At 46.3% G+C, this 72089-nt stretch overlaps 1 protein-coding gene across 2 annotated transcripts; it reads right to left on the reverse strand.

The window, feature by feature from the left end:
• Nucleotides 1–229: 229 nt before the first annotated feature.
• Nucleotides 230–60623, reverse strand: LOC147642454 (uncharacterized). 2 transcript variants are annotated; one of them, XM_086806751.1, is made up of 6 exons: nucleotides 59863–60623; nucleotides 57603–59681; nucleotides 43054–43181; nucleotides 42704–42929; nucleotides 42470–42597; nucleotides 230–1808 (listed from the first exon to the last, which is right to left on the reverse strand). In XM_086806751.1, the coding sequence occupies exons 1-6, from the start codon at nucleotides 60434–60436 to the stop codon at nucleotides 663–665; spliced, it is 4281 nt and encodes a 1426-aa protein (XP_086662877.1). In that variant the 5' UTR covers nucleotides 60437–60623; the 3' UTR covers nucleotides 230–662. The 2 variants fall into 2 exon arrangements, with proteins under 2 accessions (XP_086662877.1, XP_086662886.1); XM_086806760.1 differs by having other exon boundaries at nucleotides 43072–43181; nucleotides 59863–60620.
• Between the last annotated feature and the right edge of the window lie 11466 nt (nucleotides 60624–72089).

A 72089-nucleotide genomic window follows, 5' to 3' on the forward strand; every position in this document is an offset into this window, starting at 1 on the left:
AATCCTGCCTAGGGAGCCACTCTGTCCATAGTTAAGGATCACCATATAATACATAGAAGTACACATTCGAAATCATTTTAGTGCCAAAAGCAATCTTTAGAGGCATCCACTATTTCACTGGGTGGGTGTGCGTGTATGAGAGAGAGAGAGAGAGAGAGAGAGAGAGATGAGGTATTAAGTGTGAAACCACCTATTTGATCCTTGTTGCGGTCTACTTTGGAAGTGGAATTAAATTGAAATATAGGTTTAGTTTCTTTTATTTTTATGCTAAACAGCTTTAACTATTGATAATATTCAAAAGCCCATGCAACATTGCATAAGAATCTCCACTATATATGTGATAAGAATGCCCCTATAATAAAACTTTCCTTGGAGTGAGATTTTTCATGCTACAATCGGGATCAGAATCCTGCCTATGGATGCAATGTCCTCTTTGTACAAGACAGAAGAAGAAACCTTTATCAAAAGAGGTTGGGTGATGTTCTACAGCACAAGCTAAAAGCCTCCAAACATGTGGACACAAAATCCCGCCCAAGGATGGAATCTCCATTTAGTATCGGGAGAAACCTTCATTGAAGGAGGTTGGGTTAGCATTCTACAACACAAGCTGAGAATCTCCTTCATCTTGTTTCCATATGATACATACAAGTATACATTCAAATTTATTTTAGTGCCAGAATTTTAGTTAAATCATCTGCTTGTAGGCCTATCTTTGGAGGAATCTCCAGTGGAGGCAAACGAGGCGCCCTCTTTGCTGGTTTATTCCGCTTCGTCTGATTCTCATGGCTGCAGCCAAATTGGATCTCCAAACGTTTCTCTCCCTTTTCATACTCTCTCTTGAGGCGTAGTCTATTCACCAGCTTCTCTGTATATTCTGGTCCAGCAGGAGCTATTTCAGAAAATACAGTTGCTTTTTTCAGTACCAAGTCAGCTCCAAGATCTACATCGTCAAGTTCAACTGCCATTCCATACTTCAGTGCCACCTCCCACAAAGCATCCATATTACTAAAGAGGGATTTAGGCCAGTGCCTGCCATTCCACTGGGCCCATTGGAAGCTTGGCGGAGGTATGGACGGGTACTCTTGCTCATTGGAGCCCTCGCCTGCCATCCCATACACTGGAAAGGGTGTGTAACCGACCTTGGTATCAGATAAGTCACTATCTTGGTCTCCCTCCTCACCTGCAGATCTAATACACAATTCTCTGTGTTCATCCCAGCTTAGTGGAAGATACTCTGATAACACAGGCAGGTCTGAAAGAGCAACTTCATCCAAGCACTCATTCAAACACTGCTGCTCTAGCCAAGCTATTTTGGAAGGTCCACCCAAGGTGATACTGGCTTCTACACTATCTTGTCCAGGTTCTTGTCCTACTACCACCTCCCACTTTTGCGGCAGATGTTCTGATTCCACAGGCTGTTCCGAAACAGCATGTGAAATCAAATCATCCGAGTCTGATGAATCGATCATACTGTTGTAATCATATAATGAGTTGAGATCACCTGAATGATGCAGCTGTTTACTTTCCTCCTCAAAAGGAGATGAGATATTGTGATTAGTGGCATGAGGATAGTCAATTCCAAGATCAGAAAGAGGCATTTCATTACATAGAACCTTTGAGGTGCTTTCAGAGGTGCCAACATCAGTGCACTGTTTATCGGCAGCTTCCAAACTACAGACAGCTGTCAACGTTGCAACACCACCTGTAGGCTGTTTCGTATCAATTCCTGAAGAAGATTCCAAGTCTCTCCCTTTCCACAGCACTATTCGATGGTTTCTAAATGAAAGAAGAACACAAGGTACTAGATCCTGCAAAACAAATAACAATGGCATTGTTAAGAAGTACAGAGAAGGCAATACCAAATTATATCATGTGCATGGCTTGAGAAGGACGAGATAAGACTCTTAATGGTTTAGCCAAGCCAGTCGACCACATATAATCCATATTACCGCACCAAAGTGCAATGAAAGGGCAACCTCTTAATCAAACACCCAATACGTAAACCACTACACTAGCATGCATACACACAATTATTAATATCCATGAGAGGCTAAAAACAGCTGTGAAATCATGTAGGTATAATGTATACAATCTATAATATGAGATGCATAGTCTATGCATCCCTATAAGCTATTTTAAACTAATAATAGAAGATGAACTGCGCAGGTCATTAAACAAATAATGTGTTACATGCACCTTATGCAAAAGCATTCAATGATAAGAAAACAATGCATAACACTACTGAAAACTAAAATTACAGAGATGAGGGTTGGGAAGATATGCAAAGGACAATATTGGGTCCCAACTAACCCTCTCAAAGGCCCCCACCGCTGTCCAGTGTATTTGTTTGATGTATTGCAAGAGAATGCTTAAGTACAATGATGAGATTGTTGTCCACCGGACTGCAATTGACTTGGGACTGTTCGGGAATTGATTTGAGCCGCCCTGTATATGCTGTGTTTTGTTGCGCACAGGTCACCTACGATGGTGCATTAATACGTTGAACACACCTTGCCGATGGATGACCTCTGGTCGCCTCTTGCTATGATGTTTTATCTTCCCCACTTGCCCTTGGTTGAGAGTGAAACTCTTGGCTTACTTGGCTGAGGTACACTTGCTTCAATAAGATGACTTGGCAACAGCAAAGATGCTCCAATCAGCCCCAAATAGCCCTATATATAGGGGTCTCTGGTTGGCTAGAGTTGGCACACTTTTCCATTATACTTTTTCCCCTTTCAGATGGGCGCCCTCTTTAAGCCCCTTGTCCATGTCTCCTTTTTGGTCCTTGCACACTAGGGTCCTGTGGGTTGTCCACAACACCATGGCTGCAAAATACCCATTGCTAGTAACCATAGGAGGACAATTAAGGCTTTCACACATGGCTTTACACAATTGTCCGAGATGCAAATGATGACTTGAATTTTGACTTTGCAGTCCCAGACACCCAACCATTGGTCTAATAAGTGTCACGAACATTACATCTTGCAAACAGGGTTACAAAGACTTATGCCACATGCACGATGTGACTCCACCCTAATGACCTAGATGGCACCTAGCGACTTGTCCCTTGACTAGGACTCACAACATGCTCTTGGCCCGTCAAAAAGGTACCCTAAGTGTATTGACTACGTAGAATGTCCCGGACACGTGGTACCCTAGTACAGCATGTGTGCAAGTGACATCTCTAAGAGGATACAACGTGCAGTGTATACAAAAGAACACTCACAAGAAGTAGGATCTTTCACAGCACAAAACCTTAAAACTCAAATTGCACAACAACAGAGATGGAGAATAATATTATTGAAGTGATAAAATAGATGGCAAAGACCCACACCCGTGTGCTCCTACGAAGAGAGCTTCGATGGTTGATCTGGAACTGCTAAGATGGAGGTTGTATGCTAGTAGAACCTAGGGAGTAAACTCATAGTGATGACTGATGAATTGTGTGGAGGAGGCGACTAGCCGTGTATCTATGTAGGCCTATAAAGGCAGAGCGCCCTTGACAATGACCGCGTGAGTCCATCATAGTCAGTGCCACCATCCACGATGTAGAAGCAGTCCGATGGCCATCCAAGCTCACCTTGGGCCCCATTAAGGCCCTACATGTCAGGACAAGGTGTCCAAGAGTAAAGTCCACCTACTCCATAATGGTACAATGTAGCATGTAGCCTATTTGGCAATGTGCAAAATCTAATCCAAGCTGTCTCTAAACCATCTAGCCTCCTAGGCCACCTTCTCTTGTGAATACAAGGATGTTGGATGCTTGGACTGCTAACAACCATGGCTACTCCTCATAATGGGAGCCGTACAAACATGAGCTAGCCAGTGCCTGGGCAATACAATATGATGGTGGAGCATTGATATCCAACACCCCCCCTCAATGTCCACCCGAAGGTGAACTACCTCTATGATCCGATGCCGAGTCAATGAAGATGCCACTCCATCGGGTCCCTACTAAGAGTATTTGTGAAGATATCTTCACAACTCTGTCATTGGGCAGTAGACCATCTCGACCTCCCTAAACATGATGAGCTGTGCACAAAGTAATAATGAATCTCAATGAAACACAAGATTCCGAGCAGTGGCCATGCAACCCTCGTTGTCACATTATAGTGTTTATCTTGTAGAATCATCCTCAGCCACAATGCCTCACATGATGCAAAGCATGCAGCTTTATACACAGCCTCTGTCAATGAGAGTGCGACAATGGATTGTCTCATAATGATCCAAGAAATGCATCCCGAACCAAGAGAAAAATGTTACCCTATTACCGAGTGTCCAGTGTCCCAATCACCCACCCAATTTGAGTCACAAAAGCCATTGAGGGTCTTGCCCGCAGCATAGATGATGCCGTACTCCTAAGTACCTTGGATGTATCGCGAACCTGCTCAAAACACCAACAACAAAATTGATGTTTGGTCTAGTATTACACAAGTAGATAATACTACCAACCAGTTTCCTGTTTAAGGTATCATCCACAAGGTCTAAAAAGTGTTCGACAAATAGCTTCACATCTTTCTCCATTGGGGTACCAAATACCTTGCATTCAGTCATGCCAAATGCCTTGAGTATCTCTTTTATTTTACTTTATATTTTCCAAGAAAAGATCCTTCCATTAGTTACCAAAATGCAGCCGAAACGGCTATAAGTACATGACCAATCTCAATCATGGGAGACAAGAAAAACAGTTGGGGACAAAAAGGCTCTTCCTGGCTGGTTGGCCGCTCTCAAAGGAAGGCTATCTCATACAATTGGGGGGGTGGGGGGGGGGGGGGTGGAGAATAGTTGGCTTGTAATGCCAAGGGACCTCATTGTCTCTAACCCTAAGGGAAGGACTGCTGCTCCAGAACCATAGAAAAGCCTCTCAGTGTTTCTACATACGCTCAGAGCCGCCTCACAACTTCTCCCACTGGCCACAAAGAGTGAATGTTGTCCATCCATATGCTCTGAATGGACTCTACAGGCGGTGTGGTAGGTTCCTCGCATGTGTCTGCCAGCTCAGCTTTTGTGCTCCTCCAATGACCATTAGCTTTTTCACTTCGAGCAATCTTTTACCTTCTTCTATCCGCATGTAGACTTTTGAAGAAGGCTTTGGAAGAGCAACCTTTGTCTATTATTTGTTTATAGCATGCCCTTACCTGCCATTTTTGTATCTTCCTTTGCTCATCCAGAGTAATACAAGTTTTGGCCCCACACAATACCATCTGCTTGACATCTGATAATGCATGGCAATGGCTAAGTTCTATCACTGATTGTCCTATTTGTTTTGCATCATCCACCCTTTGCCTTTGTTTTCCCATGTACCAACGATGATGAGCAAAGCGATACCAAGCTACATCCAAATCTTCTATCAGTTGTCCCCAAAGTGGCGCAATGGCATCCTTCACCATTGCCTTAAATATGGTGTAACATAGCTGTTGTTAACAATCAAAAGGCATTGATGCTGGAATGGAGGTTCGTGGACACGCATTTGAAAATACAAGCCCATCCATAAAGGAAGATGATTGTCATGTGCATGCCACGTGGACATGCTTCCACCCTGATGTGGACAGGCAGTTTTAGGGCTGAGTGGGACCAAGAGGGCTGTAGCCAGTGACCAGCAACAGAGGATGAGAAGGCGTGGACCAGCCGGCAGCCTCACAAAGCTGTGAAGGGCAGCGTGGAGTTTTCATTAGTGCAGCCAGCAGTCGATAGGCAGCCAGCAGCAGCCCGACAGGAATGAAACGCCAGAATTGCGTTGGTCAGCAGCATTAAATGCTGGTCGGCCAGATTTGGTCCAGTCGGCCCAGTTTGGGTCCAATCGGCCAGTTTTGCAACGGCCTATATAAAGAGGGCCAGGTCTCTTAGTCATTCATTCAAGTTCCCACTTGGGACTTGGGTCATTAGTTAGAAGTGCAAGAACCTTTTCAAGGGAAGCTCAGCTTCCAACATGGCATTGTAACAGACAAGTATATGAATAAGATTTTGAGTAGGTTAGGTTACTGCTTCCTCTCTTGTGTTTTTACCCAGTTGTTTGTGCATCAAGCATCCAGTGGGAGTGCTGCGTTTTCTCATGAGTGATGATCTCGCCCCACAGAGGCTTCCGCATGTGACATTGGTATCAGAGCGCCAGCACTCAGCAGGATTTCTAGTGCTCCAAGAGCAGTCCCAAGAGAAGGTGCACAGTCCGAGGCAAGGAACACAGCTAAGGGTAGATCTCCAAGGAGGATGGTCGGTGTTCAGCAAAGCCATAGGGAAAAGGCAGTCGGTGGGTGGATGCCAAAGCGCATACCAGTGAGCCCATAGGAATACTCGTTCCAAGGGATGGTAGTCATCCAAGGGTGAAACGAAGATGCCTGTGATGAGCCTCAAGGAAGGACACCAAGATCCCGTGTTCAAGGGACAGGGCATGAAGGCAGGGTGACTCAGTGGATCAGGATGCAAGTTCTTCAAGCGGAGCCGTCGCGGAGGATAGCAATGTTTTCTAGGTAAAGTCAAGTTGCCAGACATCCAAGGATGACAGTGAGGAGACACGGCAGGGAATGAGGGATGATGACAGTCATCCAAAGAGGTAGGTTGGATCCCCGTCATCAAGTTTAGCAGGGGGGGGGGGGGGGGATGTCACGTGCATGCCACGTGGACATGCTTCCGCCCTGATCTGGACAGGCAGTAGGACAAAGTCAGGCACCTTTTTAGGGCTGAGTGGGACCAAGAGGGCTGTAGCCAGTGACCAACAACAGAGGATGAGAAGGCGTGGACCAAGCGGCAGCCTCACAAGGCTGTGAAGGGCAGCGTGGAGCTTTCATTAGTACAGCCAGCAGTCGATAGGCAGCCAGCAGCAGCCCGACAGGAGGGAAACGCCAGAATTGTGCTGGTCGAAAACATTAAATGCTGGTCGGCCAGATTTGGTCCAGTCGGCCAGTTTTGCAAGGGCCTATATAAAGAGGGCCAGGTCTCTTAGTCATTCATTCAAGTTCCCACTTGGGACTTGGGTCATTAGTTAGAAGTGCAAGAACCTTTTCAAGGGAAGCTCATCTTCCAACATGGCATTGTAACAGACAAGTATATGAATAAGATTTTGAGTAGGTTAGGTTATTGCTTCCTCTCTTGTGTTGTTATCCAGTTGTTTGTGCATCAAGCATCCAGTGGGAGTGCTGCATTTTCTTATGAGTGATGATCTGGCCACAGAGGCTTCCGCGTGTGACAATGATCAAACAGTTGAGCGACATAATCCACCCATAGCTTGCATGTGAATGCATCATACTGCCGAGCATTTAGCATGTATCACCTATCAAGACGTGCCCAATAGTGGTTGATAGCATTATGTTTCAAAGCAAATCCAGGTACATGTACCCTATGGTGACTAATGGGGACGCCATATGTTTTGATGCATTGTTTAGTGAAATTGAACTCGAAGATGTATTAAAAGACATGGGTCACTGGAAATCTCCTGGATGGGACACTCTAATGTTGGAATTCTTTCAGACATTCTAGGAGGATCTGAACAACCCAATTCTATATATGATTAATGCTCCATCGGTGAGCGGTGAAATGCCAAAATCGTGGAAAGAAGGGTTAGTTACATTGGCTCCTAAAAAGTATGTGCGTGAAACATTGAATGAATGGCGCCCAATCACTTTAATGCTTGTGATATATAAAGCTAGCCACCAAAATGATAGCCAACCGCCTGAAAGGCGTTTTGTATGATGGATTGCATCCTCAACAATATGGTTTTGTGCCAAGAAGGCAAATAACGGATAATATTGCTAATGCCTATATCTCTATGGAATATCCCAAATATACAAAATAAGATGTGCTAATCATGCAAGTGGATGTGGCGAAGGCATTTGATACAATGCAATGGAATTACAAAGCTGATGTAATGGCTGCTCTGGGATTCGGGACAAAAATGTAGCATGTAATCTATTGGTTGTATAGGGATAGCATTGCCCAATGTATTCTGGGTAAGGATCTCTCCAAACTTTGGACATTGGAAAGATTAATAAGACAAGGTTGCCCTTTGAGTGCATTACTATATGCAATTGCTACGCATCCTTTGCTCTTGTACATTGACAAATTGACATAGACGGGACAGCTTCATGGCCTACAGAAACAGGATGGAACTCACTTTAGGGCACAGGCCTATGTAGATAACTCTTTCTTCATGCCTAAAAATGATCCAACTCATGTCACAATGAGTGTCTTAGAGTTGTTTGGTAATGCTGCAAACTTTATATAAATTTTGAGAAGTCAAAGTTAATTCCGTTACGCTGTGTGGATTGGCATCGACTTCTATGGCCAGGTTAAATAGTTCAGCCAAATCAAATGGTGAGGCATCTTGGATAGCCACTGGGATGGGATATGATGGTCGAGAAGGCAGCACAATGGATACTGAAGAGGCTCAAAGCCAAACTTGCTTATTGGAAGCTATCTACGTGGCCCTTGCATGTGAGATTATGCATTGTACAATCAATGATCATGGCTTATGTTCAATTACACTTGCCACTGCTCATTTAGAGAAAGAAAGATTTGCACGCTTTCATGACTAAAGCATTGGAATTGTTCTGGAAGACCAAGATGAATAAAAAAGCCTTGAGACTGTTGCGACACAATTGTGTTTGTTCGCTGAAGATGCATGGTGGTTTGAATATTCTCAATATTCACTACCATGTTTTAGCTTGAAAAGCTACCATGATTCTAGTGTTTTTTCAGCAAGAGCAGCCTTGGGCAATCATGCTTGCAGCCATGTGTATAGACATGAAAACTATGGCCTATGGACTTTGGGTGAATTCACATTAGGGAGCAGTGCTAGGCTGTTTTGAGGGCCGCATTGTGGGCTGTCCATATGCTACAAGAATGATGCAAGATTGGAAGACATCATTGAAAAACCTCAAATGGGTGGGACGTGATTCTGCAATTGGTAACTCTATGCGACAGTCTGCACTTGTCCTCTTTGTTTGCAAAACCGCTAGCTATGCAAGAGCCACATAAAGCATGCTTTTTGGCATCCTTGGGTATACACATGCTGATTTGGAGGAAGATTAAAAGGTTACTGCAACCATATGAACCATTCCCTCCACTTTTCGAAAATGATGGGCTGCATGATTGGAAAGTGAAAGGGCAAACCAACAATGCCCGGGGATTACATTTGGATACCATAACTGCACCTAGCATGTATAACCATTTGCTTCCACCACCTTGGATTCACGCACATGGCAACACTCTATGGGGTATGCAAAAGAGTGAAAGATGGTATATGGAAAAGTAAGCTGCCTTTAGAGTAAAGATTATTTCTTTGGCGCTGTTTAGTGGCTGTCCTCCTTGTTGTCGAGATGCTCACTAAAAGAGGGATAGTTGGAGCCACCTACTGTAGATGTGGAGCTCACTCTAAAATTGTATGATGTATCACATCTATTATGGCATTGTTTGGAGACAAGAGAGTTTCTTCGCCGATTGGCTGATGATATTGTCACCAAATTGGGCATGTTCCTATCTGAAAGGACTCTGGGAATTCCAGAGTGCCCAAGAGTAGTACAAGAACTGAGAACAGGAGATTTTTTTAAAACACCGTATTTTATTGTACGATAAGGAAAAAAAACTATATTGTGCCGTATTTTCCCGTACGGTATCGTATTGTATGAACCGTACGGTATCGTGCTTGACAACTATGATCATGGATGCATGTGAATGCATTACAAGATTTTTGTCCGGCTTGCTTGGATGTGTAAAGAGATAGGTAGTGCCAAGGACACCTGGCATTGTTTGCTGCCTAGCCCCTATGAGTGCCCCTGTTTGTTGACAAATTTATGGCATTTTCGAGGGTTGAAAACGTGTGAAAAGAGGCCATAAAGGAGACATTGGGCACTCTTGAAAGTTACAAGCTATTGAGTTCACACTCATTTAAATGTGGGCGGTCATTACTAATAACATTGGGCACTCTTATGAAAGTTGGACATCATACGTATTCTTTTTGGCAATAAAGACTTGTGTAAGAGTTGGAAACAAAAGGCACCTACCAGATATATTCAAAACAAGCAACTTTCCATCTATTCATGGGCTTTTCTAAAATTCAACCATCTGATATTCACAAAAAAGCTAGTCGACAGGTCTTTTTCACCATGATGATCAACATATATTGTCACGTGCACCCATGCACTGTGGTACACAGTGACAAACTCACTCATCAATAGTGCAAGAATCATGTACAAAAGTAGTACCTTTTAGGATATTTTTGTCGTATGTCGTGACCCCTTTGTGAGCCTAGTCTGGGACATGTCAGACACGAGCTACGTAGGTCAATCTCCCAGCCATAGAGATCAGTGTTAGGTCATTCCTCTTAACCCACTGTGGAGAATTCAGCACGTGTTCATCATTTAGATGCATGTTGAGGTCAGCCATAGCAGTAGCTGTTGGGGATGAGAGTTTCAGATAAACAAAGACACACACACACACAAAGATGGTACACAGCAGCAAGCTCTCAAAAGAGAGAGAGAGATGGTGATTGCTACTCAAAGTAGATAGATACAAGATGTGTGGAGCAAGGGAGTTGACTCCACAATATCATAATACAATAAAAAAAGTGTGGTGTCCTTTCACACCTAATATCCAAGGGGAAAAAACCAAAGGGAGAAAAGTGCCCTTGGTTAGCCCATGTTCACATGTGGCACTACTCATAGCATATGTGGCATAACTCATAGCATATATGCCAATAAATCCCCCTGTAGTGGCAATGTGAACCTGTAGTACAAGGTTGATAGCAGATCACTCCATGTAGAAGAATAAGCCTAAAGCTTTGCCGAAAGCTTCAAACTTCTCTCGAGGCAACGCCTTCGTGAACAGATCTGCAACATTGTCCTGTGTAGAGTAGTAAGATAATGTGATCTCCCTTGCATGAATCCTCTCTCTGACATAGTGATAATGAATCTCTATGTGCTTAGTGCGTGCATGAAACACTAGGTTTCGTGCCACGGCTATAGCACTCTGACTGTCAGTGAGTATGGTGGTGGATGTCTGCTGACACTCACGAAGATCAATCATCAATCTCCTCAGCCATACACAATCTACTGTGGTTGTAAAGGCTGCCCTGTACTCGGCCTCACAAGTAGATGTGGCAACAATGGACTGCTTTTTGCTAAGCCATAATATGCATGAACCCCAAAAAGAAACAATTCCCACTGGTGGACTGTCGTGTATCATAGTCACCATCCCAGTTTGAATCACTGTAAGCATGTAACTGCAAGCTGCCCCCCCTCGGATATACCAACGCAAGATCCAAGGAGCCCTGAAGATAGCGGAAGATCCGCTTCACTGCTTGCCAATGCTTTGTACTTGGGCTGTGCATAAATTTGCTAGATTGGGAAACCCCAAACTGAATATCTGGGCGTGTGTTGCATAAATATATGAGGCAGCCCACTGCTTGGCTGTAAACACTCATATCAAAAGGCTCTCCAACATCATGCATGCTCAATTTCAGCCCTAGCTCCATCGGAGTAGAGATGGGCTTACAATCTTGAAACCCGAATTTGTGCAACAACTTTTGAATGTACTTCGATTGGTGTACATAAATCCCAACATCTGTCTACACAAATTGTATGCCCAAATAATAATGCAACAATCCCAAATTTGTCATCTTAAATGACGAATGCAATTTAGCTTTGAATGCTGAAATTTTATCCATGTCATTCCCAGTTAGCAACATGTCATCCACATAAAGAATGCGCATAATCAAAGTACCATGATCCTCTTTCAGATAGAGGGTGCTCTCTGTTGGACTATTGCAAAATCCTTGCATGGTCAAATAAGTATGGATCTTCTCATACCAAGCTCCAGGAGCTTGTTTGAGACCATAAAGTTCTTTTCGAAGCTTGCATACTTTGTTTTCCTGACCATGCAACACAAAACCAATGGGCTGATTTACATACACTTCTTCCTGCAAATCCCATTTAGAAAAGCTGATTTTATGTCCAATTGATGCACTTTCCATCCATGATGGAGAGCCAATGCAACAACACATCTAATTATGGCCATACGAGAAGTGGGTGCGAAAGTCTCATCATAGTCAATGCCTTTTTGCTGGGCATATCCTTTGGCTACTAGCTTGGCCTTGTACCTGTCAATGGTACCATCAGACTTTCTTTTTAACTTGTAAACCCACTTTGTGCCAATGGGCTTCTTGCCAACAGGCAAGTCTACCAAATCCCAAGTGTTGTTTTTATGGATAGAATCCATCTCATTTTGCATGGCTTGCATCCAATGCTCATCCTCATGAGTCTCTGCAAATGAATCTGGCTCATCTACATCACAAAGTGTACTCATGCAAGCAACATCTGCGTGTTCTCTTGCATTACGTGAACCACCAAGTGGAGCTGCAAGTTTGCTCTCCTGTAAAGTACGGAGCAGCCAACGAGGCACAACTCTAGCCTCCTCCGTTGCTGTCCGCTCTTGCTCCACTGCTTCCTCCACATTTTGAGGTCTAATGAGCTCATTCATGGGCTGATTTGGAGCACCCAAATGCTACCCATTGGGCAAAGTTGATGGCTGATCTGTAGAGCCATCAATTCCCAATGGGAGAAGTCCTTCAAACATGTTATGTGGGCCTGAAGGTGGCTGTCCCAAAAATTCAGCCAATGGCTGGTCTGAATTTTCAGCAAATACAACATCTCTGCTATCCAAAATCCTTTGTGTGGAAGGATTAAAGAGACGGTAGCCTTTACTACCACTGCTACAACCCACAAATATGCACTTAGTAGCTTTGTCATCAAGCTTACCTCTCAACTACTTAGGTACATGTGCATATGCTATACATCCAAAAACTCTAAAGTGGTCAACTTTAGGTTTCCTTTCGTGCCAGGCCTCATATGGCGTGATGGTTTTCAATGCTTTGGTAGAGCATATGTTCAACACGTGTAGCACACATTATTGCCTCCATCCAAAATTTGTGAGGCAATCCTTTGCCTTTAACCATGCATCTAGCCATTTCCATCAAAGACCTGTTCTTTCTCTCAACAACACCATTTTGCTCAGGAGAATATGGCATCGTGCATTGATGCTTTATGCCTTCTCTACCATAAATGCTTTGAAAGCAATGGACATGTATTCCCCCCCTCGATCTGTACGGAGGGTCTGTACTTTGCAACTTGTTTGATTTTCAGCTTGTGCCACAAAATGCTGAAAACATGCAAATACATCAGATTTGACCTTCAAGGGATACACCCATGCAAATCTAGAGTAGTCATCAATAAAGGTTACAAAGTATAGATGTTTTCCAAAAGATGGGTGTCCACATAGGACCACACACATCACTGTGCACAAGCCGTAATGTCTGGACAGCCCTTGTTGATCCATCTTTTGGGAATGTATTTCTATGCATCTTACCCAATATGCACCCTTCACATACATGTTTTGGTGGCAGCTCTACATGAGGCATATCATGTATCATATTATGCCTTTGCAATAGCATCAAACTGCCATAATTCACATGCCCAAACCTAGCATGCCCAAACCTAGCATGCCACAATTCTGCCTCGTGCATGGCAGGTGTAAGAGTGGTAACCACATGAGCATCATGCTCTCTCTTGTCAAACCTGTCAAGCTGATATTACCCATGGTACAATGTGCCGGAAGTGACCGCATAGCCACCTTCACGGTCTTTCAATGTGCATCTGTCGTCCTCAAAGTTCACTGCATATCCTCTTTTAGCAAAAGAGGAGACGGACATCAAGTTCTTCTTAATTCTTGACACATACAATACATCTGAAAGACATATGTTTGCACCATCTACTGTTGTGAGGATCACCTCACCAACACCCTGAATTGGATAAGAAGAATTGTTTGCACATGTTACCTGCTTGCCTTCTCGGGCAGCCATAAGCTTCTTAAACAAATCCCTCCATGAGGTGATCTGTTTAGAAGCACTACTGTCAAAATACCATGTGTCGTGTGCTTCATTGACACTGAGAGACACCTGCTCCAAAGATGCATCATAACTGCAAGTGATGAAAGTCCACTCATCCTGCACAAGATTTACTGATGCATCATCTTTCCCTGCAGGTGATGAAGAAGAACCTACAGCCATGCCGCTTTCCTTTTTCTTCTCCTTTGCAAGCCTCTTTCTGCACTTTTTCAAGTAATGACCTGGCTTCTTGCAATAGTGACATTTGCCCTTCTTTTTGGGCTTGCTTGCATCATTTTTAGCCTTTTGTGAAGGCCATCTATGTTTGGCTTTTCCCTTGCCCTTGTCTCGGGCAGCAAAAGCCCCATCACCACGCATGCTCGAAGATTTGTTCTTCCGATTCTACTCCTCCTGTAGCAACAAACCAACCAACTCTTCCAACAAGATTGGTTCAGGGGTACCCGCATAGATAGAGTGAAGGTTTCTGGCAAAGATGATAGTGTTCTGGAAACCAACTCCTTTTCGGAAATGACCTCATCAATGTTGAGTAGCTCCTCCCGAAGATCCTGGATCTTCGTAAGATGATCAGCCATACTATCACTGTCACCAATTGGCCGACCATTTGGTCCATCCCCAGTTTTTGTGTCTCATTCACTTGAGGCCAGGCCGGTGTCTCATGTGAAGAGGCCAGTATTTTGCTGACATGGACGGGAGCCAGACTGGTGCCACCCGTGTGTTAGCAGGATGGTGTCCTATGGACAGGATCCAGACTGGTGCCACCCGTGTATGACCTGGACTGTGTTCGACCCATGGGATTGTCACGCCATGGAAGAGCCAGTATTCGTGCCGTGTTTTGCCTATGGGACTGTCACACCATAGGGAGACTCGTACCTGGAACTGTGTCTTACCTATGGGACTGTCACTCCATAGGAAGACCACGTTTTTATGTTTTACGTCGTGCCATTTTTGTGCCGACAGATATTTTGTACTTGTTCCATGAACGGGAGATATGTCCATGATACTATTTGCACATGCACTCATGTTTTGCATGTTTGAAACTGTTTTCGCATGACTTGTATTTTTGTGTTTGCCTGCTTGACGTGTTACTTTTACTGAGCGGGGGCGCCTGCCAGTGAGTCGTGAAGTCTGCTCTGTCTTCTGACGAGTTTTGGTGCATGTGAACAGGTTGTAAGTATATTGCACATGTTATTTTAATATTTTATATTTTTAACCTTTGTTTTATAAGGTCATTGGTTCACACTCACTTAAAAGTGGGCACCCACTTAGGGGCCAAGGTGGGGAGCCCCACTTAAGTGTGTGTGTGGGGGTGGGTGCATGGTCACCTACCCACACCCCATAGAACTGGCCACCCACATGCAATCGTGGGGGGCCCAGCCAAATCACTATGATATTATTCCACTTCAACCTTACAAATTAAAGCCACCACCTCCATCGTGGACCATCAGCAACAATCGTTTTTCACCCTTCGTGGAGAATCAAGCGTTCATCTCTTCGCTCCTTCAGGCTGCGCATGTACACGAGCAAACGGCTCCTTCTGTACTGCTGTACCCGGCTGCTGACAGGCTGCGCTCCCTTCTCCACGCTCCCTTCTCCAATAGGCGACTGCCTCTCATACTGGTGGCTGCGCCTGTTTTACCTGCAAGCTCCCCACCATCTACAGGTGGCTGCCCACCTTCTACAGTTCACAGGCTGCGCCTGTTTTACCTGCAGGCTGCCCACCATCTACAGGCGGCTGCCCACCTTCTACAGTTCACAGGCTGCACCTGTTTTACAGCAGGGCTTCCCCCCATCTACAGGCGGCTGCCCACCATCTATAGGCGGTTGCATACTTCACAGGCTGCGACTGTTTTTCAGCAGGGCTGCCCACCATCTACAGGTGGCTGCCCATTCAAATCGGCCGGTTCCTCCACGCTGCAGCCAGGCAACTCCTCCCTTGCAAGTGGGTGCTCCTTCTTTCATAGCACGTGGCTGTGGTCTTCGCGGTTGTACTTATCTTGGTGGCTGCACTAAGTTCTCTATGAGGCGACTGTGCCATCTCAACAAGGTGGCTGCTTCTTCAGCAAGGTGTTACCTCTCCTAAGGCTGCCTCTCTATTTCCTTCTTTGAAAGAGGTTGCACGTCTTCTCCACTGTGTTGGGGTAAAGGCATTATGCCCACCCTTATAGTGTGTACAAGCCCATAAGTTTTATAGTACATAGCACACTTAGTACTTTTAATGTACTAAGTGCACTATGTGTACTAGAGCAAATATACATGTGTGATAGGGGAGTCACACACTCATACTTTGTGAGTTGACTTATCCCCACATGTCTCTCTCTCTCTCCCTTCTTCTCTGTGTGTGTCTCCCACATGAAACCCTAACTGTTTCAGCTGAGCTTCTTTAGCTCCCTTCAACTGGAATCAGAGCCTCAATCCCAATCTTTTTTCATCATCCCTGCATATCTTCTTCTTCTTCAATAACCTGGCTCTGATTTGCTGCATCGCAGGCCTCCTGGTCTCCGTGTCGCATTATCTCTCTTCGCAGAACGTTAACAGGTTCGTCTCCATAGCGGCACAGAGGAAGCAGCTTGCAGAGGATCTGTCGAAGACGGCGGGCGGCGTGGCGTGTCTGGTGCTGGTATGCGTGTCGCTGGCAGCGGAGTACCCGTTCGCGGGTCTGACGGTGGCGGGGGAGTCGAGGACTCTGCAGTACTCGGTGGTGGTGCCATCACTGGTGGGCGGCTACGTCCTGCTGCAGGTCCTGATCTTCGTCCTCAGGCATTTCTTCGGCTGTAGCCTCTTTCATGCCCGATCATCACCTCTGGCAAGCGATCCAGGAAGACACCCTCTTCAATTCCGTGCTCGCTAAGTTCATCACTGCGACACCTGAGTGCTAACATTCGGCTGCTCGAGCTGATTTCAGAGGTATTTGCTTCAATTTTGGGATTTGCATGTCCATTATCATCAATTGAGCAGGTACAGGTTCTAATGGCTCAGATTTGAGCACAATTGGCAACATTGGGTGACATTGGTCACATTCCGGGTCAATTGGCAGGAAATTGGGTGTTAACATTTGGGGCTTTTGATGTAATTGTGCCATTGGGCATTCATACATGCTGTATGATGTGAGCAATCTCACATTCGGGGCTAAATTGCAAGAAATTGGAGTGCAAATCAAAGGGCTTTTGTGCCAATTGGGTTGATTTGCATGCAGGCACTGGCATTTGATGCTTTGGACAATGTGTTTATGCCTGTCAAGCACTCAATGTGCTAGTAAATCAAGGGGCTTTTATGTATTGGATGTATATGTGGCCAGGGGGAACCATTGTGAAGACTCTGGATGCCTTTCATGTGCATTAATGTACCATTCATGATCAAAAATTGATCTTGAATCAAGGGGCTTTTCAAGATTTTGTGCTTGTTGAGCTTGGCAAAGCAGCACGGAAGACTTTTATGCCTTGAACCCTCAGTAATCCACTTGCAGTCAAGGGGCCTTTGCCCAATTTCTGTCCGGGACTGTTGTATGCAGTGGTGGGGACTGTCAAGGTCTGATTTTCACTCATTTGGACAGCCAGGAGAGCATTTATTGCTACTGTACTTGTTGGTACAGATTTGGTACAACTTTGTACAAGTTTTGGCATGGCTGTACATTGATTTGAGTGAGGAAAAGGCTCATTTTCAGCTGCTGTACTTGCCGGTACAGATTTGGTACATCATTGGTGAGCACTTAGTACTCTTGTACAATATTTTGGAAGCAGAACAGAGCACATCTAAGGTGTGGTCATAAATCTGCAGCAACCAGATTTTGGTGATTTTATCACATTCAGTGGGAGGAGAGTTGCATTCGTGCTTCCGCAGTGGGAGATAAACTTTGGGAGAACAACTGTGAGCACTTTGTGTGCTTTGGTGCAGTGTTTGCACATCTTGCAGGGAGTCAGGCATTGACTGTGTCAAAGGTTGCATATTGCTATGGCAACCACAGGTGAGAGCTCTTCATTGCTTCACATCAAAAAGCTTGAAGACTCACATAATTATGACATTTGGCAAACCCAGTGCTATAATGTGTTGCTCCAGAAGAAGCAGCACAAGCCCATCAAAGAAAGGGGTGTAATGCCCGCTTCTCTTACTGCTGAAGAATGGGAAGATATGGATGAGCTGGCAAGATCCACCATCATGTTGTCTGTGTCAGACACTTTACTTTTCAGCATACATGAAGAGAAGACAGCTTGGGGAATGTGGCAAAGATTGTAGGACTTGTATGCCCAGCAAAGTGCCTCAAGCAAAGTGTATTGGTTGAAGAAACTCATAGGTCTTCAAATGAAGGAAGGGGCGTCCATGACAGCCCATCTAAATGAGTTTAATGGTGTTGTCAGCCAGGTCATCAATCAAAAGTTGGCAATCGACGATGAGTTCAAAGCCACCTTTCTCTTATGGACTTTGCCAGAGAGTTGGGACACATTCAGGACGGCCACTAGCAATTCAAATGCTATGCTGTCATATGCGGATGTGGAGGGTGCTCTCCTTCAAGAGGAGATGAATAGGAAGAACAACTCTGTTGGAAAGTCCAATGCAATGAATGCACGTGGGAGATCCCAGCAAAGGGGTAAAAGCCAAGAACGGGGAAGGAGCAAGTCCCGCTCCAAAAAGGACTTGGAATGCCATTATTGTGGCAAGAAGGGACATTTCAAAAAGCAATGCTACAAATGGAAGAATGATCAAAAGGAAAAGGGCAAAGGAAAAGACAAAGACAAAGATGAAGCCAAAGAAGCAAAGCCAAAGGGCAAAAGTGGAGTCAAGATTGAAGAAGTCAATGTGTCACATGCAGGTGACACATTATTGTGGCAAGAAGGGACATTTCAAAAAGCAATGCTACAAATGGAAGAATGATCAAAAGGAAAAGGGCAAAGGAAAAGACAAAGACAAAGATGAAGCCAAAGATGCAAAGCCAAAGGGCAAATGGAGTCAAGATTGAAGAAGTCAATGTGTCACATGCAGGTGACAGTGAGGATGAAGTCCTATTCATGTCTTCACTTGATGCCCATTCACTCCATGCAGGAGATGGTCATGGTATGCACTCGTGGATCATTGATTCAGGTGCCTCCTTTCATGTCACAGGTTGCAGAGACTTGTTTGTCAGGTATACTGCTGGCAATGAAGGAGTAGTTTATTTGGGTGACAACCATGCATGCCAGATTCTCGGCAGAGGTGATGTGAGGCTTGTGTTTTCAGATGTGCCTGAAATCAAGAAGAACCTATTTTCTACTGGACAGCTTGATGATGCTGGTTATGTTACCACATTTGGTAGTGGAAAGTGGAAGATTAGTAAGGGCTCACAGGTTGTTGCCAGAGGCTCTAAGGTGGACACTCTTTACTTCACGCATGCTGGTGTTCGTCACCATGCTAATGTAAATGCAACCGAGCTGCCGGAAATCTCTATGTGGCATAGCCGGTTGGGACACATGAGTGTCAAAGGAATGGAACAATTGTCTCGTTTTGGTTACTTGCCTTCTCTAAAGTTCTCAAGTTTTCAGTTTTGTGAGCATTGTATATATGGCAGGCAACTCCAGTGCCCCCACAAGAAAGCTCTTGGACAGAAAGATGCTCAGTTAGAGCTTGTGCATACAGATGTATGTGAGATGCCTCAGCTTTCTTTGGGAGGGGCAAAATATTTTGTCTTTTATTGATGATGCCACACGCAAGGTGTGGGTTTATCCTCTTCGTTTGAAGAGTGATACATTCTCAGTGTTTGAGAAGTTTGTTGCTCATGTTGAGAATCAAACTGGTAAAACACTAAAGGCTTTGCGTTCCGACAATGGTGGAGAGTATACGTCCAAACAGTTTCAGGACTTTTGTGATGCTAAAGGCATCAAGAGGGAGCTCTCTGCTCCTTATGATCCTCCACAAAACGGGACAGCAGAGAGGATGAACAGAACCATTCAGGAGAATGGTCCGTTCTATGTTGTCACATGCTGCGTTACCTCATGGTTTTTGGGCTGAAGCTGTTATGACAGCCGTTCATCTTATAAACAGGTCACCTAACACGAGGCTTGGTGGGAAAGTGCCAGAGGAAGTATGGACAAGGAAGCCTCCGTCCTACAAGCACTTGAGAGTGTTTGGTTGCGTTGCGTACGTGCACATACGCAGGGAAATACACACCAAACTTGTTCCTAAGTCTCACAAATGCATATTCCTAGGATATGGTGACAGAGGTGAAATGGGGTATAGACTTTGGGATCCAGTGAATAGAAAGATTATACGCAGCAATGATGTCATTTTTGATGAAACATGCATGTATAAGGAGTCTGCAAGGCAACAGGAGCCTGGCAGAGCCATCTTTGATGATGATGGACATCATGGACAACAACCAAGGGCTGTAAATCAGCCATTACAGCAACAAAACCAGCCCTTAAATGGTGCTGAAAATGGACCAAATGGACAGCCAGAGATGGCAGAAGATATCCCTATGGATATCCCACAGTTAGAGGAGATACCGGGCATGATCTTTCAACCTTATGGCATGGAACAGGAGCCACCCATAGGTGATATGCAGGCTGGACAGCAACCTGCAAATGATGATCATTGGGTATGGAGGTCCACAAGACCCTCTAGACCCCCTGACAGGTTTGTTCTAGGGGTTGACTACTTGATGCTCACTGACTGTGGGGAGCCCTCTTGTTATAAGGAGGCTTTACAGAGGGCAAACAAGGCTCTTTGGGAGCGTGCTATGAAGTCAGAGATGGATTCTCTGCACAAAAATGGAACATGGAAGTTGGTGCATTTGCCTACGGGCAAGAAGGTTTTGCCATGCAAGTGGGTTTATAGGCTCAAAGTTGCACCTGATGCAAAGCCAAGATATAAAGCCAGGTTAGTGGCTAAGGGCTTCAAGCAGGAATATGGTGTGGACTTTGATGAGATCTTCTCTCCAGTGGTCAAAATGACCACACTTAGAGCTGTATTAGCTTTGGTTGCTCATGATGATCTGCATTTGATTCAGATGGATGTGAAGACTGCTTTTCTTCACGGTGATCTACATGAGGAGGGTTATGCAGTGAATGGAAAGGAGAAGCTTGTATGCAAGCTGAAAAAGAGTCTTTATGGGCTCAAACAGGCACCAAGGGAATGGTATCATAAATTTGATACATTCATGAAATCCCAGGATTTCAGGAGGAGTGACATAGATCACTGCTTATACACCAAGAAAGCTTTGGATGGCAGTCTATTGATCCTCATCTTGTATGTTGATGATATGTTGATTGCCGGGAAATCTCGTAAAGAGATGGATGCCTTGAAGAAGAGGCTGCATCAGACCTTTGATATGAAGGATTTGGGTGATGCAAATCACATTTTGGGTATGCGGATACTTCGGGACAGAAATCAGCATGTGTTGTATTTGTCTCAGAAGGAATACATTGGCAAAGTTTTGCAGAGGTTCAATATGGAAGGGGGGAAGAAGACTAGTACTCCTTTGCCTCCATATGTGAAACTCAGTGCTATGGACAACCCACAATCGGATAGTGACAGAGCTGATATGGCCAAGATTCCGTATGCTTCAGCTTGTGGCAGTCTCATGTATGCCATGGTTGCTACCAGGCCGGACATTGCATTTGCAGTGGGAGTGGTTACTAGATACATGGCCAACCCTGGCAAGAAGCATTGGGAAGCAGTGAAAGGTGTCATGAGATACCTGAAGGGCACACAGGATATGTGCATCTGCTTTGGCAAACAGGATGCATTTGTGCATGGTTACACGGATTCCGATTATGCTGGTCATCCAGATAACCGGAAGTCTACTACCGGTTATGTGTTTACATTCACAGGAGGTGCTGTGTCATGGATATCCAGGATGCAGAAGTGCACTGTCTTATCTACTACAGAGGCTGAGTATGTTGCAGCCTCAGAGGCTTGCAAGGAGGCATTATGGCTATCTCGGTTAGTGGTTGATTTGGGTTATACAGACAGTCAGAGTGCCATCCAGTTGGCAAAGAACCCTGTCTTTCATGCAAAGACGAAGCATGTGGATGTGAAGTATCACTTCATCAGAGAGGTGATAGAGAACAAGCTGATTCAGCTTGTCAAGATTCATACGGATGACAACCCGGCTGATCTGTTGACAAAGAGTTTGCCTCCAGAGCGGTTTGCTCATTGCAGACACTTGATGGGCATTGGATGAGGTTTCAGCCTTGATATGGCCTTGTATATTATCATGTACATGCTGATTTTTTTCTTTTCCTTCATTTAGGGACACTTTGCCTTTAAGTGGGAAGTTGTTGGGGTAAAGGCATTATGCCCACCCTTATAGTGTGTACAAGCCCATAAGTTTTATAGTACATAGTACACTTAGTACTTTTAAAGTACTAAGTGCACTATGTGTACTAGAGCAAATATACATGTGTGATAGGGGAGTCACACACTCATACTTTGTGAGTTGACTTATCCCCACATGTCTCTCTCTCTCTCTCTCTCCCTTCTCCTCTGTGTGTCTCCCACATGAAACCCTAACTGTTTCAGCTGAGCTTCTTTAGCTCCCTTCACACTGGCGGCTACAAGAGGACTTCACATCTCCTGGGTGGCTACACCTTCTACACAAATACCACGGGTATTGGTCCTCTATCTGCCAACCACAAGTAAGTGAATTTTCAGATTTAAATAAAGTACGATGTGTTAAATCTGATAAGGGACTCTCTCCACGGCAACACCCGTTCGGTGCCGGGTAGTCCAAGCTCTATTGGAGAACCTCGGTCCAAAGGTGCTGAGATCGGGAGAGCCAGGCGTTAGTACGAGAGCGCCTGTTTGTGCATGGTCTCAAAACACCAATGAGGCGCTCTCCGCGGAGTCCAGTGCAAGCACAGGACCGTAGAGACTGGACCACGCTAGTGGTCGTTCTGCTTCGAGCATCTACTTCGAACGTCGACTTCGAACCTATTTGTTTGGTACTGTATTCATATGTACATGTACATCATCTGGTTCTTGGAACCCATGGAGCATTGTATTTGTTAAATACTCCCAATAAATATATCATATATTGAGGGGGGGGGGTCGGCCCATTCCGGCCCCAGTGCTGGTGTCCATCTTTCCATTTCATTTCATTTCAATTTCAAGTTGTATTAAGTTGTCCATTTCAAATTTGTGGTTTTAAAGTTGTGCTATTACGCGTGTGGGTGTCCAATGGAGTCTTCCCACTTGACGGGATCGGTTTCAATCACCTTCATTCATGTCAAAGTTCTTGAGAAATGAAACCCTAGACTCATTTTTTGCCTGATACATGGTTTCAAGTACATCCCAAGCTCGCCGTGAGGTCCTGCAAGACCGAATATGCGGTATGATTGATCGCTTTTCTGACAAAGCAATCAAAGCCATCGCTTGGGCATCTCGAGTATCCCATCTTTTCTGCTCCAATGAGGGAGGAGTGGGTACTGCTGCTTGTTGAGCACCACGGCCAGGCATGTTAGGTGCTATGTTAACAGGGTGTACATCGTCACCTGACACATAACCCCATAATCCTTTGGCCACAAGAAGGTTTTGGACCATGAAACTCCAGAGGGAGTAATTACTCCCATCCAATTTGTCCTCTTGGGACAAAACCCGGAGTATGTCGGTCATATTACCAGCCATTTGCTCAAATCTCTTCACCAAGAGATATGCAAAAACGTGTAACCAAATATGCTGTAAAAAGCACCTGCAGGCAAAATCCAAAATGCACCGGAGTGCAATGCCAGGCAACCACAATATCCTGTACAAATGTTATCCCAAATTTCACGCTGCAATGCTAAAAATCCCCTAATTTTTGAGCACCAATGGGCTAATTTATGTGTCAATTGCACACAATTGACAAAAGCCCCGAAAATTTGTGTACCAATGAGCTTCAATTTTGTGATTAAGCAATGATTCCACAAAAGCCCCAATTTTTTGTCTTGTAAATGCAATTTTGCAATTTCTGAAAAATCTCCAAACTTTTCCTAAATCTTGCACCCTAATGCTGCCTTGCAGTGCTGCCTACACTTAAATGTTGCAATGAAGCAATGAATTCACAAAAGCCCTTTGATTTGAATCAAAGAACAGTTACCTGATTTTGAAGGGTTGCTGCAGCTTCTAAGGCGTTGTTGTCTTCTTCTCTCTCTTCGACCACTCCTCCTACCACCACTTCTCCCGATTTCTCTCACTAGCAGTTCTTGGGCACTAGGGCACTCCGGATCGCCACTCCCTCTTTGCTCTCCTCTACCAAGTGCTCCTCTATGGCCATGCGAGCTGCCTCCGACAAGCCAATGAAGGCTGACGGGCAGCTATGGTTTGCTTCCAAACAAAGCCTGGCTTACTTCGACGGCAGCCTACCTGGTGATTTTGGATTTGATCCACTAGGTCTGATGGACTCTAAAGGTACAGGAGGCAGCCTGACAAGAGCATGCGACGGGGAGTAACTCAGCAAGCGACAGGAGCGAAGTGGTGGATGGCGATCGGGAGGGAGCGAAGCCGCTAGATGGCGACAGGAGCAGCCGGACGGATCTGGTACCGAACTGGCGACAGCAACAGAAATAGGCAAAAAAAAAATCACAAATCCGTCAAATGCCAACTAAGTCCCAGGTGAGGCTGAGCGCCGCCGGGGGCCGCATCTTCTGCTCCGAGAGCCGCCGGGGGGCAGGGCGGAGCCCTCTCCACTACCGCCACCCGTTTCGGTGGCTGGGAAGGGCGAAGCAAAGGTTGGTGTCGCCGGAACGGAGCGTTGGCCGGAGGTCAACGGAGGCGCACAGCGGCAATGGAAGTCCAACGGCGGACGGTAGTGTCGGACGGACTGTGCAGGCGACAGAAAAATGCAGGCAACTGGCTGGAACTCGGGCACCAAAAACTACACAGCCAGGGCCCAGATGGAAGTAGCCCAGCTCTGATACCACTGTTGGGGATTAGGGTTCCAGAGAAACAAAGACACACACACACAAAGATGGTACACAGCAGCAAGCTCTCAAGAGAGTGAGAGAGATGGTGATTGCTACTCAAAGTAGATAGATACAAGATGTGTGGAGCAAGGGAGTTGACTCCACAATATCATAATACAATCAAATAAGTGTGGTGTCCTTTCACACCTAGTATCCAAGGGGAAAAACCCAAAGGGAGAAAGTTCCCTTGGTTAGCCCATGTTCACATGTGGCACTACTCATAGGCTATAGCATATGTGGCATAACTCATAGCATATATGCCAATAGTAGCATGCACTACAAGCATGTAGTTTCATTGCATGTAGAAGGGACCAGCCCCAAGGCAGCCCCCAAGGTGGGCTAGCCTTGTAAGGGGTAGCCAAACCCCTAGCCATGCACCATGGCCAGTCCACAACCTTTTTAAGGACTATTATGCAATCGGCCAGGTCCTTATGGGCTTGGGCCCCAATCGGCCAGCTCAGGCAGCCAGCTGACCAGTTTAGACCAGCCGACCAGGCATTTAATGCCTTGTTCACCAGTCGTGGACATTTGCTGCTAGCCGACAGGTCGTAGGGGCAGCTGACCTGCATCCTGGAGTCATATAAATAGGCAAGACATGTTCAGTCCATAAATCATCAGGTACAAATCAGAGATTATCAATAGAAGTCAAGCATGTATGCCTAGGCTCTTGCCTGTGCATACTCACAGCCATTCTTATGCTTTCAGCCCAAGGCAAAGAAGCTCAGTCTCTTCAGGAGTATTCAGCACACCTACCCTCAGTCTCGTATTTCTCTCGAAGATAGCTTCACAGTCGCCTAAAGCTTATGCACAGTTCTGCCCAGCGTTTGGTCGCTTTGTGCTTGCGTTCGGTGGTCAGTCAATCAGTTGGTCCGCTCAGCCTTGTGGACACAGTTCAGCTTGTATACAGTTCTCCAAAAGAAGAAATAAAGCAATACTCCTGCTTGAAAGGGGGGGGGGGGGGGGGGGGGGGGGGGGGGCTTAGTGGGTAATTCAGGACCCCATAAGGTGTCGTCTCTAGTACATCTCTTTCAAATTCATGTATTTGTTTTAAAGGATTGCTAAAGACTCACTAAACTCAGGTTTAAAGAAAGGCTTCGTTGTTTCACACGGTCCTAGCTATTCACATGCTACATTGGTATCAGAGCTTGGGACGTGATTCAACCAGGCAACCTAGGGTGAGCGCATCCTCTGTATGGTAAAGCTAAGATCAGGAAAAACCACTCGCCCATCCACAATGGCGTCAAGCTCCAAAGACATCACTAAAGAAGAAGAACCATTCGAAGAAGCGCTTCTGCAAAAAAAAAATGAGGACAACCAGAAGCTGAAGGAGTAGATAAGGCAACTCCAGATTCAACTCAAAGAGTGCAGATAGAAAAAAAACTGGCAAAATTACAAGCAAACTTGGCCCAACAAGAGACACCTAAAGAATAAAGTTCCTCAATGGAACAATGGTGTCAATGGATGACTGAAAAGGAAGAGCGAAACCGTGAAGCAAGACTGGCCGAACTGCTGGCAGGGAAAGCCAAACGCAAGGGCAAAGGGGAGCAATTGCGGGCGGAGCTCAAAGAGAAGGTGAACCATGAGCGACAGGCCCGAAAAGACTTGAGGGACTAGTTCCAACAAACACTCCGGACCCTAGTAACTTCTTTCCAGCCTTTTCAATCCTCCACAACCCCAACCATAGCCTCAACAACAGTTATGCATGCCTCACCGAACATCACCAAGTACGACGGCAAGTGCGACCATTCGGTTGTGACTCAATTTATTCACTAGTTTGTTGCCCATTTTCCACTTTCCAAAATCACAGAAACCCAAGACAAAGTCTATCTGGCAGCTCCACACCTCACAGGTGATGTGGTCACTTGGTGGCAACATTGGTCTTGTTTGCACTCATCCTTAACTAGCTTAACGGACTATGATTGGAACACCTTTGTGCCCAATTTGAAGACCACGTTTCTACCTCCGCAGTACATGACAAATCTTGAAGATGAGTTTTACAAACTCACCCAGAATGGTTCCCCTGTGCTCACCTACTCCAACAAAGTGATCACATCAGCTCAACAGTTGGGGAAGTCCGAGGAGGAGAAGCTCAGGCAGTTCATTCGGGGATTGGATCCGAACATTCGGTTCCACATTCGAAATTTTGAACCCCAGACTTCTGACAAGGCTTTAACTCTTGCGTAAAATCACGAGATGATGCTCAATGGAGGCAAGGAAGAACTTCCCAGTGTCTGAAATCTCTTGAAGGATGAGGGAGCTGCTGGCTTTGGCCGCGGGACTTTTACGATGAAAGCTTTGGCAAAGTCCTTTGCCATTCTGACAACATCAACCATAAACACTGGCTTGGCATTTTTGACCAGTGTGTCCAAGGGTTCGTTCATTCCCCAGATGAACCTGGCCCATGAGTTGCTCTTCATCTAGAGGTGGTGAATATTTGAGTAGAAGAGCAAAGGCCTGGTGATATTCCTCGATGGTTTTGCTCCCCTGCTTTAGCTCTAAGAATTCAGTCGTTTTGATTTCCAAAAATCTAGGGGGAAAAAATCTCTTTGTCAAATATGTTTTAAGGTCGTTCCAAGACTGAGTCTTTCTGTCCAGACGGTTGGTGTCAGTGGTTCCATGTCCATAGCCGTGTGCATAGCCACACCATGAAGCTCTACAATTTCAAATTTCTTTTGTTTTTGTGGGTGGTTCTTGGCACTAATGTGCTTGCCTTCTCTTATAGTGCCTTTCTCTCTCTCTCTCTCTCTCTCTCTCTCTCTCTCTCTCTCTCACACACACACACACACCCCAAGACCGCTCTAGTCACCCCCAAACCTCGGCAGCAGTAGCAAACGCAGACCACCCAACAGAACCAGGCGTCTAACCAACAGTCAAGTAAGGGGGCTCCCAACAACAAGGATCAAAAGAAAAAGAGCCAGAATAGCTCTTTTAGTGGGAAGAAGCGACAAGATGGATGAAAGAAGACCCCTGAAGAAAAGATCAAGGAGGGCCCTACTCGAGGATTCTAGTCATATGAGAAGAGATAAGAAGGAACGGCACTTCAAAGAGAACCATTGTTTTTTCTGCCACCACACAGGACATGCCAAGAAGGATTGTACCAAATGGCAAGCGGAAAAAAGCAAACAACCAGCCTCTACAGCAGTTGTACCACCCCTCCACCCCCGCCCTCAACCACCAATGCTGTTCAACTTTTGCCTGCTTTGATTGCGGTACCCACAGTGGTATTCGATGATAAGCAGGAGGGCGGAGTTGAGGAGCGTCAGAAAGGTTTTATTCGAGCCTATGGCATAGCAAAGGGGCAACAATTTGTTACTTTCTTCGACATGGGTAGTTCCAAAGATGCCATCTCTCCGCAGTTGGTGTCTAAGATGAAATGTGCCCTTGTGTCGTATCATTTGGACGTGGACAAGTTCACTCCCGGCCTAAGTACCCATATTTCCCAGAAAGCTCAATAGTTTGCCTTCACAGTTCAAGAGGCCCAGTTTCAGAGAGACTTCATCGTCTCACCCCTTCTCAAGTGCAACATGATCCTTGGAATTCAATGGTTATGCCAATATGCACCCATTCCTAATTGGAGGCAGGACACCTTCACGATCGTCGGAGGTTTACCTAAGCCTACTATCATTTGTGGGGATCGGAGCATTCGGGGTATTCCACTTATTCCCCACCTTCAAGCCAGTAGAGCTATTAGAAAGGGAGCTGAAAGTGCAATGATCTATGTCCGCCCCCAACGGATAGTGACATCCACCGCAACTCCATTAAAGCCCTAGATGACCACTCTCCTTTATCAATTTCAAGACATCGTGTTGAGGGATGATCTGCCACCAAGACTCCCACCCTCTCGTCCTAAAGACCATCGTATAGAGTTGGTAATTGGCGCTAAGCCACCCAATAAGTTTGCGTAGTATCGTCTGTCCAAGGCGTTGGAAGCTGAGTTGGAGACGCAACTAGCACAGTTGCTTAGGTCTGCTTTCATTAGGCCTTCATCCTCTCCATTTGCTGCACCAATTCTGTTTGTGCAGAAGAAAGATAAGACCGCATGTCTTTGTGTGGATTACCGAGCCTTGAACAAGTTGACAATCAAGAATAAGTTCCCCATGCCAAGGATAGAGTACATCCTTGAAAGGCTCAACGGTGCTCAGTACTTCACCAAGATCAACCTCATAAGTGGCTATCATCAAGTCAGAATTTTCGAGGCCGATATCCCAAAGACTACCTTTCGAACAGAACGAGGGCATTATGAGTTTGTGGTCATGCCTTTTGGTTTGACCAATGCACCAGCGACATTCAACAAGATGATGTCACGAGTCTTTGACGTACTCATCGGTATATGTCTATTCATTTTTTTGGATGACATTCTTTTTTTTTTCTGCCACTGCAAAACAGAACGTGAAAGATGTGCAAAAGGTCTTCGAGCTTTTGCGAGACAACGAACTCTACATTAATGCAAAGAAGAGCATATTTGGAGTTCAAGAAGTCCAATACGTGGACTATGTGATCGATTCCAACAGCATTCACCTTGATCCTAAGAAGATAAAGGAAATTCTCAATTGGGACGTTCCAAAGACAGCCCAGAGATACGTTCCTTCGTGGGCTTGTGCCAAGCATATAGCTCGCATACAGATCGGTTTTCTAACCTTGCAACACCGTTGACAGATTTGCTCAAGGGAGTGAAGACTAGAAGACAAAAGGTTTCAGTCACAAGTAAGGCTTTAGAGACTTTCTTTGCTTTGCAAAAGGCGGCTTTCGAATCCAATCCTCAAACTCGCATCATGGGATGATCCCTTCGAGGTGATCACCGATGCCAGTAATCTCACCATAGGAGCGTATAACAACAGAAAGTTAAATGATGCAGAAAAAAATTATTCTGTCGATGACAAAGAGTTGTTAGGAGTTATCACAGCCTTGAAACAGTGGAACTTTTTCTTTATGGAAGGAAATTTACTATAAAGACAGACCACCAAGCCTTGAAGTGGTTACAGACTATGCCAAGGGCTCAGTGGAGAGATAGACAGCACCGGTAGAGTCAATTGTTCCAAGAATTTGGCGGAATGATTGAGTATGGACCACATAAGAACAACCCCGTCACAGACGCTCTGAGTCGCAAAGGCAGTATTCAGACAGTACACGAGTCCACTGTGTTGGAGATACAAGGAAAAGATTTAGACAGTATGAAGACACAATATATAGATTGTCCAGAATTTGGAACTCCGTTCAGTATGGCCCTTTATTCAGAACCACGTCATTATACCATTCAAGACGGTTGGCTCTTTTACAAGGATCGACTATGTGTTCTAAAGAAGAAACGACCAGCACTCCTCAATGATGCCCAGGTCATCACGGGATCAACAGTACCTTGGGGAAGTTAGAAAGATCGTTTTATTGGCCGAAGATGCGCAGGGATGTGTACAACTATGTTTCGCAATATTCCATGTCACGTGCACACCGAATCGATGTACAAGTGACATGGCATTCTTAGCATCCATAAGCATTAAGCAAATAGCATTCCTGAGCACAAAGCATTATCCAGGCATTTACAACATGTTCCCAAGCATGGCATTCAAGCATTTCAAGTATTGGGCAAAGCATTCGCAGCAACCGACTTGGCTTTTATGCCAGTCGTGGGATTCTACAACCAGCCGACAGAGGTGTCAGCAGACAACAGCAGATCTTTGGCATTTAATGAAGTCGTGAAGGAATATTCAGGCAGCTGATTGTTGTACATTGGCCGACTAGCAGGGTAGAACCTCATATATAAAGCAGCGCATTATCTCATCATCTCCCTACTCCTCAGCGTTTCCAGCCTATGGAGCAAGAGAGATAATCAAAATAAATATTTAATGATTCACATTTGGGTCCCTGGACAAATAATGCATTTCATGTGAGTCTACTTAGACCTTTCCGTGGGGATGTGCCTGAGGATGTATCAGATGAGGCTCAGCCGGAAGTTGAGGAGCTTGATGAGGTAGCAAATACTGGCACATAAGGAAAGAAAGGTACAAGGTAAAGTTTCTCGTCGTTATCTTGTGAAGTTCAAGAACTATTCACTGATGGATGCAAAGTGGATGGAGGAAGGTGACTTAACAGATTCACCTCAGGTTTTACAGCTTTATCTCGATGCCTTTGAGTTGGAGCCGACTCTTGTTATGGCTCATTCGGGTTCAGCAGAGCATGGGTCTGGAGCATTGCCTGATGCTCAAGAGGGGGGTAGCACCTCCACTCCCTTGATACAGAGACAGGCTCAGATGACATCTAGAGGTCGCTTGGTGTAGCTTTTGTCTCACCCAAAGGTACTGATGGCTGACACTACATCTGTTTATGGGACTTCTATGATATATGTGTACTAGTCACATTGGATGTTGTGGTTGTGTTTGGTTCACAGTGGTATACAACTTGGACTACTACTACACCATTGGTTTGCAGTGAATGTTGTTACATATGCACGGCTTAGAGAGATTGGGACTCTGATCTTGCCATATTGTACATTTCACTTTGGATATTTTGCTGTATCACCAGATTGCAATCGAGGACGCTTGCCATTTTTCAAGAGGGGGGTATGTCATGACCCTGTGAAAATGGAACAGCGCAAGTGTGGGCATGGTGGTTGGTGAGCAAAATAAATATTTAATGATTCACATTTGGGTCCCTGGACAAATAGAAATATGGTGGACATCTTCAAATGTGAAGGGGGACCAAGAACATTAATATTTTTAATGTTTTAACCTTGGGTGGCCCCTAGGCATAAGTGGTCTTTAGGAACTTTAATGAACATTAAAAAAAGGGGCCTAGGATATTATTGGAAGGGGGCAACTCCACTTTTGGGAGTTACACGCCTCTCTCATCTCTCTCTCTCTCTCTCTCTCTCTCTCTCTCTCTCTCTCTCTCTCTCTCTCTCTCTTGCTTTTTGGAGCAATCGTGGAAGCTAGCTGCAAGGAGAGTAGCTGCTGGGTTTTTGGCTGTGTGAAGAGCAGGCCGTACAGAACAGGCCGTACAGAGCCTGGCCGCACAGACCAGGTGGTTGCAGGCCGTACAGCGCTGGTGGAGGCTGCCCGTACAGAGCTGGTGACAGCAAGTACAGTGGTACGGCTGCTGCACGTTCAGGCGACTGCTGTGGTGCAGGTGCAGACCTGTACGGCACAGGGGCTGCAGGCGACAATGATAACTCTGTCCAGCTGGTACAGTCGAGTACACTACAGACCCGTACAGCTGGTACAGGCGGAGGTGCATCATACAAGCAGCAGCTGCAGGCGCAGAAACTGTACGGATAGGTACAGTCAGGTACTGCAAACCTGTACGGGCAGGTACAGGCGGGTGTAGTATTGTTCAGTCCTGAACAGTTGCAGGTGGTGCATCTTCAACTGCAGGCGGTGCTTTATCAAAGTATAGTTGGTGCATCAGTCAGGCGGCTGCAGAGAGAAAAGTACAGACAGTCTATTGCAAGTACATACTGGTACGATCAGTCCCTCTGGTACAGAACCACGCATAGAAATTGGTAAGCTCTGAACTTGTCAATCTTTCTTTCTTTCCACTGGCTTGTGTCTGCTGCAGAGTTGTTTCATCTGGCCCCTTGTGAGAGGAGGGGTATGGCAGTTTGAAGGGTGGAACCAGAGATTGGACAGTGGATGTGTATTTGAACTGAGTTGAAACCATGTTCATGGAACAGCCAGATGTATGCTCAAGGCTGCCCTGCTGAATTGTCTTGGTTGACTAGAGGGAAGCAGAGTGTGTTGCTTTTGTGGGACACAGATCTGTGTGTGAATCCTCTGTGCTAAGAGGTCTTGAGGGCTACCAGATTGGACATGCAGGTTTACTTTCCTCGACTGGCTTTGTTGTACTCAGTTATACATTTCATTGAATTTGATTAAAGAAATACCGAAAGGGGCGCCAAGCTTTGGGGCCAACAGGTGTCGATTTCCTTACCAGAGGCCGGTTTCACTTAGCATCCATAAGCATTAAGCAGATAGCATTCCTGAGCATAAAGCATTATCCAGGCATTTACAGCATGTTCCCAAGCAAGGCATTCAAGCATTTCAAGCATTAGGCAACGCATTCACAACAGCCAACTGGGATTTTATGCCAGTCGTGGGATTCTACAACCAGCCGACAGAGGTGTCAGCAGCCAACAACAGATCTTTGGCATTTAATGAAGTTGTGGAGGAATATTCAAGCAGTCGACTCCTTTACACTTGCCGACCAACAATAGAACCTCATATATAAAGAAGTGCATCATTCATTCAATTGATCATCTCATCATCTCCCTACTCCTCAACGTTTCCAGCCTATAGAGCAAGAGAGATCATCAGCATATTCAAGATACAATCAGTAGACAGCATTGCAGTCATCTCCTGCCTCCTACATAGAGGAAAGCCAGCATTCTAAGGGTGGACCTCAGCATTGGAGAAGGGAACATTCAGTCAGCATCAGCATTCAGCATATCTCTCTCTTCCCAAGATAGATATTCATCTAGGACAGGCATAGATCTATTCATAGATCTTTATTGTAACCATTCATTTAATATAGCTGCATTGCATTGACACCGTTGTCTATCTCTTAAGTATAATTAAGTGCAGTTTAGTTAAGCCTACGGTTGTTTTACTACGATCAATCCTCCGCATGTCACACCATATGTCAAAAGGTGAAAGTACCTCATACCAAACAAGCAGGGTTGCTTCAGCCATTGCTCATTCTTGAAGGTCAGTTTCACGACATTTCCATGGAATTTGCTGGAACCCTACCCGCATCTATTGGATCTCGAAATTCTCACTGTATGACCATAGTTGACAGATTCAGTAAATTCTATATGCTTATACCATGCAAGCAGACGGCCAATGCAAAAGATATACCCGGCTTTTTCTCCGACATTGGTATCCAATTCGTGGTTTAAACGAACCATTACTTCAGATCGGGATCCAAAGTTTACATCTCATTTCTGGCGAGCTCTGTTCGACAACTTTGGTACCAAATTGCATTTGTCTAGTGCATTCAATCCCCAGACCGATGGCCAAACCGAGATTTAGAATCAGTTAGCTTTCAATGTGCTTAAAGCGTACTGCCATGATCAACAATCGAAGTGGGAGCTTCATCTCCCATTGGTATAGGCAATTCTCAATGACACTCACTCATCCAGTGTTGGCACAACTCCGTCCGAGGCAGCATTTGGTCGACGATTTTCATCCCTTCTCACGAGGATGATCTCTCCTTCCTTGGAAGCCAACAAGACGACAGAAACTTTTTCAACCATCATTGAGTCCGTCAAAGAGCATCTTACCAAAGCTCAAGAGGCTTACACAGACAGGCAAACAAGTCACGGAGAGACGTCAATTTTAAAGAAGGTAAATGGGTATATTTAAGGATCATGAAGAAAAGACTCAAGCAAGTGAGCAAGCACTATCCAAAGTTGTCGTTCATCAAGAAGATAAGCGATGTTGCCATGCAACTCAAATTGCCAAACAGTTGAACAATGCACAACGTCTTCCACGCCTCTTGGTTAAAGCCTTATATTGGACCTTCATTGCAAAAATGTTCCACAGGAGCAGTACCCAGATATGGTTGATGAAGCAAAGGTGATAGAGGCTAGAGCCTGAGAAGATCCTTCTACACCGCTGGAAGCATGGTTTTGGACAACGTCTTTGCCAATTTTATACAAAGTTCAAAGATCGAGGGACCCATGAAGCCATTTGGCTAGATGAAGAGTTCCTCCTCAAGTATCCACAATTATTGGCGGACTATCTCGAAGCTATGAACCTGTCACCAAGCTAAGCAGGAGGGAATGTCACGTGCACCCATGCACTATAGTACACAGTGACAAACTCGCTCATCAATAGTGCAAGAATCGTGTACAGAAGTAGTACCTTTTAGGATATTTTTGTCGTATGCCATGACCCCTTTGTGAGCCCAGTTCGGGACATATCAAGCACGACCTACGTAGGCCAGTCTCCCAGCCATAGAGATTAGTGTCAGGTCAGTCCTCTTAACCCACTGTGGAGAATTCAGCAAGTGTTCATCATTTAGATGTATGTAGAGGTCACCTATAGCAGTAGCATGCACTATAAGCATGTAGTTTCATAATACCCCAAGGCAGCCCCCAAGGTGGGCTAGCCTTGCAAGGGGTAGCCAAACCCATAGCCATGCACCATGGCCAGCCCACAGCCTTTTTAAGGGGTATTATGCAGTCAGCCAGGTCCTTATGGGCTTGGGCCCCCAATCGGCCAGGTCAGGAAGCCAGCCAACCAGCTAACCAACCAGCCGACCAGGCATTTAATGCCTTGTTCACCAGTCGTGGACATTTACTCCTAGCCAACACGCTAAGAAGGGGCAGCCGACCTGCAACCTGGAGTCATATAAATAGGCAAGACATGTTCAGTCCATAAATCATCAGATACAAATCAGAGATTATCAACAGAAGTCAAGCATGTATGCCTAGGCTCTTGCCTATTCATACTCACAGCCATTCTTGTGCTTTCAGCACAGGGCAAAGAAGCTCAGTCTCTTCAAGAGTATTCAGCACACCCATTTCTCTCGAAGATAGCTTCACAATCACCTAGAGCTTATGCACAGTTCTGCCCAACATTTGGTCGCTTTGTCCTTGCGTTTGGTGGTTAGTCAGTCAGTTGGTCCACTCAGCCTTGTGGACACAGTTCAGCTGGTATACAGTTCTCTAGAAGAAGAAATACAGCAAATACTCCTGCTTGCAAGCAAGGGGGGGGGCACTTTAGTGGGTAATTCGGAACCCCATCTGGTGTCATCTCTACTACATCTCTTTCAGATTCATGTATGTTGTTTTGAAGGATTGCTAAAGACTCACATGCTACACATACAAGCTAGTGAGAAAGTCCTCCAGGCGGTGGCGGCTCCTGGGCGAAACCCTTCAATCCATTGTTTGGACGAACGTATGCTCTCTGCCACCACACAACGGCTACAGAACCAGGCCGAGTTGTACATGCTGACGTTGCTATTGGCGATGAACGGTTACTGTTGTATCGGCTATCAGATGTACCAGCCGTCAAGTGTTGAACCCGTACCTACCACCAGGTGTTGTACCAGCCACCAGGTATAAAGAGCTGCCAAACTGCACCAACTATACAAACCGTATCTGTTGTACCCTGTTGTACACGTACCCGTTGTACCCATATCTGCTGCTGCCCGGTGCTGAGCCCCTATTTGCTGTACAAACCATACCTGCTATACAAACTGTGCCTGCTGTACAAACCGTAACTGTGTAATCTGCTGTGGCAGATGGACTGTACTTGATTGTGTGTGCTATACCAACCTCCTAGAGGGGAACCATTGTACCTACTCATACCTGCTATACGGCTGTCGCTTGTACCTACTACACATCTCTCATTCTCTTTCTATTATATCAAGGAACCGGCTGTAAGGTGTGGAGTTGTGAGATGTGTTGAGGTCAACGCATCCAAAAGCAAGGTTTGGCAAAGCTGCAACATAAGGCACAAGTACAGACAACATTCAGGGACTGGTGTGCAGAGCAAGTCAAGGTTTCTCAAAGTGATTAGTGGAATCCAACCGGCATCAGTCTTTGGAAAACTCCCTGCTGCTAGAGGTGTGAGAAAACTCTCTTTGAAGTCTCTTCAAAAATAAAGGACACAGCTTACTAGGAAGTAAGATAGCCACACTTCTTTGAAGGCTCTCCAAATGGGGAGAATGATTCAGTAAAGGATTTTATGTATCTCATCCCAGCTGTAAAGCTTGGATAAAGTTGCTTCTATTGATTTCATGCATGTTGGAAATCTGGTGCTAAGCACCCTGATACTTGTACTATAAAAAAATACTCCTTGGAATGAAGTTGTTCCTAGAGGGGGGGGCGTTCTGGCCCGAGTGATGTGTTGAGTGAGGATAGCTTTCATTCAATGTAAAGTTTCTCATTGTTTTGCAAGTGTATTCAAACTAGGATTTGACTGGTTATCTGGATGCCCACGCTCGTTACAGTGGTATCAGAGCCAAGGTTTTCCACATCCCTCTTGTACAACTTGCAACCCATGGGGAACCGTGCACAAGAAGTGGAAGCTGTAGAAGAGAAATTTCAATAGGAGATCAAGAGCCAAGAGGACTTCTATCTCCAACAGATTGAGGAGCTAAAAGAGGAGTTATTCCAAAAAGATAGCTTAATTGAAGAGCTTCAGGAAAACCAAGGAAAGGATTGTTCGGTCACAAACTTTCATGACAGGTTGGGAGATTAGGCAAGGCAAGAAGGGCTAAATCCAAGAGAAATGGCCATTGCTTTCTTGCTAGAAGAAGGCTATCAACTCATACTTCATTAGCCAAAAGATAAGAAGGATTCACTCATCGAGTTTCAAACTCCCGCCAACTACCAGGTATACATTGAGGTGAATCAACCAGCAAATATTTCAGAGAAGAAGAAGAAGACTTTCATGAGTACTGGTGACTCTCAAGAAGTAGATGCTTTTGAAGGCACAGGAGCATCCAAGGGAAAAGCAAAGAGAACAGGGAAAGATCAGCTTTTCGAAAGGCAATGCAAGAAAAGATGATTCCTGGACTTTCTCCTTCCCTGCAACCATTCCAAGCTAGCGATGAAGAGGATAATACTCCCAAGGGACCACCATATTTTCCTCAGGAAGAGCTTGGTAGCTCTTGAGGACATGTTTACATGGGTTTATATATATCTCAAGATATTGTATCCTTTTTAAAATTTTCAGCTTCATTTAGTAGTCTAGAAAGTAGCTTAAATCTTTGGTTTTGGATAACCAACTGGTGTGACCAGTCAGTAATGAAAAATCTTTTTGGCTGTTTTCCTTGTGCATGTCTATGCAGGATTAATGTTATCACAAGGGTTTAAAGCCAAATCCTAAAGTATTATTCAATATATTATACATTGCTCTATTGGAAGAATGTTCCATCCAAATGTATTTTTAATATCAAGGATTCTCTACATGGCCAAGTGGAGTTGTTTTATGCAGTGGATTTGTTTTGAATCAGTTATCTTTCTCATACCTTGGCTATATCTACAGTATTTGTTATACTATTTCCCTTGTGAAGTGGCCTGGGTGTATGATTCTGAGACTGGATATTGACCTGAGACTGTAAGGTGTGCAGCTACAAGGTGTGTTGAGGTCGAGGCATCCCAAAGCAAGGTTTAACAAACCTGCAACATAAGACACATGCCGCAAGTACAGACAACATTCAGCGACTGTGGTGCAGAGCAAGTCAAGCTTTCTCAAAGTGGTTAGTGGAATCCAACCGGCATCATAGTCTTTGGAAAACTCCCTTCTGCTAGAGGTGTGAGAAAACTATATCTCTGAAGTCGCTTCAAGAATAAAGGACACAGCTTACTAGGAAGTAAGATAGGCACACTTCTTTGAAGGCTCTCCAAATGGGGAGAATGGTTCAGTAAAGGATTTTATGTATCTCATCCCGGCTGTAAAGCTTGGATAAAGTTGATTTTATTGATTCATGCATGTTGGAAATCTAGTGCTAAGCACCCTCATACTTGTACTATAAAAAAATACTCCTTGGAATGAAGTTGTTCCTAAGGGGGGGGTGGCCCGTTCTGGCCCCAGTGATGTGTTGAGTGAGGACAGCTTTCATTCAGTGTAAAGTTTCTCATTGTTTTGCAAGTGTATTCAAACTAGGATTGGAGTGTTTATCTCGATGCCCGCGCCCATTACAGTGGTCACAAGACGCTTTCTAGGTAAGTGATATGGAAAGCAATTCTGGATATTTGGGGCCGGTGTGCCCAACTCTCCTGATTTTGATGTTTTCTTTCTATGGACTAGATATTGGGCAATATGGAAGATGAGAAACAATGCTATGTTTGGGCAAACGCCTCTAGAGGCATATGCTTACTTTAAGATGAGTTTGCGACAATCCCTCCATGACTGCTTACAATTGGAGGACATTGCTTTTAGCTAGTTCAAGGTGTTTTTCCACTCCTTCTGAAGTTCTTTGAAGATGGACTTATCTTGAGTCTATCTCCTATATTGTACATGAGTCATTGTTAATAGAAGCATAGTTTTCACAAAAGAGAGAGAGAGAGAGAGAGAGAGAGAGAGAGAGAGAGAATCTAGTAACGTCTACAAAAGACCCGAATGGCATATAAGATCATGAAAAGTACAATGATACCATAGTCAAAGGGGACGGAGGGGACGGTTGCTTGGAACGCGGGGACGGCGATTCGGGACGGAACAACGACAAGGACGGACGGACGCCCCCCACGGCACGTTTCTCACAGGGGGCGGCGACGGGGATGGCGCAGGGACAGGGACGCCGGTCGGGGACGGCTCTGTGAGGGGACGGCAAAGAGCCGTTGCTCGCCGTTTTTTGCCGTTGCGCTCGCCATTTTTGGCCGTTGCGCTTCCCGTTTCTAGCCGTTTATGGCTGTTGGCTTGGCCTTGGGCCTTGGGCCTTGGCCCTTGAGCCTTGAGCCTTTGAGGCTTGGCCCTCTCTCTCTCTCTTGCCCTTGAGGCTTTCCTCTCTCTCTCTCTCTCTTGCCTATCTATATAAGAACAAGCCTCTACAAGGCTACAAGCACACACAACTCTCAAGGCTCAAGCTTTCAAGGCTCAAGCTTCCAACTTCCAAGTTCCAAGCCTCTAGGCTCTGACACAAGGCCCACGGGCCGCCGCCCTACTATCTAGATTCTAGAATCTAGACTCTCTCTCTCTCTCTCTCTCTCTCGCTCTCTCACCTCTCCCTCAAGCCTCTTGAGTCTTCCAACTTCCAAGACTCTAGGCTCTAGGCCTCTCTCTCTCTCTCTCTCTCTCTCTCTCTCTCTCTCTCTCTCTCTCACGGTTCACCTCTCCCTCAACTTTCAAGCCTCTTGAGTCTTCCAACTTCCAAGCCTCTAGAGTCTAGGCTCTAGCCTCTAGGCTCTAGGCCTCTAGCCTCTAGGCTCTCTCTCTCTCTCTCTCTCTCTCTCTCTCATTCCTCAAGGCTCAAGAGTCAAGCCATCTTCAACCATGGCATCCTCCTCACGTGCCGGGGCTTCTTGTAGAAGGACAACGGGATGGACATGGTGGGAGGAGGTTAACTACACCACATCCGTTCATGGAGGCGGTTCTCGGCCATGGGTATGCAAGCTTTGCCCGTACCGGCGAACGGGTGGCGCCGACAAAGTTCGAGCCCACCTCTTGCAGTTTTGCACGAATGTCACGCCCAAGAAGAGACGGGAACTTCTTGACAAGCTTAGCGTCTACGAAGCGGTCGAAGCGACAAGAAGGACACCACGAGTGGCCGTGGATCCCGCGACGATGGGGAGAGGAACTCAAGCCTCTACAATGGAGTCATGTGGTGGATCGGGATCATGCACACCATCACCTTCACCATCAAGTAGGAATGTTACTCCATCCACGATGCCGGCACCATCCATCTCCACGGCCTCTCAATCATTACGTGGCCCACGGCGACAATCTACACTTGGGGAGAATTGGAACCCCAAGTTGAAGGAGGAGGTGGATATGGCGGTGGCCCGTTTCTTCTTCCACGACCACATTGCCTTTCAAGCGGCTAGGTAAGTGCAATCGATCATTGCCAATTCATCATTCATGTTTTCATCATCCTAGTCCCCTTCTCATTAGTAAATTACTTTCTTGAATAGGTCGGAATACTTCAAGGTCATGGTTAAGAAGATTGGGGAGTATGGCTTAACCTATACGCCCCCCTCATCCGAGAGCTTGCGCACTACATTGCTCGAGAAGGAGAAGCGCATTGTAGAGCAAGCGGCCGACAACACAAAGCGGCAATGGGAGAGGAACGGAGTCTCCCTCATTGTGGATGGATGGAGTGACACCCGCAAGAGGAGTATTCACGGCATGGTTGCATATTCCCGCGGAGAGATGTACTTCATCTCATCTCATGATACATCCGGCACTGGGAAGAGCGCAGATGTGCTTGCGGTGGAGTGGGCTACCACCATGGAGATCGTTGGCCCCGAGTGTAGTGGGCTTTGTTGCGGATGGGGAGCCTTCCAATAGGGCGACGGGAGCTATTCTCCAAGGTATGTACGGACATGTCACGGTGTCCTTTTGTATGGCTCATTGCCTAAACAACCTCCTCAAGAACATCGGGGCATTACCATGGATCAACCCGCTCATTGAGGAGGCCAACACCATGGTCTCCTTTGTCCTCAACCACCAAAGACTTCGGCATGAGTTCAACAAGAGGTCCTGTCTCTCTCCTCAAATATTCCGACACCCGGTTTGCCTACAACTTTCTCATGTTGGGCCGGTTGAAGGATTGTAGCGGTGCTTTAAGGGGGCTTTTCCTTAGCGACGAGTTTATCGCCATGCAAGAGTCCCATACAAACACTGGCCAAGAGTGTAGGCTACGGGCGGATGACGCCTCTTGGTGGGAGCATGTGAAGACCACAAATGCTATGGTGAGGCCCATAGTCCACCTATTGAGGATTGTAGATGCTATGCAACCATGCATAGGCAAGGTCTACGAGGCCATGGATCGCATGATAGAGAAGTTGAAAGACTTCGTGCCTGACGAAGACAGATACGAGGAGATCCATGCCTTGTGTCTAGGAAGGTGGAATTCCTACTACTCTCCATTGCATGCAGCAGCTTATGTGGTGGACCCAAAATTCCAAGGCAACAAGTAAGAGAGCGACCGGGAGGTGAGCGCTGGATGGAGGATCATCTTGGATCGTCTTGTGCCTGATGCATCGGTTAGGCGCAAGATCAGGGACCAGCTTTCGATGTACAAGTCATTTCATGGCTCCTATGGCTATCATGATGCACAGGTTGACCGCTCCAAAGTTGGTGCTGCTCTATGGTGGGAGGACTTTGGTTCAGATGGACCGGAGCTGCAGCAGCTTGCCATCCGCATACTTAGCTAGGCCATCAGCTCCTCTTGCTTGGAGCAACTTTGGAGTACCTACAGCCACATTGCCTCTAGGAAGAGGAACTGACTCGGGGTAGAGCGTGCCAATGACCTTGTCTTCATCAACGCGAACTTGCGAATGCTTTGCAAGAGCGTGACCAAGAAGGCAGATTCCTTCACCGAGTGGGAGATGAGTCAACAAGAAGAGCAACAAGAGGATGAGGTGCAGGAGCCGCATGCCAGTGAGGATGAGACTGAGGATGAGCTTGATGCTTCTTTGGCACAAGCTACCCATGACCATGAGGCAAGCACTTCACGTGGATAAACATTCATGGATCATGATTCATGGGCCTTACTACTTAGCTCTAGCCTCTAGCCTCTAGTCTTCAGCACTTTTTTGTCATTGACTCATTTGAGTCCCTCCATGTATTCTGCCTCCTTAAGGCTTAGTCCTGACTCCTGACTCTTGAGTCATGACTCATTTTGTATCTACTTAATTATTAATATGACTCAAAAGCTTACCATTTTAGTGTAAATTTGTGCTCATTTTGATGTACTTCCAAAGTAGAATAAGTGTAGAGTAGAAAAAAAAAAGTTAAAAAAGTATTTTTTGAGTGCCGTTCCCTCCCCTGTCCCCGTTCCCTACTTATGGCCGTCCCCCGTCCTGTTCCCGTCCCCGTCCCCTGTCACCGTCCCCCGTCCCTTGTGACTGTGAATGATACCATGGGTATACAGTGCCATGGATAGCACAACGATAACATGGGTATACAATGCCATGAAAAAACTAAAAAAGAACATGAAAACTGAAACATGACTCTATAAGCCATGTGGCTATGGAGAGAGAGAGAGAGAGAGAGAGAGAGAGACTCACTCTCAATTTTGCCCCAATTTTCTTATAATCACTGGACTTGAGCCCTTCATAGTCGAGGGACACTAAGTCGTCAACTCTAAAAGCATCTTTTACATCCTTGACAAGATTCAAAAACACCCCATTTTTGCCTGCCAGCATTCAAAACAAAGAGTTGGTGATGAGCTGCCAAGGAAAAAGGTCACCATAGCAACTTAGAGCTAAGACAGCTTTCATGTGAGAGGATCGTGAACCTACGTAGCTTGCACAATGGTTCGACTTTCTGGCCAAGTATCCTTAGTTGGTATGCTTCTTCATTTGTCAAGCCTGCAGGAGCTTGTGGGACAAGCTTGGGGTACACAGGAGAGGCGGGTTTCCAAAGCATGGGAGGTATACGGGGACGATGTTCGTAACTGTAGTTACGCCCCCGGAAAACATATAGCACACCTCCAGTTCGATAGATAATTTGTCCTCCTGTTTTGTCCTGTCACACCGCATGTGGTCTCTGGTTATAAGCAGTGGCACAAAGCCCAACAACTGCCTCACCACTAGTTCTCTATTAAGAAATGAACAGATGTGTTTGCTCACATATTCATGCACAAACAAACCTCAACATGGAAACACACATTGTCCATGTCCACTGTGGGAACACCCATGCATTTGATTTTACATACAGGCCGTCTCTTCCAATGAGTGTGGATCAAATTTAACATGTTATGAGTCAATCCATCCCTACCTGCCATCACATAGTTAATAAGTATCGCTTCAGTATCCGAAAGCAACATTGGAAGCCATAAATATTAAAATCTTGTGGAGACACTATACATTAATCAGTTACTACAGAAGGCTCGAGTATGGAACACACTTGAACATGAAACCCTTCAGCACACAATAATACACTGTAGGTGTGGTGCTTACACTAACCCTGTTACAAAGTTAGCCCCCACAAGGCCTTAATTATTCATTTAATCAACAACAAAACAATGAAGAATGATATGCAATAGACAATTCAGTGTGTTATGTTTTGTATGCGGACACTACAGTGGGGACCAAAGTATGGGCCAGTCCCTCCCTTTTGAGTTTTTTTATTCCAAATAATCTAGATAGAAGGCTTTGTAAAGGCCCTGACACATTATCCTCATATCTTGTGTACACACAATAAATCAACACAAAGTTGTCAAGCATTTGAATATCTCCATCCTTTTCTCAGCAAGTTTACACTGACATGCGATCCAGAAACCTTCATTCCACAAAAGCAAATAAGCCTTTAAAAGTTACAACTTGTGTGTGTAACATGCAGAAGCTTACAAATACTCAGCACAATGTAACGCAGATAATAGTGTGTGTGTGTGTGTGTGAGAGAGAGAGAGAGAGAGAGAGAGAGGATAGGGTCCCAAATACCCTCTGAAGGGCCCCCACCAAGGACTAGTGCATTTGCTTCATTGAATGATGTAAAAGACTGATTTCTTGGAGACCTTCCTGGCTGGAAAACGGCAGCCTGAGATGACCTATTCTTGACCTTCAAGTTCACCTTGGCGTGAGCCTCCCTTTGGCTGTCCTGGCCCTTGGAGTGCTTCAGCACTTTGTGAATAATCAGATGATTTATCCCTTTGCCTATATGCTGGTCGGTCTGTAGAGAGGATGTAAGCCTGCTTTTGACTGCTCCATGACTTGATTAAACACCATAAATTAGGCACCTTTCATACGTGACTTCATGGGCCAGCCGACAGGCTCCTGCTGTGCTGGAAGACTGAGGTTGGTTGCTGGCCGTCTGGCCCTCCTATGGGCTGGCCAGACTGATGCATAAGGGCTTTTATGGGCCCAAACCATGGCCCATGGGTAGCCCAAGTGTAGGGCAACATAGACAGTCTATAGCCTTGCACTTCATACTTCAATTGCTACCTTAGTGCCCTTGCATCTGGCTGAAAGCCTATTGATGCTCGGAACACCACATCATCATTCCAGAGGGGTGACTACTGTGTGCGGGACTTGCACCACAACCATGTGCAGGACTTGCACCACAACCATGTGCAGGACATGCACGCCTGACCATGACCATGAACCAGACCATAGTAGCAACGAAACCCGTTTCAAATCATATGAAACCGACCGAAACTTTTACGAAACGTTTCAAAATATGAAACTCCTTTTTATTCACCTAAAATTACATGCCGGTCTCATACATACGCATTTCCAAAGAGCATTTTTTCTTGTTGCTTGCTACTCAACTTGCACACGCACGTCCTTTCCTGCCTGTCGATGACTGGTCGACCATCTTGAGAAGGACGCTTCAGCCTTGACCATGGCCTAAATACATATTTTTATGTATATTCTAAACTTATATTTTTTGCATTTTTTGTATGAAACTTTTTTTTGACATTCCTTTTTTGCTTGGTAGTGACTAGTTGACCATCTCAACAAGGACGCTTGAGCCTTGGTCATGGCCTAAATACATATATTCATGTATATTCTATATTGAAAAATATATATATTTTTGCATTTTTTGTATGAAACTTTTTTTGGACGTTCCAAAAAAATATGAAACTTCTGAAACCTTTTTGAAACCCGTTTCAAATGAGGCGTTTCTGAAACTCCTGGTAACTATGAACAAGACTTGTACCATGGACACTTAGAGTGGAACCGTGGCTAACTCGTCCTGGACTAGGGCTCACAAGGGACTAGTTACCACTCTAGGTCCTACACCTGCTGTACACATATGTCCACACGGCATCCAAGTGCAAGATGCATGTGATGCCCTTCTGCTTAACTTGACGGAATTGCATAGCCTCCAAATAGTTCGTCAATAATGCCGGATAATCATAAAATTTCTTGTCAAGCCAAACCGCTTCATGTGTCCATCGGTCCTAAAACTTCATGAGGAATTGTCTTTCTCTTCGGTCGGAGCCAACCATGCTTGAAGCGATGCAAAAGGATCTGTTTTGAAACCATAACTTCGACTTCATCCACAATATCTGGTTCCTCTTCATCTTGGACAATGGAGGGAGAACGTCCTTTATAGGGCTCCAACCAACTGACATGGAAACACATCAAGCATGGTCCAACTGGAAGGTAACTTTAGCTTCATAGAAAACTCATTAATCTTCTTAAGAATGGGAAAAGGACCGAAGCTCCGAAACGATAACTTTCGACGTCACTTGCCCACCTATTTCAACCGTTGCTTCATAATCCTGAGATATATCCTCTTTCACATGGCATAATCCAACATATTTCAACATAATCCCTCTTTAGGACAGCATCATAAGCACCCTAGAGGGCATGGGCACCAAGTCAACAGCCATAAGAGCTTCCATATAGCAATTGTCATATTCCTGAGTATTCACATGTGTAGGAACACCATGGAGGGTCAGGTATAGACCCTTGTGTGTGTTCCACGCCAGGTTTATAACATGTGGAAGGGCTCCATGGAAGGATTGATATCCTGGTGTGAGTTCCTGGCATGGCTAAATACATGTGGAAGGACTTCATGGAATGGTAGATACCTTGGTGAGAGTTCCTAGCATGGTGATGGAGTCTCATGGAAGGGTGAACAGCCTAGTGAGCATTTTTTGGTACCTGTGAGACAAGTTCTGTACAAGATGAAAAAGTTGGGAGATGGAATCTAGAATCTTGTGCACAAAGCATTTGTGTGATTTGACACGCATAAATGACTTGTTTTAGCTGCCTGGACAATGCTTGGTATTTCCACATGTGATTGTCCATGGACGCCTGGAAACCATGTGGACGCGTGTGTGCACACCTGTTTGGGATTGAGGTAGTGGTCTTATGTTTTTTGCAGGTGGTAAGTGACCCCAAACTCAATTTACAACTAATATTTTATTATACTAAGGTTTATGAGTGCAGGTGTTCACATACATTTAAATGTGGGCGGACAATTTATAAAGTGTTCACATACACTTTTTTTTTTCGAGAAAAGATCCTTTCATTAGTTATATAAAAACGCCCGTAGGGCTACAAAAGATCCTCTCCTGCTCACAAGAAAAACAGAGCAGAGAACAAAGCAAGGTAGCTAGGGAGACTCTCCCTAGGTGCTGAAAAGTACAAGTATCAGTACAAAAAACTGAGGGGCTATATCATACAATAGGAGGGGGGGAAAGCCAAACAGGTGGCCTGTAGTGCCAATGGGGGGACCCCGCGTGTAGGGTATAGAAGGGGCCGCTGCGCCAGGTGGTGTGAAAGGCCTGGCGCCGCAAGATCGCCTCATCCGAGTCGCCCCGGATGCGGTCATACTGTCCTCACAAGGTGTGGATCAACTCCTGCCAAATCCCCCGAACAGTCTCTGCTGGTGGCTCCAGTCTCCCCTCAAAGGCCCTGAAACACTGGGCCCTCCAGGTGAACCAGATGGTGAGGCTGCTGAGGAGCGCCCATCGTAGATCCCTCTCCTGTATCCAGCTGGCGGACGAGAAATCCGGTGAAGGAACAAGGCGAGGCTGGCCCCTAATGAATCTGATGGCCTGGTTGTCCTGCTCCGTCTCATAGCCCATAGCAGGCCCTGACGAAGTCGACCAAGCAGCGGCACCCCACGTATACATACCCTCTGGAGAGAGGGGGGCCAGAATACGCAGCATCCGCAGCCAAATCTGCTGCGCCTCAGGGCAGTCCCATAGGCAATGTCTCTGTGTCTCCATAGGGTGGCCGCATCGGACGCAGGCCACCGAAAGACCGCTGTAGACAAGCCAAGTGCCAACTGCTAAGCCCCTGTGGGCGGTCAACCAGCCACTAGAAAGTCGAGATCCTGCAGGCCTGTCGACTAGCCCAGAGCCGGGCCCAAAAATCCTCCAGGAACTCCTATGAGAGTCCCTATAGCCTCCAGTGCCCCGCTGCAGCTGGAGAGACCATCCTCCTCGCAGTCAAAATATGCCGCCCCAACCGAACAGTATACTGGAAAAAGGTGATCTCTGTGGCCTCAAGGGATGCATAAGGATCATGCCACTCGTACTCACCAGGGTCCCACTAGAGCCGGGCCAAGGGGGGCGCTGCATATGCCCATATGCGCCAATCCGAGAGCACATCTGCAGGGTCTGGGTCAATATGCCACTTCCGAGAAGCGGCGGCCACTACCCGTATCCTCTGAAAGGTGTACTCTGCAACCAAAGGCAACTCCACCTCCACTCTCTAAAGTCTGCCCTCATCCTGAATCTCATAGTAGAGGCATCTGCCATCCTCAGTGCAAGCTCTGACAGCAATCAGGATCTCCAACTGTGTAAAGGCTCCCATCCACCGTGGGGCCACTAGCTCGAGAGGCGTGAACCACTCCTCTGTGAGTGCCTCCTGAATGTCATCCCTCATAATCAACCCCCCTCTGAAGTGACTCAGCCTCTCCACCTGGATCTCCTCTGGGAGACTGCAGAAGGCCTGCCAGTCTCCAAAACTACGTGCTGGGCCTGCCGCCAAAGGTCCCCAGGCTAGACGAGGCCGAGAACCCAGCATATGACCCTGCTCTGTGCGAACCACTGGGCTCCAGATGAGCGGCTGTCTGGCCCGCTCCTCAACACAAGAAGGAGGTCTCTGAGAGAGCCCCGGTCTCAGCAGCTCCCAAGCTCTCAGGATGCTCAAGGCAAATCTGTCCTCCCATCCTCTACTGAGGCTTGTCCTCCTCATCTCTATGAAGATCCATCGAATCTCTGGCGCCCAAGTGCCCCCTGCTGGGGGAGCCCGAGCCTGCAACCGCTGCAAAAGAAGCTCTTTCCAAGGCTCAGCGCCTAGAAGCAGCCCCCGAACAATAAGCTTCCCCAATAAGGCTCTACTCTGATCGACTGGATTTATAATGCCCAAGCCTCCCTGGGCCAGCGGAAGTGTAATAACTGCCCAAGCAACCTTTGCCCGGGCTGGCTGACCGTCCCGCCCAGACCAAAGAAAGTTCCTGATCAGCCTCTGTACCTGGCTGATGCAAGAGCTCGAGAAGATCCAGCAAGACGTAATGTACCACATGGTCGCTAAAAGCACCTGATTTGCCACCACCACCCTCCCAGCCAAGGATAGCCGAGCTGTACTCCAATACAAAAGCTTCTTCCGAATGCTCAGAAGAAGCGGGGCAATTTGCTGCTCAGGTGACAAATCTAGTCCAATCTGGCGTCCCAAATATCGCACTGCTGTGCCATGAGGAATCCATCTAAAACCGGGGTCTGGGCTCCATGCCGGAGTGGGAGCGCTACTGATCCAAAAGGCCACTGTCTTGCGCCAATTGATCAATGCTCCCGAAGCTGCACTAAAAACCTGGAGCGGCTGCTCTACCCGAAGAAGATTGGCCTCCTGGCCATGCAAAAATAAGCCCGTGTCATCAGCAAACTCAGCATCGAGCAGGTCCTCCCCCCAGACTGGGAGCTGGAGTCCTCTCAAACCAACCTCCTCTGCCGTCAAATACATGCTCATAGCCTCAGCAAAGAAGAGAAAAAGAAACGGGGCGAGAGGACACCCCTAACGGACTGATCTGGTCAGCTCAAAACTCGGCCCCCGTCCTCCTGCAATCAACACCTGGCTACGAGCTGTGGAATACAGAGCCGCCACCCCTCTAATCCAACCTGGCTCAAAGCCCAAGCGAAGCATAGTGCCCTCTAAGAAACCCCAATCTAGCTCGGGCCCCGTCGCCTCCCAGAAGGTGAAAATGTTGTCAAAGATACTACGCTCCTTGACGAATCCTGTCTGGGTAGCAAGAATCAACTCCCCCAGGAAGGGTTGGATCCTCAAACTCAAGGCCTTTGCTAAGACCTTATAGATAGTATTGAGGATCGTAATAGGTCTCCAATGCCGAATATCATCTGATACTCCCTCCCCCTTGGGGATAAGAAAGATCAAGCCCTCTGAAAAGCTCTGTGGCATCACCCTAGTGTCCAAAACATACTGAAAGCCCCTGCGGAGGCCTGGCCCCAAAAGGTCCCAATAGCGCATAAAAAAGGCAGGCGTCAATCCGTCCTCCCCTGGGCAACTATGGCGCGGAAGGACCCTCAAGGCCTCAACAAGCTCAACCTCTGAAAGAGGCTCACCCAAAACTGTACGCATACGATCTGTGACCCTCCTCTGCACATGGGTCCACACAGTCTGTCTGCAAGCATCCCGAGCCCCAGTGGCTGGCTCCGCTGAAAGCAGGTCTCTATAGAACCCAGTGGCAATGGCTCTGATCTCCCCGGTCTCAATAGCTACCGATCCGTCCGGCCTCCCAAGCTGACGGACTCCTGCTCGAGCATGGCGGGGTCCAGTAATCTCAAAAAACTCCCCAGTCACTCTATCACCAAGCTGCGTCCACTGAGAGGCTGGCAACGATAGTAAAACTCATGTCTCTGCTCCTCTGCCTCTCTAACCTCCTGGCGTGCCTGGCTCAGCTGGGACGCCACCCACTCACATGCATGCTGCTACTCCTGAAGGCACTGAAGCAAAGCAAGGTTGCGTCTCAGCTGATGCTCCCGCTCGCGAGTCTCTCCCAGCCATGTCAAAGCTGCAGCGTGCAGAAAAGAGCTAAGCTCGATGAGTCCCTGGGCACACTGGCCTGCTGCATCCTGGTCAGAGCACTGACTATCATGCCAAATCCTCTCAATGTCCTCAGCGAGACTAGGATCTGTAAGTACCCTCTCTGGGATCCTCAACTGCAAGCTGGTCTCCCGTGTCCTCTCCTCAAGTGTCAAAATAACTGGCGCATGGTCTGAAAATGAGGTGCCAGCGAGAATGCCAACGGAGCCCCCTGGCTCCCCTAACCAGTCGCCTACATAAAAGCGATCAATCCGTGATAGATTAGTCCCTCCCTGCCGGCGATCCGACCGAGAGAAACTAAGACTGTCCTGAGAGCGGGAGAAGGCCCCATGCTGCCATGCATCAGTGATCCTCAATGACATGCAAAATCGCTCCCAAGCTGCAAGCTCCGTGCCGTGCACTGTAACATGACTGCCTCCCACCCTATCGGCCGGGTCCTCAAGCACGTTGAAGTCTCCCCCGACACACCAATGTGCGGCCTCTGGCAATGCATCCGTAACCTGGGTCAAGAACTCTGCTCTGGCACTAGCATGGTTGGGCGCATAGACGTTGAGCACGCCCAAGAGCTCATCATGCATCCTCAGAATGACATATTGTGCTCTACCAGGCACAATGATCCCTCGATCCACAATGGCCTGCCGCCATACATCTGCAATGACCATACATACTCCTCCCTGTCCACCCAAAGGGCCAAACCCTGCGGACCAAAAGGTGTCCCATCTACCAGGCATCACCGAACCATATCTCCGGATCCTGCTCTCACCCAAGTGGTGCTCCTGCATCATCAAAATATCAATACTGCCACCAACCAGGCATCTCTGAAGCTCCTGCCTCAAGCAACCACGATAGCGTATATAATGTGCTCCGCCAAGGCCCTGTACATTCCATGAGATGATCCTCATGGATGACCTGCTGAGGTGGATGCTGTCTCAGCCGTACGGCGGGCCTTCGCAAGCGGCTTGGATGAAGAATAGTCCCCATCCGAGCGGCTACGAATCTGCCCACCCGGTGTGCTGCAAGAATCACGGATCAGGCGCCAGTGGCTGTGTCCCATGGCGACTGCCTCCCGCTCAGACAGAGCAACCTCGTGTATGCATACATATCCAGGGTCGCGTGCTAAATCTGCCACTATGCGAACGACCAAATGACGAATCCCTGAGGCATCCACACTCCCAGGATCCAAGAAAAAATGAGCCAACTCCCATAGTCGGCCTATCACATCTGTCACCTCCAGATCGCTCACATGGTGAGAAAACTCAACTGCCTGAGTCTTCAAAGTGCTAAGAGCGAGCTCCAGAGTCCACTCCCGGTCGCATGGGCCACAGAGAGGGAACGAGAAGGCCACCGCTGAATCAAGTGCCTCCTCCCACAGCAGGCCGGAGGTATCACTACATGAACTCTGATGGGTGCTGGCTCATGGGGGCCCTCTGCTCCAAAAAGCCGTGTGAAGGAGTAATCAAAAGCCTCCGAGCGCTGTCTAGTGCCGAGGCGACTCAGCCGACTGCGGATAGATGATATCCGTGAAGCCCGAATCGGCATGGTAAGTCTCCTCTGCGGTGCTCGAGCAAGGTCGGTGCTCAGAGCCCTCCGGACTGCAGGTGAACGCCAGGGGACTGCCAGGGCCTCCCGGGGAGCTGAGGCGGGCGGGGGGGGAGGAGGGGGGGGGCGAGGGGGGTGGAGAAGGAGCCGCTGCCGAAACGGGAGCGGGGACGGGAGGAGGCGAAGGTGGAAGCGAGGCGGTAGGGGGGGACGGGGGTGGGGGGGTGAAGGAGGGGGTGCTGGCATCTCCTGGTCCTCAGTCGGCGCAGGGGTCTCCACCTGGAGGGGAGCAAAGCTGTTCCTCACGGGAACCCAGTGGTGCTGAGACTGTGGCTGCTGCTGCATCGGTCTCTGGGCGTGCTGTTGTGGCTGTCTCCCTCGACGGCGCCCCTGTCCAGGCTGCCACTGCGAGGTCTCTATGGCCTGAGCAGGTGTCCCGGAGGCTGCCTGCCGAGCCGCATCTGTGGGCGGGCCAAGGCAAGCTTTGCACCAACTTCAGCAACAGTTCCAACAACTCCTCCAGAAGTCCATGGCATCCTTGGCTTCACAGATCCACCAGCTCCACACGGACCGCCACTCCCACACGAGTTCAGTACCAGCCGCAGATGCTTCAGCAACAGTACCAGCAAGCGAAGACGTCATTCCTTCCGAGGTAGAAGGCGACGACCTTAAAACTCTGTATCGTCTTTTACAAGCCAGTAAAACAAAGAAATTGGAAATTAAATCCCCTGAATCTTATGGCGGTCAGCGCAATAAGCGCATCTTAGACCAATGGCTCTACAAACTGCGGTTATACTTTGAAACCATGACCCTTTCTGATTCCAAAAAGGTGACTTTTGCGGTATCCCTCCTCAAAGACACTGCTTTATTGTGGTGGCAACGACAACAGCACGTCGGAAAATCGATTACAACGTGGGAAAAATTTGAACGGGTCCTCCATAAGTAATTCATACCTGCCAATGCGGATTTCCAAGCCTGTACTCGCTTACGCCATTTGGACCAAAATGATTCCTTGGCCTCTTATATCTCCCAGTTCACCAACTTGATACTGGAGATTGACTCCTTGTCCCTAGCGAACGAACTCCGTGCCTTCATTGAAGGTCTTAACCCCACACTGCGTGCCAATGTTCAGAAATATAATCATGTCGATCTTGCTGATGCCATACGTTACACGGAGCACGTTGCAGACATTAATTCTCGAAATTCGGCCTCTTCCAGTCGAGCTAATGCCTTTCAAAAAGCCAATGGGTCTCATATGAACCGAGATAGTCAAAGAGAATATTCTCGCACTTCTACCTCTCGACCTAATCCCCAATGGAATAATTCTCAACAACCTCGCCGACCAGAAGGATCTTCCTCTTTTCAATCACAACGTTCTCAGTCCTTCCAACCATGCAATTCAGATCGTGGACGTGACCAATCTCGCAATCCTCGTCCTTCCACTGTTCCTTCTGTACAGAATCAACAAAAGACAGGATTGTGCACAATTTGCAATGGACCTCATCGTTGGTTTGAGTGTTCCAAAAGACCAACCCATCGACAAATTCTAATGCTGAACCCTCCACTTCCGAGGAGAGACTCCCAGTTGCTAACAAAGGAAAGCGTGCGGTTAATCACCATGCTTTTGCACATGCTTCGGTGATCACCTCTACCGCCACAGCTTAATCTACCTCTTCACCGTTACCCCAGCAGTCTACTCACGTTTTGGTTCTTCAAGGTTCTATTTCCAATCACCCCATTCATGTGCTCATAGACAGTGGGTGTTCTCATAATTTTGTGGGAACCATCTTAACCCAGATATTGAAGATTCGGACTTCTCGAAGTGCTGTTATTTATGAAGTAGAGCTTGCCGATGGTTCCACATCCTTGTGTAACACCGTTGCCAAACACCTCTCCTTTTGAATTCAGCACTATCGTGACAAATTGGATTTCCAAGTCATGTCTTTGGCACATTATGATATAATTCTTGGTCAAGAATGGTTGTACCAATATGATCCCCTCATCAATTTTCGGAACCATTCCATACAATTTGCTCAAAATGATAAGCTTGTGGCACTCAAAGGCATCAGAGACCAACCCTCTACACCAACCCTTTCAGCTCTTCAAGCAAAATGGTGGGTCCACAAGAGTGGTTGTTCCTCACCACTTTTAATGGACTATTCAGCCAAAGATCCTCCGGAGAACATGGATACGAAGTTGATGTACCTCAAGCAACCTTTCTTTGCTCCATACTTGGATCTTTTTCCTCAGGAACTTCCCGCGGTTCTCCCACCTCGGCGACCAATTGACCATGCTATTGATCTCCTTCCCGGCAGTACTCCCCCTACTCGTGCTCCAGATCGAGTTTCTTTCACGGAATCTCAAGAGATACAGCGAAAACTTACTGAACTTTTGGAAAAAGGACATATTCGACCAAGCAAAAGCCCTTTTGGAGCTCCAGTACTTTTGGTGAAAAGAAGGATAAGTCTATGCGCCTTTGCATCGACTATCGCGCCCTTAATGAAGTTGACTATCAAGAATAAGTATCCTCTTCCGCACATTTATGAATTGTTTGATCAATTGCTCCATGCAAAGGTCTTCTCCAAAATTGATCTTAAGTCTGGAGTATGCCTAAGACTATTGTGGGAGATCGGGATCCAAGAACCACAAGTTTGTTTTGGCAGACTTTATTTGATAATATGGGCACAAAGCTAAATTTTTCATTAGCTTATCATCCTCAGACAAATAGGCAGAGTGAAATTGCAAATTCAATTGTACTTGATTTGCTCAAATGCTATGTGGCTGAGCGGAAATCAGATTGGGAGAAGTACTTGCCTCTTGTCGAGTTTTCTTATAACAATACAGTGCACACCTCGACTCGGAAAGCACCCTTTGAGATTGTTTATGGTAGGGTGGTGCTTCCACCTATCCTTCGAACGAAGGATGAAATCTTTGTTGCGGATGAATATGTTAGAGACCTGGACACAACTTTCTCACAAGTATGGACAGCCATACAAAGAACTCAGGAAAAGCATACGAAAGCTACAGATAAACATCGCAGACAAGTGGATTTCAAAGAGGGTGATTGGGTCTTTCTCAAGTTTGCCTTCGAAAGCAACCTGGCAAGGAAGGCAAGTGTCCAAAGTTGTCTCCCAGGTACTATGGGCCATTCCAGGTATTGGAACGGATTAATGAGGTGGCTTTTAGGCTTACTTTGCTTGAACATTGGCGCATAAATAATGCTTTTCATAAATAGGACACCAAACAGGAAGCCAGCAACAAGGGGATGATGTCTAACACTGGCATGATTGGTTACATGTGGAAGGGCTCCATGGAAGCATTGATATCCTGGTGTGAGTTCCTGGCACGACTCAGTACATGTGGAGGGGCTTCATGGAAGGGTGGATACCCTGGTGAAAGTTCCTAGCATGTTGATGAAGTCTCATGGAAGGGTGGACACCCTGGTGAGCATTCTTTATACCTGTATGGGCGGCGCCCAAGAAGGGTTTGGTACAAGATAAATAAGTTGGGAGATGGAATCTAGAATATTATGAATCAAGCATTTGTGTGTGTTTTGACATGCATGAATGACTTGTCTTGATTGCCTGGACAATGCCTGGTATTTCTGCTTGTGATTGTCCATGGGCTCCGAGGACGCCTGGAAATCCTGTGGACGCGTGTGTGCACACCTTTTTGGGACTGAGGCGGTTGTCTTATGTGTTTTGCAGGTGGTAAGTGACCCCAAACTCAATTTACAGCTTATATTTTATTATAGTAAGGTTTACGAGTGCGGGTGTTCACATGCACTTAAATTTGGGCGGCCAAATTATAAAGTGTTCACATACACTTAAGCTTGGGTGGACAATTTTTGAAGTGTTCACATCAAGAGGACCAGTTTTTTATAAAACTTGGCCATTACTTCGTGATGAATTGATGCTCTCTTTGACTGTAGCCATGCTTGAAACGGTGCGAAATCGTGTTTCCGTATTGTTCTCTTCATACTTAATAGAAGTCTCGTGTATTGCCAAAAAAAAAAAAGAATAGGCCATACACCCTTTGTGATATGCATAAGATAGAGAGTCGAGATCAAGGGGCGTACACTTCTTAATTACATCAAAGAACAATTTCCATGAGCTCTAGAGGGTTTTCTATCAAATATACGTGGTAGCCAACGACATGTGGCCGATAAGAGTCCATGATGTATTTAATCATCAAGACCACCTGCTCATTCATGGCCTAGATTTGGAGGGGTGTGATCATATGTGGTATGACAGCAAATGCACTACACATCTTAAATACTTTGTGCCTCATGCACACATCCCATTGAATACAACAAATTTTTGGACTCCAATTTTACAATGATCTGCTAAAACAAATGGCTGAGGGTCTTTTATGTAGGAGCCCACCTCCCCCCCACACACACTGCACACCATATACACCACATTTTCTATGCTTTGTATTGCACAAGTCCTATTGACCATATTTTGGTCTCTGGAGGACAATATTACAATCATCTCTCTCATCTCATCTCATCTTGCAAAAATAAAGAGCTGGAGGTCATTTACATGGGCACCCACCTCCCCCCAACCCACACAATGCACACCCTATGCACTACACATTTCATATACTTTCTATCGCCAAGGCAGGTCACACGGACCATATTTCAATCTCCAAACAAGAATATTACAACTAAATCATCTCAACTTCTTAGAATAGAGAGCTGAGGGCCATTTATTAAGTACACAACACCCCCTCCTACTCCAACTCCCCAATCATCTCTCTCAACAATTTCGAGCCAATTCGGGCATAGTTGGGCTTGTAGGCAAGCCCACCATCAACCGTTTGAGCTTATACTTGGGCTGGTCGCCACCAAGATGCCACCAATTCCAGTAATCTCATCACCTGTTAAGTCATGTTGCTATGTCTCTGTCATTTGCACACACTATCAACATGCTAAAAATGCATCCGACTAGTAGTGTGAGACCTGGGCTCGTGATGAGGTGTGTCACATTGAAAGCTAAAGTTATAAATGCAACTTAAGCATTATTTTATGATGTCACATGCACACTCTCCCGAGTGTGACATGGACATGCTTCTACCCATTGGCATTGGCCAGCTCAGAGGTCGAGTATGTGGCCGAATTCATGTGTTCGTAAGGGCTTGGACATTATTATTAGAGTTGGTAGGGTCGGTAACCAACTCACCAACATTAGACACTATAATTAGGAGTCTAGGCCTCAACCATAGTCATTGATTGATCGGTCCATCATCATTGAGTCATTGAGAGCTCAAGAGTAGTGCTATCATTGAGTATCTCTATTCAGCATTGTATGTACTCGATGTTAGTAATACATGGTAGATTAGGTCGTCTCTCTATACTGTGTATTGAGCATGAAGAAGCAGTAGTTTGTTGTGAATGATTTGAAGTCTCTAAGTAGGTACAAATCACAATCAATCAGTCATAAACATGCTTCCGCAAGCACCCATGTTACAATATGATTATCTTCTACTGCTACATCATGTGCCGCTTGCTAATCCCTTTCCTTACCAAACCCCATTCCATGTGGCTTGTAAAACATTAAGTAAGTATATTGATTGCTATGAATGCTGGATACACGTAAAATTATAAAAAAATCTATGCTGATCTTCCCTTGTCAGCCGTACAACTTATCTGACCAAATAAATTTAACCTAAACATGCGTAATTGCAAAGAGGGAGAGGGAAAAAGGTTTTTTTGGGGGGGGGTAGGGGAGAAAAGGAGGATGAGAGAGCCAATGAGGTGATAGCTCAAGTGGTAGAGGTGTTTGTCTAGGCCCAAGAGGTCTTGGGTTCAAAACCCCACATGGTGCTTCCTCAGCAACATCGCCTACATGTGGATAAAAAGCGTCTATGGGTGGGCACCTACAGAGGAGGTCTAAGGCCAGTCGAAAAAAAAAAGTGGTAACTACGCGGGGACCTTGGGCCTAAGGCAAAAAAAAAAAACCAAAAAAAAACAAAAAAAAGAAAAAAAAGAGGAGGATGTGAGAGCACAAGACACTGATTGATTGAAAATTAGAAACTTAAACATATTAAACACCTAGCAAATCATGTGGTATCAGAAAAACCAGTACAGGTGACATTTTTAAAAAGCATAAGTTTGTTGGGTCATGAAGCATACCAAGGTTGACTTGACGATTTTCTTGGTGGCATTTCTGCACAAGATCAATGATCTCTTCTTGTGTTAAAGGCATTCCTAAAATCTCTTCCCTTGTCTTTGTTGGTTTTCCAGCTTGACCTTTGGGGTAAAGAGCATACTTAAACCCTTTCTTTCTTTCAAGTGCAGGGTTGAAAGACTCAAAGGCTTGCAGGTGTCTTCTTCGCCTCAGAGGTGGGCCACCTGTCCATGGTCTTTGAATCGTTGCAGGCCCAAACGGAGAGTAGTGTTCACGGTATCCTAAAATCGGCGCATTGGGGGTCTCAGAGTAGCTGTATTGGATCTCAAAAGGGAGATCTGAAAGAGGGTGGTTCTTCCAAAGAGGAGACTCTACAAGCTTGGAAGAGGCTGTATTTTGTTGGGATCCAACACGGGGCACATTTTGATCAGCTCCAATAGAAGAGCTGTTCTCAAATTTAGTGTCTAACACTGTCTGCTGGCTTTCTTCCCCATTGCAATAGGACCTTGCATCAGCATTTGGGTCCTGATCGGAAAAATGGATTAAGCTACTTGTTACATCGTCTTCATCTGAACAAGTTGACCACCCTTCCATTGGAGAGGACACTGTATACCATGCAGTAGCAGAAGACAAGCCATTCTTTGCATTATCTTCTCCATCTGAATTGTACCAGTCAAAGCTAATACTCTCCTGTGCCCCTCGAGCATCTTGTGCTTGTGACTTCCAGGAAAGAGGAGGAGAAACATCTTCTTCATCATCTGAATGGGATGACCACTCTTCCATCAAGAATGGGACTGGATGCCCTGCAGTAGCAGCAGGCAAGCCATCTTCTGGATCATCTTCTGCATCTGAATCAGACCAATCAAAGATAATGCTCTCCTCTGGCTCAGAGGCTGCTTGTACTTGTGACTTCCGAAAAGACGTGATAGTAACACCATCTTCATCATCTTCTCCTTTCAGCTTAGATATGCCATGCAGCTCAGTGTCCTCTTTAGACTTGTGAAAATGTTGTGATGGTTTTTCTGCTTTGCTCGACTTGGAAACACTAGTCCTTCCTTGTTTAGCCTTTGGATCAGGCTTTGAATACTTTGAGCGCCTGCCTGGTATAGACGATTGAGAGGGGCTGGACCGAGACCCAGTAGACCTGGATAGATGCCTGGGGGAAACATAGGCTCTCCCTATTCCAGTTAGAACAGGAGACATGGAAGCTGATACAAGCCTTGCCTTACCTTCTGAAGAAACATAATGTTCTCTTTCATTTGGTAATAACAATGTTCCTGCTTCGAATTTGCTCTGCCTGTGCACTATCTCATCCCCATAGTCATCTTCATCAGAAGACTCAGAGCTGAAATCTGATTCTTCTAAAGTTAGGGTGTCTTCACTTAGCAGATCATGTTGGGTATCTTCATTTTGCCAATTGTGTTCAATGTCTGCCCTTGGCAGATCATGTTCTTCACTTGGCCAATCATGTTCGGTGGCTTGCCTTGGCAGATCATGTTGGATGTCTTCACTTGGTCGATCATGTTGGTTGTCTTCCCTTGGGAGATCGTGTTGCCTATCTTCACTACGCCAATCGTGTTGGGTGTCTTTCCTTGGAAGATCATGTTGGCTATCTTCACTAAGCCGGTCGTGTTGGGTGTCTTCACTAAGCCGGTCGTGTTGGGTGTCTTTCCTTGGCAGATCATGTTCAGTGTCTTTGCTTAGCACATCCTTGCCTTGCATATCATGTTGGGTGCCTGTGCTTGGCGTTTCATTAACAACTTTGGGCTGTATTTCCATTGCTTGAACTATCCTACTTTGGAATCCAGGGCTGATAAAGACCTTAGTGGGTGGAGGCATCTGCATAGCATCTTCTCTCATATTCTTGTCGGCAGGCTGTAACTCCATATCTCCAGTCAAATTGACGTAATTCGCAAGACCATCCTTTTTCTTGAAGCTACTCAAGATATCTAAAAGCTTTGCAGAGAAATCCGATCTTACATTGGGGTTTCCATTGGAAGAGCTAAACTGAGAAATTCCATTTGCAAATGATAGTGATTTTTTCCAGTCCAACCTTAGGACCTTCTGTGTAGAAGCACTTGGTTCTGCAGGCCAGCAATGTAAGCGAAAAAACAGTTATGTGTACCCTGATAACCTTAGTGAAATGTACAAGCTGTTAAGCTTTGCATATAAACGAAAGAGATTCCCCAACTTAACTCCTAAGCTGCTAAAAATCTTCAGACCATCAACTCCATCATGCATGCAAAAATTTGCAGAAATTAGCACCTTGAGAGAAGGGCTGATTCGTGTCGTTGAGTTCCCCTGCGGCATGCTCAAAAGTAGCAACATTGTTGTGGAGGCGGAGGGGCTGCTTCTCCAACAGGAGGGCGATGCAGTTTCTGGAAGGTTTGGAAGAAATTGCAGGAGCCTGCTCTTTCTCTACGTCATCCTTCTTTTTCATCTTCTTCTTCGTCATCCTCATCTGCCCATGGCTTGCAGGTCTGCCATAACTTGCCGTTCTTCTTCCCAACTTTGCAGGCCTCCCATGGCTTGCAGTCCTTCCATGACCAACACGCGTGTTCTCTGCTGACCTTGCAAAAACACAGAGGCCATGTTGGCCCCTTTTGCCTTCATCTTCATGTGGAAATAAAGGAAAAACCTTGTAAAGTCTTCTTCTGTGAGTGAAGCGCTGCCCTGCCCTGTCTGTTGAGAGAAGAAAAGTCGAACCGAAAAGCGATGGAGTAACCCCGATAGAGCTGAAACACAGAGATGGGGGTTGCTTCGCTGGAAATGCAAAGGAAGGGAATGGAGAGAAGAAGACGTGTTGCCTGTTGTTGTGAAGGAGAAGGGGACTGCTCATGACATCAGCACTCACATATGACCGTCAGTGCAACAAGGCCACGCAGTTAGGCAGGATGTCCACAAGCATAGATGGCACAGACACAACACATTCTCCACAACAAAGATGGTATACCTCCAAGGTGTAACGGACGTTAGAGTTCTTCGGGCGTGCGTATATTGACCTGGTGTGCGTGCGGCAACAACTTACTTTTGGAAGGTGAAACCAGATACATAATTAAATATCACGAGTAATTTCTGAAGGTTGAACGAAATGGTGAGATAATAACTTCAGAAATAGATACAGAATAGCAACAAGACGGGAATCTTATTGCACTGGATTTAAACAGGCGTGAAACTAAGATAACCGAACAGAAGCATGCACATGAAAGCCGCAAGGTACAAATCAAAGAAGCTACAGTCAAACATAAATTTCTTTATAACACCAAACTCGAGGAAAGCTACAGGAGTATGCTTCTTCCTCGTTAAGGCCAACGAATTTACAGACATCAGGTGATAGCAGGACAAAGTCATCTCCATTGACGATCGCTTTTTTGAAGTTCTTGGTTCTCTCCCAAACAGAAAGATATGATGCATTGTAGTCTTCTTGTGAATGGGCATCCTCATCATCCTCGATGACGATAGGATTGCCACAACTCCCCGGCTGCACATTATGTTCATCGGTGGGCACATTTTCACTATTGCATACTCGATCACCGCCTTCAGTTCTGTCATCTTCATCTTCATGTATGTTGGACTGCACATATAGTGGATTAAAGTATCTAATAGTGGGACTATCTGCTGCCTGCTACGAAGAAGATTTCATCTATGTCTATGCACTGGGTGAGGTGAGGAAGTTTCATGACTTTCCAAATTGCAGAGAAGATCTTTTACTCATGCCATTTTCAGTCTTTGGAATTATCCACAATGCGAAAGTTTAATTTTATGTGCAAACCATTCTGAGGAGCATGCTCTAGAGTGAAGCACCAAGCTTGTTAGCTATGTAATTATCCATGAATACATAAAAGCCCATTCAAACGTATTAACGGGCGACAAGCACACCTTGTTCTTCAAATCCGCCTGTCCATAAAGAGCGTACAGCTGACGCCCTCTCGTTATCTCTTCACTGAAGATGTTATGTGAGAATGTGGCTTGTGCAAGTCTTTCATGATGCAATAGCCTACCATACCTTCAAATGTATGCATTCTTATTTGGCGTAAACCTCTGCACATTACTATGCCACCGTCTAGTTTGAAGAAGTCCCACCCCAAATAACGTTTGATGGCTTTGCCAATGCTTATGAGTGATGGAGCCATAAGAGTCACTACCATCTGAACGTGTTAATGGTTCAGAGTGCCTCCTTTCTCTAGTGCAAACAAGCCCATCAAGCACTCCATCCTTACAAACTCTTCTAGTGGTTCCCAGCAGGAGACATTAATGTCCGCATTTCCAATAACAAGACATGCACAACGATGCATAACCTGACATCAGAAAGAAATGTTCTAGAAGGATAAGTTCTCCAAAAAGACGACCACCTCCAGAAGCACTTCGCGCAAAGAGAAGTCCAAAACCACAGTAATTTGCTAAGCATGCACAAGAGTCAATGAGACAATGACATGCACAGAGCGTGAAACCGGTACAGAAGCCCAGCACATCAACGACAATAGACAACTACCAAGGAGACCCCCACAACCAACAACTGTGAAATCCAGAAGACGCCGACGTGCAATATGCGCCCACAGGGATGTTTTATAGAGCACGCATCGGGGAGCCCCACAAGGTCTCCACAAAAAACGGTAGTTGTTGTCGACGACAATGAAAAACTGCCAAGGAGACACCCACGACCAATAATTGCAAAATCAAGAAGACGCCAACGTGCAATATGTGCCCACAAGAATCCCCATGACGTCTCCACAGAAAACGATAGCTATAGAACCACACAAAGACGACCACCTCCAGAAGCACTTCGCACAGAGAGAAGTCCAGAAGCACGATAATTTGCCAAGCATGCAGAAGAGCCAATGAGACAATGACATGCATAGAGCGTGAAACCAGTACAGAAGCCCAGCACATCGACGGACAATGGACAATTGCTAAGGAGATGCCCACGCCCAACAACTGTGAAATCCAGAAGATGCGTAATACGCACACATAGGGATGTTTCATAGCATGCGTCGCGGAGCCCCATTACGTCTCCACATAAAACGGCAACTGCAAAATCACGCAAAAACAACTCATGAACATCACAAGCAAGTGGGAGGTCGAACATGGGAACAACACATCATTGAGGAAAATGAAACACATGTCATTTAAAAGATTGCTACTTAATTAATGCCCACACAAAAACAACTCACGAACATCACAAGTGCGATGGTAGGTCAAAAACATGCGAACAACATATCATTGAGGAAAATGAAACACGTGTCATTTAAAAGATTGATAATTAATTAATGAACATCACAAGCGTGGTGGTAGGTCGACAACACATCATTGAGGAAAATGAAACATGTGTCATTTAAAAGATTACTAATGCCCAAAAAACATTTTGGCACTTATTGCTATTGATCGGGCACCTAAACATTAGTTTTTTTATTCCATTAATTAATCTCAGCATGTATCCAGACAAATAAAAAATCAACCAGAGGTTGATGCCGCTTGCTTCCTTTTTAGTATCTTATCTTTTTTAATAAGACAGAAATAGCAAGTTTCTCTAGGGATCATGTCTATCTCCTTGACTCTCGAGTAGGGTGTGCATCATTGTGAACATTGCTCAACTAATTCTCTCTCTCTCTCTCTCTCTCTCTCTCTCTCTCTCTCTCTCTCTCTCTCTCTCTCACACACACACACACACACACACACAAAATATAGTATAAAGTGATGTCCCCTCGCGTAGGTATTTGACAACAAGAAAGAGACATAGAGGAGTTATACTATGTTATCTCCCAATCGTTCTTCCTCTCTCTCAATCTCTGTCTCTATCACTCATGTTGGTTAGGTATATATATCTCTCTCAATCTCTGTCTCTATCACTCATGTTGGTTAGGTATATATATCTCTCTCTCTCTCGGTAGGTCTCTCTCCCAAGGAAAGCCTCCATATGGGCATAGGAGGGAAGGATGATGCCACACCTATAGTCATGCAAAGAGAGAGGAAGAAGGGTGGCCATTGTGCCTCATGATCTTTTCATCCATCTGGAATAATCCTAATGCAATGCAACAACCAATGGTAGGCTCAGTTAGAATGAAATCCAAGAATATCTCCCTTTGGTATTATTAAACAAAGTGCATGCTCTCTCTCTCTCATGTTGGTTGGGTATGTCTCTCTCTCTCTCTCTCTCTCTCTCTCTCTCTCTCTCTCATGTTGGTTGGGTATGTATCTCTCTCTCTCTCGATAAGTCTCTCTCCCAAGGCAAACCTCCATATGGGCATAGGAGGGACGAATGATGCCACACCTATAATCGTGCAAGAAAGAGGGAGAAGGGTGGCCATTGTGCCTCTCATGATCTTTTCATTAGTTTGGAATAATCCTATAAATAATGAAATGCAATGCAACAATCAATGGTAGATCCAGTTAGAATGAAATCCAAGAATATCTCCCTTTGCTATCCCTCCCTCTCTCTCTCTCTCTCTCTCTCTCTCTCTCTCTCTCTCTCTCTCACACACACACACACACACACACACCCACAAAGGTAGCACATTAGTTAATTGTTTAAGGAATCAATCAATCAATTAGCGACATGCAAGTTATATATTATGCAACTATCTATCCTACAATTCTATTATACAACTCTCTATCCTACATTAACATCAATTCATCAAATCTATTTGCTTATCCATCTATATGCATGGCTATCCTATCTATCAATGTCAACCCAATCAAAGTGTCTTTTCGGGCCTAACTAGCTAAGGGATTAGCTACACTACTGTGTTAAAGATCTGTTATATGTTCCTCCCTCTATCAAAGTACCTTTTAGGACATTTCTAGATAAGGGATGAGATGTACCATTGTGTTAAGGGATGAGATATACTATTGTGTTAATCCGTTCCCCCCTCTACATGCTGTCACCAAATAGAGATCCACTCAACATGTTTTTGTGAAAAAAAACCACAAATCTTCTTCTATTACATCTCTCATTCCCTAAATTTCCTAGTTTCTTAGACTACATTTACAGATATGCCAATATATCAACATGAATCTCTTTACCATGTATTCATAACTCCAAGAAGTACTTTGGTATGTCTCTGTTCATTGAGGCTCATCAATGTGAAGCTACTAGGGGCTAACTCCACCACCACTTATGTCACCAAAGTGGAGCTTCCATGTGCTAGGGTAGAGAGCAATGAGAGAAGGAGCTATGGAAAGCTCAACTTCTATCCCAATGCCTTCATGTGTGCAAGGAGGGAGAGAGAGAGAGATAGAGAAGAAGGGAAGGGAGAGAAGATAGAGAGCATCACCTACAAGCACACACTTACATCAAGCATGCATCGACACACAAGATCACTACCATAACCACACAAGAGAGCAAGAGGGAAGAAGAAGAAGACTCAAATGTGATAACGGGATGTACCCTTTTTTGTATTTCATTAAGTCACTTATATACATGAGCTCACTTTTTACAGTGTTCGGCCGTCCATTAACAATTGGGGCCCAAAATTGGTTCTCTAGCTCTATGTACACCTAGGCGTTGCAGCTCATGGCTAGCATTACACATGTCATAAGCTCGAGCATCCCATATATTTTTACATGAAGCGCTTTGCGCAGTTTTACAGAATTACATGAAGTGCCACCACGCTTTGGTCACAAATAGTAGCAGTAATGTTAACCATTGTGGTTAACATACTCCCCTCCCTAATTCGGGTCCATCCTTGGAACCGACAAGAAAGCTCAGTGGCGGCAGTAGAGGGAGTAGGTGCAGATGAAATCATACCGCGATTTGGGGTATCGGGGGAAGCGGTGGAAAGCTTTGTAGCTTGTCTAGAAGACTGTCTCCATCATGTCTTCAAAAGTTTGGAGTCGCCACACAGGCATCCACTCGATACACTCGTTATACCCGAACAGTTGCTTGAGGGTAGGGCCTTCGTTGATGTCGAAGGCGAGGTATTAGGCTCCTTCGTCATAGTGGTACCATGTAGGGAATCCTGCCAAGAGGGTGATGATCAGGTTAAAGAAGTGGATGGTGACAATGATTACAGAGGGCAGGCACCTGCTCATACTTGGTGGTGAAGGCATTCATTTGAGCGATCATGCTTCTTCGGTGTATAGACTGCTAGAAGTGGGGGGATTGAACCAAGGGAAGTTGAACTGCATCTTCGGGTTTTGCCTCAGTTCTTGGTAGAACAGATTCCATGCTCGGCGACGGCGGTGGATGGGCAAGTATGTGGGGTTAATGTGGATGTGGCATGGGGCTTTGCAATACTTTGCCCAGATGAAGTGAGGCTTTAGGAGGAAGGGGCACCGCCAGATTGGTTGTTCTCCCATAAGGTCAAAATTAATGGGCCGGGCATTTGGGTTGGTGGGCCACATGTATCCCCCTTGTTGCCAGTGTAGGTACTGGCATTTCCAGGCATCCTACTTGGCATCGATGTGAATTCTAAGGACATGGATGTCCATGCAATCAATGACTTTTGTCCAATGCGTTTGTTGGAGTTTGAGGCCAAGCAAGATTTGGATTGCCTATTTGAATTTGATGCAACCCAGAGGGTCACGCTAGTTGAGGGGACTGAGTGGAGGATCCACCTCAACCTTTTCATATGGGGGTTGGGGGGGAAGTTCTCCTTCCTCCAAGGGAACATTGAGAGAGGGGGGGGGAGGAGCTTGTGCCAGGGATGGGTTTGGCATAGAGGGTGGGGGGGTTGGGTGGATGTTGGTGGGTGCCAAGGGGGGCGGTGGGTTTGGCGAGGGTTCAGAGGATCGATAGCACTGCTCAGTGTAGTAGAGCAACTTGTGCTCCACCTTGTGTGTGTTCTTCATTAGGCTAGATGGCATAGCCGTCGATCCACTTCATGAGTGCTTTACTAAGATGAGAGAACTAGATGGGGTGCTTGCCATATTCTTCGAAACGATGACCATCTTGTTATCAGTTCTTCTGGGGAGTGTGGGCGACGACCTCAAGAGAGGAGTCAGAGTTCTCTGCACTGGACATGGCGATAGATGAGTAGGGGGATGAGAGGGCAAGATTCTTCTAAGATTCAAGAGAAAAAAGGGTAATAGTTTGGCTAGAGAGCAAGAAGAAAAGTGGGAAAAATGAGGGGTGGTGGGCCCTCATATAGACATTTGGGGGAGGTACGCTCGTGGTTCCGCAAAGGTACACCCGTGGATCTGAAGTGGTACGATGATGGGGCTGCGTAGAAGGGGGAGGAATGCCCATGGCTCCGCAGATGACTGAATGGCCATGGCTAGAATGAGTGAACAACCATGGATATACAAGATTGGATGGCCATGGCTAGAATGAGTGAAACGGCGGTGGATATACAACACTAAACTTTCATTGGCTAGAATGAGTGAACGTATGCTCTTTCACCTCCTCTCCTCTTTTCGTTTTTTTTGGCACCCTATTTATAGATTTTGTACCCTTTGACTAGGTGGTCAGCACCCCATTGTGGGATTTTTACAGACTCCTTGCCCAATTTGCAATGGCCACAAGTCAGGTCCAATTGGGTTTTGGTGAGGTTCGCAACTCGTCCTCTTCGCCATGCCGCAACTTAGTCTGAGGCACCTTGAGAAGTAGGGGATTGTGGGAAGGGGTATTGGTAGGGGTGAACCTTCGGAGTCATGTGATGAGGGTAGGTGGGGTTACCAAGGTTGAGAGTATATCGTTGATGAAATCAATTTTTGTGGTAGTAGTGTCCTTGGCCCCCTCTTGCACTTTCCCTTCACTTTTATCTGACAGAGTACTAGTGGTAACAACTATGCCCAACTTTGGCCACCATTTGGAAGTGTTGTGGTGTAGTGGGCATGTGGGCTAGGATGTTGTGCGTCGGCAAATTTGGTAGCCATACTTGCCTATTGCCTTCATAGAACTTCTACATTGTCAGGAGATCCTTAGGTACCCATCTTTGAGTAGTTGTGGCTTAAGGACAAGATGGGCTTTTTTGATGTCTTCGCTTTGGTGGTGGCCTTCTTTGGATGTTCTTACTGAACTTGTGGGTTTGCATTTGCCTTGGTGGTAGCCTTCTTGGTATGTTCTTACTGAACTTGTGGGTTTACAGGGGCCGACGTGAGGTTATGGTAGGTTATGGTAGTGTATCTATGTGTCACCACCCAGCTTTCCCATCTGGGTGAAGCCCTGATGAAGTAAGTTGCTCGCCATGCCATCCACAGTCTCATGAAGAACACGCATAAGGTTGAGCACAAGCTGCTCTATCACACAAAGCCTTGCTATCGGGCCATTGCAGAACCTACTATTGTCAATTGCCTAAAGCAGATAGGCTCATCAAATTGCCCACCATGCAACCATGGGGACCAAACCTGCTCAATTGCCTTTACTTCATAGTAGAGACTTGCGATGCCAACCAGGCTATAGGGTAGGTCCTAGACAACATGGGCACTCCCCACACCGTCCACCTCAGCCTCGACCTTGTCTGCGATGCACTCCACCTCCCTAGAGTCGACGAGCAGCCCTATATGCGACATAGCAATGTCATGTGCCATGTGTGTGACATCTTCCAAGGACCAACCACCAAGGACAGAGTGGAGTGGTAGAATATTACTTGCCACCCTAGGACCTAATCATGCCTGCTCGTGCCCTTTCTTTTCTCCTAACAACATGTTGGGCAGACCACTTCAACCGTTGCAACCTATCGACTCTTGCTCGCATCCACCAAGGCATCACCGTTATTTAACAGGGCATAGTACCTACACAAGGAACTCCACACAATCTGCTCAAACCTTCAGGGCAAGTTGGTGGCCTCCTCACTGCTCACCAAGGTGCTCTACCATGCCGTCGGCTAGGAGGACCTTCCACCAGATGTCCGCCTCTAAAGCAACACCTCCATTCCTCCCCCTAGCATTGAACCCCAGCCCTCACCAACCTCACCCCTCTCCAAGTGCCACCATGCCGATTCCCATGCAAAGGAGGAGGCTCGCTCCAAAGCCACCGAAGAGAAACTTTGTCACACCGCCCAATTCCTTGAAGAAAATCTTCATTCCTCCCCCTATCACTGAACCCCAGCCCTCACCAACCTCACCTCCCTCCAAGCACCACTATGCGATCCCCCCGGTGAAGGAGGAGGTCCACTGCAAAGCCAGTGAAGGAGGAGGTCCACTGCAAAGCCAATGAAGGAGGAGGTCCACTGCAAAGCTAGTGAAGAGGAGAAACTTTGCCGCACCGCCCAATTCCTCGAAGAAAATCTTCTCCAAACACCTAGTCCAGGAAGCTTATCCCTTCCTTTGTCACCCCTAGCTCATCCAGTCAAAGGTCCATCTGCATCACTTGATAGCTCGTAAACATCATACGATGGACACCCTCCGTTGGGGGGTATAAACTGGGTGTTTCTACTCCCAACAAGCATACTTCGACAGCATCAGGTCCTCCCACAACCCCCTCCTAAACTTTGTGGAAGGCTTCTCTAACCTTGCTAGGGAGTTCGTAACATTCATGATGGACTACATGCAGCAACAACACAAGGAGGTAACAACCCAGCACACCATGCTCCTAGCCAGAGCTGATCAGCTCAGACCTACTCCAAGCAGCCCTCCTTGCCAACACCCACCTGTAGACATCCATGGAGGACCAAGAGAATACACTAGCCAATGCCCTGGTTTGTCACCTAGCTCCAGCAATAGCTCCATGTGGCTAGGGAGGGCACCCAATGCCCTGGTTGTCACCCAGCTCTAGCAAATAGCTCCATGTGGCTAGGCTGGACACCCAATCTGCCCACCACGCCTACTCCTCGCCTAGTAGGAAGCTCAAGACATATGCCACTATGCCCAGACCGCCGAGGATGGCTGCAAGATTCCCGCCTTCTTTTCGAATCCTATAAGCAGGTGGTAGAGCAAACCCTGTAGATGGATGCCTAGCTTGGGCAACAGAGGAGCATGGTCTCAAATCCCAACCAGCAAAACTACAGGGCAAACTCCAGCACAATAGAGCACAAAGTCAATGCATTAATGGATGTTGCCATCAAGTTGCCCACCCTCTTTGCCCTACCCCAAAACCCTCCACAGCTTCTCAAACTCCACTACTGCGCCCTCCACCTCAATCTTCTCCAAGACAACATTTTCATCGACGACCCCATCACCTCATCCATCCTCTCCTACCTCATCACCATAATCCCCTGTACCTCCCTTAACTTGTCACCCTCTTTTTCCAAAACCAAGTTTCCTTTGACAACCCCACCAACATCTTTACCCTTCCCATCTCATCAACTGGGCCACACTTCTAAAGTACGGGCATGCCATGGATATTGATGCCTCCATTGATCTCTCAGTCCCACATGGCCTTTGCCCGTACCCGACTCCTCAAAATCCATCCCCGCACAGGCCTTCCTAGAGCGGCAAGGCTGGACACAAATCTACTATGCTATATAAGGTCTTTTGCCTGTCAAGCCCTCCCCTCGACTGTCCTGGCATCATCCAATTTGATGAATCGTTTTCCCTTATGACCCTTATGGCATCACCATTAAAGAGGCCTGTGAGGCAAGAATTTTCTTCTTCTCCAAACTCTCGGTATGCGACCTCGACGATGTTGACGAGACGATGGCGGGGATGCAGGCAACAATCCTCTTGCGAGAGTAGATCCCCCCGCCTCCCATTCTCCCCCTCCTCCCCCTCTAACCCCACCACATTCTCACTCCCATCTCAGCCCCAATTCTCAACCACCTCCCACCCTAGCCACCATTGGTGCTCACCGTCACTCTTCAGAACCCCCCACCCTCCATGCCAAACTACTCGTGGGCACCAACTTCCCTCCTGCCACATCTTCCCCGGCACACTACCCCTTTTTCCCTCACCTTCCACCACCCCTCAACAAGTTCCCTTGCCACCACCCTCACCAACCCCACCCTCACCCCTTTCATCCCTCCATCTTGGATTGGGCCTACCCATACCCCACAAGACATTCCCTCTACATTAGCATGCCTAGCCCCTTTCCTTGATGCCTCAGTGAAGCACCGCCACTCCTTCCTCCAAAACCACTCCACCACAATAACCTCACCCCTCCGATCTCCTTTCACCACCCCCCTAGAGGAGGGCGAGATCCCACCCCAACCCCCACAACAGGAGCACAAGGAGGTGTATCGCCCCCTCAATCCCCTCAACTAGAGAGACCCCTTGGACTACACAAAATTCAAGCAGGCCATACGAATCCTACTTGGTTGACAACTCCAACAGCACCACTGCACAAAGATCATGGACCACGTGGACATCCATGTCCTCTAGCCCTACCTCCACGCCAAGCATGCCAAATGGAAGAGCTAGCATCCGCATAGACAATGTTGAGGCTACATCAGGCCCCACTCCGTTGCTTGACCCTTCACGTTCAATCTTATGGGCGACAAGCCGCAGGTTTGGGGGTACCATTCCTACTAAAGCCACATATTTGGATGGAGTATTGCAAAGCCCCTTGCAACCTCCACATTAACGCAGCTTACCTCCTCATCTACTGCCGTCGCTAGGCCTGGGACTTGTTTCATGTACTGAACAAAAGGAGAACACTAAGCTCCAATTTAACTTCCCATGGTTCCCCCTCCTACATCCCTGAGCCCATGCACGGAGGAAAGCATGCTCGCTCAAATGCATGATTTCATTGGCAGATATGCTCAGGTGCCAGATCGCGCCATTGTTGCCACCATATGCTTCTTCAACCTCATCACCATCCTTTTGGCAAAGTTCCCACAGCAGCACCATTATCATGAAGGAGCTCAAGGCCTCCTCACCTTCAACCTCAACAAAGGCCCCACCCTAAAGCAGTTTTTCAGCTACTATGAGTGCATCCAATGCCCACATGGCATCTCCAAACCTTTGAAGACATGATGGAGACAGCATTCTAGACAAGCTATAAGGCCTTTCATTGATCCTCCCAGTACCCCAAGTTGCGGTACAATTTTATCCGCACATACTCCCTCTACTATTGTTGATTCTTCTTGCCAACTTCGAGGATGGACCTGAATTAGGGAGGGGGCCCACACTAGTTAACATTATTTTAAAGTGTGGTTATGCTTCATGTAACTCATTTTTATGTAAACCGCCCTAAGCGCTTCATGTAAAAGATATATAGAGGATGACCGAGCTTACGACTTGTGTAATGCTGGCCTTGATCATAATCCTAGGTGTACATAGAGCTAGAAGAACCAATTTTGGGCCCCCAATTGTTAAATGGGCAGCCGGCCACATTGTAAGAAGAGAGCTCATATATAAAGTGACTTATGAAATATGAAAAGAGAATCCCATTATCACAATTAAGTCTTCTCTTTCTCTCTCTCTCTCTCTCTCTCTCTCTCTCATGGCTATGGTGGTAAGCTTGTGTGTGTTCATGCTTACTTGCTTGGTTGTGTGTGTGTGTGTGCACGTAGGTGATGCTCTCTTTGCTTGCCTCTTATTCTTCTTCTTGTTCTCTCTCTCTTCCACTCTTGCACACATGAAGGCATTGAGTGGGAGTTGAGCTCTCCATAGCTCTTTCTATCGTTTTCCCCACTTAACTTGAGGAAAATCTCCACTTGGGTGACACATGTGGTGGT

Source organism: Cibotium barometz, chromosome 1, assembly GCF_041138505.1.
Source record: "Cibotium barometz isolate CiBa-2024 chromosome 1, ASM4113850v1, whole genome shotgun sequence".
Taxonomy (NCBI): domain Eukaryota; kingdom Viridiplantae; phylum Streptophyta; class Polypodiopsida; order Cyatheales; family Cibotiaceae; genus Cibotium; species Cibotium barometz.

Bases quoted from the DNA above. Each gene is read 5' to 3' on its own strand.
- LOC147642454 (XM_086806751.1), bottom strand. From the start codon at position 60,436: ATGAGCAGTCCCCTTCTCCTTCACAACAACAGGCAACACGTCTTCTTC. The intron at 59,682-59,862 runs GTGCTAATTTCT...GCTGGCCTGCAG, and splicing joins GAATCAGCCCTTCTCTCAAG to AACCAAGTGCTTCTACACAG. The intron at 42,930-43,053 runs GTTTGTTTGTGC...GCGGTGTGACAG, and splicing joins ATGTGTGTTTCCATGTTGAG to GACAAAACAGGAGGACAAAT.